Consider the following 72089-nt stretch of genomic DNA (forward strand, 5'->3'; position numbering starts at 1 on the left):
CAGGATTGGCTTAATAATTCTCTAACATCGGCTTCCCTAGCAAGTGGAATGTTAGGCGCCATCACGGTCCCGGCAGTGAAAATTCCCGGTCGTGACAAGTTGGTATCAGAGCACTAGGTTACCTAGGTGTCACAATTCACGAGCAGGCTTAGTAGAGTCTGGAGGATCGGTACGGAGACGTCTGTGCTTATCTTCTAGAGGCTATGAAGTTTAGGAATCATTTCACTTTTATTCTTCTCTGTCGTGCGATTTTATTTTATCATTGCTGATTGAACTCTTCTATTCTTGTCCTTCTGTGGATGGCGAGAACATGTACTATTTCTTCAGCTGATCAGCATCCAGAGCCTTCGGTAGCAGCTCCTACGAGGGGCAGAGGTCGAGGCCGAGGCCGTGCTAGAGGCCGAGGCAGGGGCAGGGCTCATCCCAGAGCCCGAGCAGCAGCCCCAATAGCGGAGCCTCAGGTAGAGTTTGACTAGGAGGTTCCATCCCAGACTGTTCCTGCCGGGCCAGCTCAGGTTCCAGAGGTGTTCATTGCCACCCAGTGCTTCAGGATGCTTTGGTCTGTTTAGTGGGCCTTATGGAGAGTGTGGCCCAGGCCGATACCTTTCATATGTCACCAGCCATCTCTCAGACTTGGCGAGGAGCACAGACTCCCGCTACTCACAATCCAGAGAAGATAGCTCCCCAGTATCAAACTCCAGTAGCCCCGCCAGTTGGGATAGTTCAGTCGGTTGTTGTGGCACAGGCCGGCGATGGGTCGGCTATATCTTCTGAGGCTTTGTGGAGATTGGATAGGTTTACCAAGCTCTTTACAGTTCACTTTAGTGGTGCTTCTTCAGAGGATCCCAGGAGTATCTTGACAGTTATCATGAGGTGCTACGGAACATGGGTATAGTGGAGACCAATGGGGTCGATTTTGCTGCATTTCAGATGTCAGGTTCTGCCAAGAAATGGTGGAGAGATTATTTGTTGACCAGACTAGCTGGATCGCCTATTCTTACTTAGGACCAGTTCTCTCAGCTCTTTCTAGAGAAGTTTCTCCCTATCACATTGAGAGAGGAGCACTATTGTCAGTTCGAGCGTCTCCAGCAGGGCAGTATGACTGTTACTCAGTATGGGACCCGTTTTGTAGATTTGGCTTGTCATGCTCTTCTTCTGCTTTCTACCGAGAGAGAGAGGGTGAGGAGGTTTATTGACGGACTTACTCAGCCTATCAGATTGCAGATGGCTAAGGAGACTCGGAGTGAGATTTCTTTTCAGGCGGCTGCCAATGTTGCCAGGAGAGTCGAGATGGTTCTCGCTCAGGGAGGTCAATGGTCTAACAAGAGACCATGTCATTCCGGGGGGTTCAGCGGTGCCTCATCTGGAGGCAGGGGTACTTTTGGTAGAGGCCATCCTCCCAGGCCGTTTCATTCAGCACTCCAGGCGTCCCACGGTGCCTCAGGTGGTTGTGGCCCTCATATGCCTTATTCTGACTAGCTAGCCTACAGTGCACCACCAGCTCCTATTAGTGCACCTCCGCTCCAGAGTTTTCAGGGTGGTTACTCAGGTCGACAGGGTCAGTTTCAGGGTCAGCAGTCATAGCAGCTGAGGTCCTATTATACTTATGGTGATCTGAGGCACATTGCTAGATTTTGCCCTCGGGCATCGGGCATCGGGCATCGGGCAGCTCACATCATCAAGGTTCTCGTGCCATAGTTCTGGCACCCGTTGCTGCACCGCCTGCTCAGCCAGCCAGAGGTAGGGGTCAGAAAGCCAGAGGTAGAGGCCAGACTGTTAGAGGTGGAGGTCAGGCCGCTAGAGGTGGAGGCCAACCAGCTAGGGCCCGTCCTAGAGATGTAGTTCAGAGTGGTGGGGCCCAGCCCCGATGTTATGCCTTTCCAGCCAGGCCTGAGGCTAAGTCATCTGACACTGTTATCACAGGTACTATTTCAGTTTGCAGTAGAGATCAGTTCTATTTGATCCGGGTTCTACTTATTCCTACTTGTCATCCTATTTTGCTTCATATTTGGTTGTGCCTCGTGATTCTTTGAGTGCTCCCGTGTATGTGTCCATACCTGTGGGAGATGCTATTATTGTAGATCGTGTTTATCATTCATGTTTGGTCACCATTGGGAGTCTTGAGACTAGTGTAGATCTTCTACTTCTCGATATGGTCGATTTTGATGTTATCTTGGGTATGGATTGGCTGTCACTTTATCACGCTATATTGGACTGTCACGCTAAGACGATGACCTTAGCCTTACCGGGGTTGCCTCGATTAGAGTGGAGGGGGACTCCTAGCCATTCTACCAGTAGGTTTATCTCTTATATGAAGGCTCGACGTATGATCGAGAAGGGGTATCTAGCTTATTTGGCTTTTGTTCGCGATTCTAGTGCAGAGGTTCCTTCCATGGATTCATTACTAGTTGTTCGTGAGTTTCTAGAGGTGTTTCTTGTAGACCTACCGGGGATGCCACCCGACAGGGATATTGATTTCTGTATTGATTTGGCTCCGGGCACTCAGCCCATCTCTATTCTGCCATACCGTATGGCCCCGCAAGAGTTGAATGAATTGAAGGAATAGTTGCTTGATAAGGGCTTCATTAGACCTAGTGTCTCGCCCTGAGGTGCACCTGTGTTGTTCGTGAAGAAGAAGGATGGATCGATGAGGATGTGCATAGATTATCGGCAGTTGAACAAAGTCACCATCAAGAACAAGTATCCATTGCCGAGGATTGATGACTTATTTGATCAGCTTCAGGGTGCCAAGGTGTTTTTGAATATTGATTTGAGATCTGGCTACCATCATTTGAGGATTAGGGCATCTGATGTCCCTAAGACAGCTTTACGGACTCGTTACGGGCATTATGAGTTTCTGGTGATGTACTTTGGGTTGACAAATGCCCCAGCAGCATTCATGGATTTGATGAACCGAGTGTTCAAGCCTTATTTGGACTCCTTTGTGATCGTGTTTATTGATGATATCTTGATCTACTCTCGCAGTCGAGAGGAGCATGAGCAGCATCTCAGGATTGTACTTCAGACTCTGAGAGCCAGCCAGTTATATGCTAAATTTTCAAAGTGCGAGTTTTGCTTCAATTTAGTCACTTTCTTGGGGCACGTTATATCAGCAGAGGGCATTCAGGTAGATCCTAAGAAGATTGATGCATTTCAGAACTGGCCTAGACCCACTTCAGCTACGGAGATCAGGAGTTTCTTGGGTTTGACGGGCTATTACCGTCGATTTGTGGAGGGGTTTTCATCTATAGCAGCCCCATTGACCAGGTTGACCCAGAAGGGTGCCCCGTTCAGATGGTCAGACGAGTGTGAGGCGAGCTTTCAGAAGCTCAAGACTGCTTTGACTACAGCGCCGGTGTTGGTGTTGCCCACAGGTTTAAGATCTTATACGGTATATTGTGATGCGTCCCGTGTTGGGCTCGGTGCGGTATTGATGCAGGAGGGCAGGGTGATTGCGTATGCATCATGGTAGTTGAAGGTTCACGTGAAGAATTACCATATCCATGACTTAGAGTTGGCAGCCATTGTTCATGCGCTGAAGAATTGGAGGCACTATCTTTACGGTGTGTCGTGTGAGGTTTTCACGGATCATCGGAACCTTCAATATTTGTTCAAGCAAAAGGATCTCAATTTGAGGCAGAGGAGGTGGTTGGAGCTATTAAAAGACTGTGATATCACTATTTTGTACCACTCCGGGAAGGCCAATATGGTGGCCGACGCATTAAGTAGAAAGGCAGTGAGTATGGGCAGCCTTGCGTTCATTTTAGTCTGTGAGAGGCCGCTTACATTAGATGTTCAGACTTTGGCCAACCAGTTTGTGAGGTTGGATATTTCAGAGCCCAATCGTGTTCTAGCTTGTACAGTCGCTCGATCTTCCTTGTTTGAGCGTATCAGAGATCGACAGTATGACGACCCTCATTTGTTAGTCTTTAGGGACACAGTCCAGCACGGTGGTGCCAAGCAGGTTTCTATTGGAGATGACGGAGTTTTGAGGATGCAGGGTCGTGTTTGTGTGCCTAATATGGATGGACTTCGTAAGTTGATTCTTGGGGAGGCTCACAGTTCCCGGTATTCTATTTATCCGGGCGCCGACAAGATGTATCAGGACTTGCAGCAGCATTATTAGTGGAGAAGGATGAAGAAAGATATAGTTGCTTATGTAGCTCGGTGTCTAAATTGTCAGCAAGTAAAGTATGAGCATCAGAGACCTGGTGGTTTGCTTCAGAAGATAGAGATTCCTGAGTAGAAGTAGGAGTGTATCACTATGGATTTCATTGTTGGACTCCCACGGACTCAGAGGAAGTTCGACGCAGTTTGGGTCATTGTGGACAGGCTGACTAAGTCAGTGCATTTCATTCTTGTGGCAGTTACCTATTCTTTGGAGCGGTTGGAAGAGATTTACATCCGCGAGATCGTCCGTCTTCACGATGTGCCCGTGTCTATCATTTCTGATCGAGGTATGCAGTTCACCTCGCACTTCTGGAGGGCACTACAGTATGAGTTGGGTATGCAGGTTGAGTTGAACACAGCGTTTCATCCTCAGACGAACGGACAGTCCGAGCGCACAATTCAGACCTTGGAGGATATGCTCCGCGCATGTGTTATGGACTTCGGAGGATCGTGGGATCAATTTTTGCCCCTTGCAGAGTTCGCCTACAACAAAAGCTACCAGTCAAGCATTCAGATGTCTCCCTATGAGGCATTATACGGCAGGCGGTGTCGGTCGCCAGTTGGGTGGTTTGAGCCACGGAAGGCTCGGTTGTTGGGTACAGATCTAATACAGTATGCCTTGGATAAGGTCAAGATTATTCAGGATTGACTTCGCACAGCTCAGTCCAAGCAGAAGAGTTATGTCGACCGTAGAGTTCATGACATTGCGTTCATGGTCGGAGAGAGAGTGTTGCTTCGGGTATCACCCATGAAGGGTGTAATGAGATTCGGAAACAAGGGCAAGTTGAACCCTAGGTATATCCGGCCCTTTGAGATTATGGAGAGTGTGGGTGAGGTGGCTTACAGGCTCGCATTGCCACCTAGTTTAGCAGTTGTTCATCTGGTATTTCATGTGTCCATGCTCCGGAAGTATCACGGTGATCCGTCCCATGTGTTAGATTTCAGCTCTGTCCAGTTGGACAAGGATTTGACTTACGATGAGGAGTCGGTGGCCATTCTAGCCCGGCAGGTTCGACAGCTGAGGTATAAGAGTTATCCTTCAGTTCAAGTGCAGTGGAGAGGTCAGCCCATTTAGGCAGCTACTTGGGAGTCCGAGTCAGATATGCGGAGTAGATATCCACATCTTTTCACCAGCACATGTACTATTCTATGTCCGTTCGAGGACGAATGGTTGTTTTAGAGGTGGAGAATGTGATGACCCGATAGGTCATCTTATGTTTTAAAATCTAATTCTGTGATCTGAAGCCTTAAAAATCTCATTTTTACCCTCCTCATGTTGTGTGCACAGTCCGGGCGTGTTTTCAGAAAGCTTTTATGTTAACAACTTTGAAAAATATGAAATATTTCTTTGAAAATGATTTCAGTTGACTTTGGTCAATATTTTTGGAGTAAACGGACCCGGATCTGTATTTTGACAGCCCGGTAGGTCCGTATCGTAATTTGGACCTGGGCGTATGCCCGAAATCGAATTCCGAGGTCCCTAGCTCGAGATATGGAATTTTGATGAAATATTAAAAGTTTGAAAGTTTAATGATTTTAAGAATTGACTAATGTTTTGTTTTTTTGATACCGGGTCCGTATTTTGGTTCCGGAGCCCGGTACAGGTCCACTATAATATTTATGACTTGTCTGTCGAATTTGGTGAGAAACAGAGTTGATTTGACATAATTCGATTGTTCAGTTGTGAAAATAGAAGTTTTAAAGTTTTCTTGAAAATTTCATTCGATTTGGTATCCGATTCGTAGTTCTAGGCATTATTTTGGTGTTTTGTTCGTGCGAGCGAGTTCGTGTGATGTTCTAGGACTTGTGTGCATGTTTGATTTGGAGACCCGAGGGCTCGGGTGAGTTTCGGATAGGCTACTATATGATTTGAACTTAGAAATTTTGGTTTTTCTGCAGTTTCAGGTGCCTTCTGGTTTCCTTCTTCGCATTCGCGAAGACACTCTCGTGAACGCGATGTGTGAACTGGGCTGGGTGGGTTTTTCTCCTACGCGAACGCGAGACTACTGTCGTGAACGCGGAGCATTGGGGGATTGATCTATGCGTACGCGAATAGTCACACGCGAACGCGTAGCAATAGGCAGGCTGGAAGGGAAACTGAGGTTACACTACACGAACGCGGGTCTTGTCCCGCGAACGTGAAGGTCAAGGGGGCTAAACCTTCACGAATGCGTGTAGCCTCTCGTGATCGCGTAAGCCATTAAGGCTCTGCTCTTCGCGAACGCGTCAGTGTTCACGCGAACGCGATGAACACTGACGCCCAGTGTTAAAACGGTCCCAATTACGGGATTTTGCAATTCTTTCAAAAATTTCAAAACTAGAAGACCTAGAGGCGATTTTCCTAAAAGATTTTCTACCCCAATTTGTTGAGTATTGATTTCGAAGTTGAGGCTGATATTGTGGAACCAAAAGTTGAAGTAAAGCTTCTACTTGTTATTTTATCTCCCTGTTGTTATTTGTTCATTGCATTATGGTAAGGGAGAGTGTTAATGCACGAAGGGTGATGTCGTGCCATATTATGAGTGTTAATGCACGAAGGGTAATGCCGTGCCATATTGTGAGTGTTAATGCACGAAGGGTGATGTCGTGCCATATTGTGAGTGTTAATGCACAAAGGGTGATGTCGTGCCATATTGTAAGTGTTAATACATGAAGGGTGATGTCGTGCTATGTTATGAGAGTTAATGCACGAAGGGTGATGCCGTGTCGTTTCTATTGATTTTATGGTGAGGTTGGGAGTAAAAGAACGAAGGGTGATGTTGTGCATTTTTCCTTTACTGTGTTTGATGGTTCTTATTGATTCATAGTACATTGACTGTTCAAGTTACCATTCTGCTGCAGTTCTCTATCTCGTATTTCCCTCAGCATGTTTCCCCTCCCAATAGTACATGTTTAGTTGTTATTGTTGTTTTCTTGTACATATATTGTTGTCTCCACAGGTTTATTATGTGAGTGTCTTATCATAGCCTCGTCACTACTTCGTCGAGGTTAGGCTCAGCATTTACGAGTACATGGGGTCGGTTGTACTGATACTGCACTCTGCACTTCTTGTGCAGATTTTGGTACCGGTCCCTAGCTGATCGTGAGGCTAAGCAGCTTGGATTTGCTGTCAGGAGACCCAAGGTAGATCTACAGGCATCCGCAGATCCTGGAGTCTCTTCCTAGTAACATTTACTGTTTCCTTACTTCAAAACAGTGTATTTTTCCTTTTCAGACTCTATTTGTAGTAAACCATAGTAGCTCGTGAGTTGTGACTCCAGATCCGGGTGGTAGTAATTAAGCTCATCCGAGCCCCTGAGGCTCAAATCCAAACATCCACACAAGTGTAATAACATCATACAAACTCGCTCGGAAGCTCAAATTATCAAAATAACATCTAAAGTCAAGAATCGATCATCAAAACTAAAGATTTTCAAAGTTCAAACTTAAATTTCCAACTTTCCTCATAAAGCACCAAAACGGACTCGGGTCACCCGGGACCCCAACCAAGCATGCGTACAAGTCCAAAATCATCATACGAATCTACCGAAATAGTCAAAATACCGATCTGAGGTCGTTACAAAAAATATTGTCTGTGGTCAACTCTAGCCATTTTCAAAGTCAAAAATTATATTTTCTTTAAAAATTCACTTTTAAAGTTTTCAAAAATCGACACGGACCATGCACGCAAGTCATCAATCATCAAATAGAGTTATGAAAAGTCTTGAACACAGAAAGGGAAGCTATTATTCAAAATAGTTGATCGGGTCATTACATTCTCCCCCACTTAAATATATATTCGTCCTCGAATGTGCCAAGAGTCGTTCCAAAGTTGTCAATTAGTTGAATAAACTCATCATAACCATACCCATGAGTGATCCCATACCACCTCGGTCCATATAAGTCCATGATCACGACCCCGACTGAAGATTCTTCCTTCGACCTTAGCCTACATGGCGTGGAACCAAATTCTAACATCCGAAATCCCCTATAATATTCAATCCATGAATATATACATTGTATCAATCTCAAAAATCGGCATCAAGCCATCGATACACTGGCAAGATCAAACCACATGATGTACCACATAACTCATGTACTCATAGCAATAACTTTCGACCACAATAGTTGCTCGTTACCAAACCTTAGTACCGGTAATATACCACATATCAAATAAAACCTCGTTTTGAACCTTTGCAACACCACTAATGATGAAAGAACCATGCAGAAACTCATAAATACCCATGAGATCAATAGGTCGTGGAGTTCTCTTGTTCGACAAGGACCATGCCAATTTTGAGCTGACTAGTGATATTCTTCTTCCAAACATACCTTATCCCAACCCGATTGCGCAATCTCCAGGTCCCATAAGCTCATCTCACGCAGTACAAGATGTTCAACTAGAAAATCTTATTAAGGGCCACATGGAACCTCACACAATGCAGTCCATACACCAAGCAAGCAATAACTCAGATATATCCAATAATGGAAAGAAAACAAGATTAGAGGACTATCCAACAAGTGAAACTGATATAACATCAAAACCATAATTCCATGCACTCATCCCACAAAGGGAAAACAAAACACATGAAATAAATACAAGGAAGGGTATCCCACGTAACTCCGTTGTGGCGCGTAACCTGATCCCAAACATATCAATCCACATAGGGATACTCATCGACTTATAATGCTCGGGCTTACTAAGCACATGTGCGTCAACATCAAGCACGTGGGAGATGAATAGGCATAATACAATACAGGAAAAAAGTCAAGCACTGCTAAGGTGCAATAAGCAAATCAATATCATAAGATCACAACATAATATAAGCACGTGGGAGATGAATAGGCATAATACAATACAGGAAAAAATTCAAGCACTGCTAAGGTGCAATAAGCAAATCAATATCATAAGATCACAACATGCGTGTGAATAATCAAGTAGCCTTACAATCCATCATAGCATAAGAGAGAAGCACATAACATAAACCAGGGCATAAATAACATCCATTCTGCCTGATGATATACCTACGGTAAAAGTTGCGTAAGAGTAAGCAAACCCGATCTGATATAAAATACACATTCTCATTGGGCCTAAAAATAGCCCCCAAACCAATTCCGATCATCCCCAAACAAGTAAATAACCTTCTAAAAGTCCATAGTAACCTATCCATAACACATACCATCAGCTGTTTAATTCTTAACATGTCTTTACAGTTCGCAACCAAGGAATAGTCTGCCTACGAGAACATCCAGTCTCTACACCTCAAGAATACCAGAATCTCCAAATCCGATCCCAACTCCACTACTCAAATGACTAACACATTACCCATACACAATCATCTTACGGAAAATACTCACATAAATTTCCTACACCATGTAGCAAAACCTAAACCTCAGCAACCAAAAATCATGCGATCACGATAATACTAGTCAAGCATCTGCAAGTCAAAACACAATGCTTCTCATAAAATGCACACCCTTCTCAGGTGATACCAAATAGTTCCAGCATTCTCTTAAACATCTTAATCGCCCATGCCTTCTAGAACTCATGACCTTCCCTTCAAAACTAAATTGCAACTTTGTACTTGCAACCATTAATTCCACACGGCGCACCGCAACTATCATGATAACTTGTGAAAATATAAAAATCTCATAATCAACTCTGAATCACTATTAGAATAAACACCTCATCAACCAAGAACCTCCCATTTAACTCAATCCAGGAGGACATCACCAGACAAAACAAACCTTCTATACCCTTAAAAACATCAACCTTAAGTCGTGGTCAAAACCGTCACGAACTCTTCGGAACCCATTTGCACATAATCAAATCATTACTCCCTCTAACTCAACCAAGTCATGCAAACTGCCAAACCCAAAGAGTAACTCAATCCAAAATGTCCCCTCTTAAGGGACCTTCTGCGAATCTGAAGTCGTTTCTTGCATCTCTCTAATGCTGCCATGTAGAGTCAATATTGATATAGAAGTACCGCAAGTCTAGACATCATCCACTACCGATATCAAGTCCTAGCCATACACAAATTCGAAAATCCTTAAATACCACATACGAATCTTGAATTTATCAGAACCTTCTCGATAGCCATCCACTCAGCTCCAATCTTTGATCATAGCCAATACGCACCAAACACCTTTTGCTCCACCAACGCATAAATATCCCAAAAGATTTCCTTGTGCACCACATCATCAACAAATATGAAACTTGAATCACTCCAAGATCTCCATATACCCATAAAGCATATTACATCATGTACCCAGCAGATCCCTTACTTGAAATCATCCTCGATGACATGTTTCTCAAATGACAGCTAATCTACAAGCATATCATAGTCCAGGAACTATGAAAACACAGGCCCATATGACTTAATCGTTTATGATAAACTCCCCCACTTAGCTAGAAGCTACAAAACACATCATCTGATAACCCACAATACCCTTCCTTCTTAATTTGCCCTAACCTTGTGCTTTTATCTAGTTGAATCTTCTCATAAGCTCACATACTACTACTCATAAACACTCCAATCATCTGCCAAGTGCGCACTCATCCTTATGACAGTCAAGCCAACTTCCTCAAGCACTCTAAAATGGTAGAATATGTATTCCGCTTAATAGAAGCCTTACGAATCATACAACTTCAAATCTTCTCGCAGGAGACAGCCCACATGCTTAGCCTCTAACCGGCATGTCTCTATGGCCCTACTACAGTCACAACTACTATGCAATCAATCCTTCTGAGTCTGTACTCGTCAACCAGATACAAAAATATGCTCCATCCCACAAATGAACAATTGAAAGATCTACCAACACACCTGCATCCAAGCATGGACAACACATTGAGACGATGATCAAGAATCCATAGCCTTCGTAGTCCATCCGCAGCATCACAAGTAGTCGGTGTATAGCTGATACCGAGTACCCAACATCACATAAGAGTGAATAGGAGAAATTGAGGATACAGGCTTCAAGATTAAATAAGGTCGCACGATAAGGAGAGAAAGAAGGGAAGTTTCCTAGATGCCATGTAGCCTCTCGAAGATAGGTATGGACGTTATCACACCCTACAAGACTCTACTAGACACTTGCTCATAACTCATAGAACCTACGAAGCTAGTGCTCTGATACCAACTTGTCACGATCCAAAATCCACCTAGTCGTGATGGCACTTAATCCCAGTGCTAGGTAAGCCAAACATAGAATAAGGTAACTCAAGTTAAAGATCATTACTAACAAGGAATAAAAATGACTAAATTATATACAACATTCCAAGGACTGGTAGTATAAGTCATGTGCCACTATGATTTAGATTTATAAAAATGATATGAAGAATAAATACAATATCTTTTTGAAGTTTACACAAACATAAATAAAGCCCTGAACTACCATGAACAAGAGGTAGCTTGAATCTGGACATTGGTACGTCTTCAATGCAAGGCTTCGTCTTCCACAGCTACTCAGCTCCAAGATATGCACGCACGGTGCAAAAGTGTAGTATAAGTACAATCGACCCTATGTACTCAGTAAGTATCTTGACTAGCCTCGGTGAAGTAGGGACGAGGTTTTAAGTTAAAAGATACTCACTTATTATTTTTACTTGTGCAGATGTGTGTGTGTGTGTGTGTGTGTGTGTGTGTGTGTGTGTGTGTGTGTGTGTGTGTGTGTGTGTGTGTGTGTGTGTGTGTGTGTGTGTGTGTGTGTGTGTGTGTGTGTGTGTGTGTGTGTGTGTGTGTGTGTGTGTGTGTGTGTGTGTGTGTGTGTGTGTGTGTGTGTGTGTGTGTGTGTGTGTGTGTGTGTGTGTGTGTGTGTGTGTGTGTGTGTGTGTGTGTGTGTGTGTGTGTGTGTGTGTGTGTGTGTGTGTGTGTGTGTGTGTGTGTGTGTGTGTGTGTGTGTGTGTGTGTGTGTGTGTGTGTGTGTGTGTGTGTGTGTGTGTGTGTGTGTGTGTGTGTGTGTGTGTGTGTGTGTGTGTGTGTGTGTGTGTGTGTGTGTGTGTGTGTGTGTGTGTGTGTGTGTGTGTGTGTGTGTGTGTGTGTGTGTGTCATATATAATAACAAGGATTCCACAAAGCATAAATACAATACAAATCTAAAAGTCGCCCGATCTGATTAAGCATAGAAGAGTAGGATATGATACAAGTAAAGGTGTATGGCAAGTAAGAACAGGTATCAAGTAAAGGCATTTAATAAGTAAAATCATGTAACAACTAAAGGCATGTAGCAAGTAAAGGCATATAGTAAGTAAAGCCATGTAACAGGTTGAGGCATTTATTAAGTAAATCACGTAACAAATAAGGGCATGTAACATGTAAAGGCATGAATTAGGTAAGCAAATGTAGCAATAGTAAATCAAGTAAGAGCGTAGATGTAACAGTAACAAACAAGGTAGGAATATAGTTATGATAGTAACAGACCAAATAGGAAACATAAAGGTAAGCTACATAAGGAACATAGGCGTGAAAGAAATATACTAAACATAAGATATAGATTGGAACCAAGGTAGAGTGCATGTATTTATCTAACAAACGAGTAATCGGAACAAAAATCCAACTCCCATTCTTTTCACATGGAAACAACCAATGGGCCAATCTTATTTCAAACCGCACGGAAATAATACTCACCGTGCCAACATCATATCAACCACACGGAAATACCCATCGTGACAAACATTGCTCTAAGGCCCCAATCATCATATCTTATTACAGATAAAGAAGCTCAAGTAACATGCAAATAACAGGTATAGATGTGTGCTCATAATGCTACGATCAAGTTAAGTATGTAAACAATATCAAATACAACGCATCAAATACCTTAAAATGCCATATGTTCTAACATGAGTTCTAACAAGGATAATTAAACTCATTAGTCATAGAATTAAAGGAAGCATAAGTCAAAGGATCACCAATTTCAACAAGTCACAAAGAAATATATAACCCCCTTCCCTTCCATCCCGTCCCTTCCCCTCCCATCCCCCTCCCCCTCCCCCGAGCATGGAAACCCTGGCACATGCATATATGCTTGTCACCTCGCATATGCATCACCCCTGCATGTAGTAAACAATATCTTTATTTGAAAAAATTTTATCAACAAAGCTAGGCAAGACACATACCTCATTCCGGAATAAATTCCACAATCCAATACCGTATTCCTTAGAAATATTCCTCGGAACTATCAAAATCTAGTCACATATCATCTAAGGAAGTCAAACAATTGCAAAAGAAACATCCCCAATCAATAAAGGTTCAATCTTAGTCAAAATTCATAAGTCAACAAAAAGTAAATCCGAGCCCACGTGATCGAAATTTGAAATTAAGATCAAATTTCGATTACCCATTCACCCCTGAGTCCAAATATATGTTTTGTTTCGAGATCCGACTTTAATTTTGGGTCTAAATCTCAATTTTATAAAATCTCTAATTTCTACCCGAAATTCCAATTTTTACTCTATGAAATTTTGGATTTGATAGTGAAAAGTTATGAAAAGGTAATGGAAATTGAATTAAAAGAAGTTAAAGTTACTAACTTATGAAGTTGTGAAGAAATTGCTCTCTAAAAATCGCTTCTATGGAGTCTAGGTCTCAAAAATGGTGTAAAATGAGCTACGTTCCGAAATCCCCATATTTTAACAGTTGCAGGTATCATGTTCGCAATTGCAATGTCCGCAAATACGAATCACTGATCGCAAATACGTTTACTACCTGAGCTCCTCTGATGTCGCAAATGCGACACAATGATCGCACATGCGAACAGGGGGACCATCGCAAATGGGGAATTGTCTTCGCAAAAGCGAAGCTATCCTCTATTCTCCAGAGTCGCAAATGCGACCAGCCCATCGTAATTACGAAGGCCACCCCTATCGCAAAAGCGGACATAGCTTCACAAATGCGAAGCTACCCATCCCCCTCCAGCATCGCAAAGGCAAGCATGATCGAGGCTCGCATTTGCGAGCAGTACCTCACAAATGCGAGATTTGTAGTTCAACAACACCAGCAATACAATAGTCATATCAAATCAGTCTGCAACCTATCTGAAACTCATCTGAGCCCCTCGAGCTCCAATCCAAGCATTCATACAAGTATAATAACATCATACAAACTCGCTCGCAAACTCAAATAATCAAAATAACATCTGAAATAAAGAATCGATCATCAAAACTCAAATTTCCAACTTTCTTCATAAAGCGCCGAAACGGCGTCGGGTCACCCAGGACCGCAACCAAATATGCGTACAAATCAATAATCATCATACGAACCTACCTGAATCGTCGTCAACTCTAGCCATTTTCAAAGTCAAATCACCTTTTCTTTAAAAATTCACATTAAAATTTTTCGAAAATCGACACGGACCACACATGCAAGCCATAAATCGTCAAATAGAGCTATGAAAGTCTCGAAACACAAAAAGGGAGCTAGTACTCAAAACGACCGGTCAAATCGTTACGATTTTGCATAAAATAATACATAAATTCTAGCATAATTTATGTGTATTAGTAATGCAGAAAAGAAAAACATGAACTACCCATTGAATTAACAATGCTATGTTTTCTATGGAAGAATAAAGGAGTAAGTATTGTATTAAGCAATGCTAGATTCTGTTGGGGATTATTTCTTCCTAGTTCGTAAGCGAACGATAGTAAACAGGAAAGAGGGGGAAGAAAATGAACCAAATAAATACCAATTGTGTCAATAAATTGGTAGGGAAACTGTTAATTCCAAATGAGCAATAATGTCATTCTTTAATCCACCAGATTAATATCAGAATACAATAAACAGAAAAATACAAATATCTTTCTCCAATGATGCCACGGAAACCACTTTTCTTGGGTGGACATCAAGAAGACTTTCTTAAATAAGAGAAGGTTCAATGCCTTCCTCAGGTATTCAGCCCCGTTGTTTTGCAAATGGGGCATATATTCTTGTGTTTGAGCCATTGTTTAATGCAGTCTCTATGAAAATCATGGCCACACTCCAGTGTACCAAGATCCTCTCCATCATTATATTCTTCCTGCAAATTATAGGAAATCCATAAGAACACCTTAATAAGAAAACTCCAAGAATGTGTATGAACCATATTTTATTAGATCTGTGGCATGTCGCAATTGTAGAATATTTCAAATTAAGTACCTGACATATACAGCATGGCTCTGCATCGATGGGTTCTTCTGATTTAACACAAATATAGCTGCGTTGCTTCAAATGGCTCAAAATAGCTTCTTCGCCCAGTCCAGTGCACACATTCCCAATGCGCTCTTCAAGTGCCAGTAACTCCTGCAAACACAGCACCTGGAGAAGTTAGCATAACGTTTGCATAGAGTATAATGCAATTCTATTTAGCCCACTAACCTCATATGACATGTTATCAACATCAACCCGCATATCCCTATGGCGATCATGAATATCCGCCATCCCAAAGAAGACTGACTGATCAAGGATCATAACATCCTGGAATACAAGGATATTAAATTCCAGATGTGATTTTTTTGATAAGCTAATCTATCATCTGCACATATAGGACTGAGAAGAAAGCTCCTTCACTCTCTTCATCAATGAAAATGACTCTAATTTCATTACAAATGAAATGGAAAATAAGTTAACGAGCAAAATGATGCCCTGACTGTGATCTTTATCTCCAGGGTGAATAATAGGGATCCGAAGAATGAATTTTGATCTAAACAAAAAAAAGTAATAGTTTTACTTATTTCCTCTCCTGAGCAAAACTTGATGATATATTGCTGTTTGCTCCCTTCACAGTAACACAGCACTTGTTTATGCAGGCTCTAGGCATGTAAGTAAAGAGCATAGCATAATACAGGTTGGTAGTTCTGCACGTGCTTTCTAGTTTACAAAATAGTATTTATATATCTGACTTTCAAAAACACATTTTGAAACGTAGAAATAGAAGTTTGAAGTAAATGACTGTTAGCAACAAATCCTTCAAATTAGCCTGTCTTACACATCATGTTGGTTCATTATTACTTCATATTCCTCCAGACAAGGAAAAACAAACCGCGTAAGACTCAGCTGAAAAAGAATAAAGATGGAAAAAAAATATAAAGTCAAAAACATCAGAGGAAGCCTTAGCTTTTCAGCACAAAGTACAGTCTAGCCATGGCAACCAAAACCAAGGTTCTTGGCTTTGTAGCAACATCTGTTGTGCCTCCGACCATGTAGGTGATAGAGAAGCTTGTAATCCAATAGAACAGAAAATCTGTAACCTTATAAAGCCATCATCCTACTCAAGAATCTAACCTCAAGTTGTAAGCCTTCTCCCCTGCGCATAAGATCCAATACATTGCGAATCTGTTCAACAAAAGTGATTAATGGCAAGTAATTGATAATAAATGGACGGTTTACAATGCAAACTACATACATAAAAAAGAATTAAAGCTTTCTCATTCTAGTCTTTTACAAAAACCTCCAATTAAGCTGGAAACTAGGTGAGGCTAACACTATTAACTATAAGCTAAATGCACCATTGCTCCTTGTAACAATAATTGCATGAGAGAAAGATAATCTACGAAACAAACCCCAAACCAAAAGAGCAGACCTTTTCCACATCAAAGCTTGGAAACTGCATCCAAGAATAAAAAAGTAAAATGGACTCCTAACTCCTTAGTAAGATAATGCACTTGTGAGAGGTTGTACATTACACTAACACTAAGAGCCCACTAAATTACATCTAGCGTAGACACTAGCAAAAGCACTTCAGAAATTTTATCATCAAAGAGGTTTAACCGGTTTGTGGTGACGAAACGTCAAGAGGAACACAGTTGGATATTTCAGGATATAACTATAGAATACATTTGCATCCACAACTACAAGAGTAACATACCTTATCCGTGCAAAACCTGAGAGGGACATAAGTAAGAAAGCTCAATCTGCTATATTTGGGGTCACAAATTTAGGTTCATTGAGATGTTATTGTAGTGACCCTTGGATTTGATTGCGATGCATGCCCTACGATTCCTATTGGTCAGCAAATTATTGATTGATACGTAAATAAGGTCTATTATAAGCAGATTAGGGTCTAAGTTCACTTTGACTTCATATAACAAATGTGAAAGAATATTTGACCACATAAGCTGGAGAACATACCTCAGAGACTAGCCTGCTTCTTCCTTCACTGGCAGCAGCCAAAGTCCTCCAAGAATGAGAAACTCCTATACCACCATCAAGATGTCTCTCCGACAATGCTGTGGACCTTGACCTTGATTGACGATGTCCATGATTGCCAGAAAGCTCCAACACCCGAGAGGCAGCACTCAGACATAGCGAAGGACTATTACCACTACGACCTCCAGGTTCAGCATCTGCTGAAGACAACAAAGACCTTCGGACATATTCAGACAGTCTCCGGGAATATTGTGGAGGATTTCTGTGTTGAACCCGAGAAGGAGAAGACAAGTGGGAGCGTGAACTCGAGCTACTTCGAGATGTGGATGCAACATTTCCAACAATGGAAATATTCCCACCACCAGCTAAACTCCAGTTGGCAGGATTTTGGTTCAGATTTCTTGCATCAGTAACAGGTATAAACATTGGATGATGTGAAATGTTCCTTGACAAACTTCTTGAGTGGGGTTCTTGATATGGTGCAGAGTCTCTCTCTCCAGATGCATAAAAGCTTGATGAACTGCTAGTTCTTGAGTTAGGTGCTAAATCCCACCTAGCCTGTGAACTTCGATGCAGAGAAGGAACATGGACCACCGAGGCCTGGCTTTGAGGATTTACATTATCAGCTGCAGACATCGACATCAAGTTCAAAGAATTATTATGGAAGACCCTCGATGAGTGCCAGTCAGATGACACATTAACATTTCCAGCATCACCCACAGCAGGAAACAGGTTACTAGGAATGGTATCTTGTTGATGTGAGCTATTAACCCTCAGCCTGAAAGTATTACGGGAACTTTCGGCAATTCCAGAAGCAGGTAAACGAAGTGGACTTTCTGAAATGGTTCCTCCCATTGAAAGCCCAAGTCTTGGGTTAAGCTGCTCTGACAAATTAATGCTTCCGCTCCCTTCTGTTGGAGCACAGATACTTGCACCTGTGCCCATACTATGTGGAGAAGGTAGAGAATGCCATAAGCTGTTTTCGGCATGTGGAATATAATTTCTACTTCCACTTGCTGAAGATTGGCCCAGATGTCCTTCAAGTGCTTTTCTCTTGCAAGATAAGCGACGACCATCCAACGAAGAGCCTGGCCTGCCATCATTTTCATCTATCAAGAATCCATTAGTACCAAAAGGCCCAGCAAAAGTATGACATGTAGTAGCAGATGACATCCACTCTTTTCCTGGTAAATCAGACTTGTATGCTGGAGTACATTCCATTATTTGACAGTCATCTTCACTGTCATCATTACCATGGTGCCCCTCAAACCCTGAATTTGTGTTCATATCATGAGGAAGGGTAGTTGGACTAGAACCTTGAGAGAATATACTGCTGTTAGCCATCTGAACACTGTTCAAATTTACTTCTACATTACTCAATGAAAGAATGTTGGGCGACCCATATTGATGTTCGTCAGAGAAGTGAGAAGGTTCAGGACATGCATTCATTGTAGATGACCAACCATGATCTGTTTTTCGTTCACTCTGACCAGCATGATTTGTGGAGCTCGGTTCTCCGAAACCCCACCCCATTATGTTCTGTCTCTCATGGCTCACAGGATTAAGAAAAGAAATATTATTCTGATTAGGTGATACCACATAATCTGGTACACGACTATTCCAACACATCTGCTGATCTATACCATCACCCGATGTTGAAGTAGAACCAAAATCTAAAGTTTCTGAAAATGAACCGATGGAACTTCGTTTCCCTTGCATTAGGGCTATGTTATACTCTATTCACAATCCACAAGTGAGTCTAAGAAGGAACTGCAGAGTGCAGAGACTCGCACCTAGTCCTTCAGTAACCTGGAAAGTAGAAAACTAAACCTTGTAAAAAGTCAATGTTATATTGCCTTGAAAGCAACTGATTGAGTGCAACTCATGAAAATTTGCACTACAATGAGTGAAATGGTTTCTGTTAGATTAAAGCAGTAGGAAAACTTTAAGCAACAACAACTATGTAAAAGTATTCTCATACCACAACTACATTGCATACCAAAGAACCAGATAAAACCTATCAAACACCCTAGTCTTCAAATAGAAGTAAAGGTAAATTGGAGCACAGCAAACCAGAAAACAACATCCCACTAGAAATATAGAAACCCCATCCCCTAAAACAACCCCAGGAGAAATAAACAAGAGAAGATATCAAAGAACAAAACATCCGGGCCAAGCCGAATATAAACATTGACAAGAAAAGAAGCAAGATTTACTTGAAACTACAAAAAAAAGGCATACATCTGCAATCTGATTACATGTATGTAGACATCAAGAACCAAAGAATGAAGATAAAAATTTCTTAATTTCCAAATATCCCATATAATTGGTCAAATAAAAATCAATGTCTTTCCAACCATCTAAACATAAGAGCTAAAAAGAGTTGCTTTTTCTTCAAAAAGACAAGCTTTTAACTCATTCCATCTCTAAAACAGCTCTATAAAGAACCATCAAAGAACGAAAAGATACTTAATTTCGAAAAAGAGAAGATGGGTGGAAGCAGGTATGCACCAAGTCAAAAATCAGCCCAAAAAAAGGAGCTTTTTAACACAGAAAAAGTGAAAATTCTAAAAAAAAAAAAAACTTTGAAAAAGGGGAGAAAAAAGTAACAGAGAAATAAATTTATAAATTTACCTTTGAAAGAGAAACAAGTGAAGCAACAGATCTACAGTGACACCGCCTACAAAATGGGCAAAAAAGCATTAGATATGATTTTCCAAATATGAGCAAAATGATTTCACCTCTCTGTTTCTATATATGACCAAGATTGCTTCTTTCCCTCTAATACAAAAGAACCAAAGATACATACAAGAGTCACCGAGTTTAACAGAAGACCGCGAAAGGGAGGGCGTGTGGGTGGATGGGGAGTTGAAGGATGAGATGACAATGAAATGGTGGGTGGAAACAAAAAAGCAAAAAATACATACTACTACAGAGAATATGAGGGAAGAGGTGGTGGCCTATTATACAGAAAGAAAATAACCCCACAATGCAACAAAAAGGTGATTTATGACTAAATAACTACACATATACCAAAAATACAAATACATTAAATAGGATATCCTATATCAGAGCAGTTTCCAAAGATAGATGTGGAAAGGAATTATTAGTAAATGTTAGGAAAGTGAGGAAAAGGAAAAGAAATCAATTTAACTCGCTTATGTTGTCCTATATCAGAGCAGTTTCCAAAGATAGATGTGGAAAGGAATTACTAGTAAATGCTAGGAAAGTGAAGAAAAGGAAAAGAAATCAATTTAACTCGCTTATGTTGTCTTTATGTAAAGTAAGTATGGTGGATTCCCAAGTACTGCTATGAATAACGGAAAAAGAATTATTATAATTATAATGGATTCTTTGAATGTGATTTGAGATAAATTAGGCCTAAATAAAACGAACATTTAGAATTAACTTGAGATTAAGGCATTATTAATTGAAAGAACAAATATAGGAAATATAATGAATAAAGTGTAATAAAAGAGAGGTTGATTTATAGCCAGTTTGGCCAAGTTTTTTTCTTGACCGAAAGCGTTTTTTTTTTTTTGTCAAATATGCTTTTTTTCAAAGTTAAGGTGTTTGGTCAAGTTTTTTGAAGAAAAAAAAGTACGTTTGAGTAGAAGCAGAAAAATGTAGCTTCACCCCAGAAGCACTTTTTAAAAGTTTGGCTAAATACTAATTTTTACTCAAAAGTATTTTTCAAATTAATTAGTCAGACACAAACTGATTTTTACCAAAAATACTTTTTTAAAAGCACTTTTAAAAAAAGCACTTCTTAAAATAAGCAGATTTTAGAAGCTTGGTCAAACAGGCTATTAGCCGATAAGATGTACTCCCTCCGTTGTAACTTATATAACCTTTTTTTTTAGTCCGTTTCGAAAAGAATGATCACTACAAACAATTTACCTTTATGCAATGATATATGGTCACACAAAATATATATGCCTCATTTTACACCACAAGATCAACAATATTCTCGTTTTTCTTTAACCACGTGTCAAATCAAATAGGTTCATATAAAATTGAAACGGATAGAGTAGTATCTATTAATTAGGAGTCTAAGTGGAGTTAAATAATAAAAAGAGTTTAAATTTTGTAAAATTATTTATGCAATTAAATTACTTATAAGATAATTATATGTAAATTTCAATGATAGCACTAATTGTTAACTTGAAAAAATGATAATTTACTATCACATGTTTAACTACACTAAGAGCATCAAAATATAATTATATTGTCAATATATATAACTTAAATTTAAATTTGTTTTACTATCACGTTAAATTCACTTTATATGGTAATCTTTATGGCAAATCAGATATGATCATCTGAAAAATAGAATAGTAACATGTTATAATTGATTGAATTGAATTAATAGCATAAAATCCCTTATATATACAATGAATATGATTTAAATCCATCAAAGCGCTATTGATAACCTAAGGAGGACGGGGGGAAATTGAATAGAGAAAGATATGCATGCTTTCTCTGCTGCCTCTATTGCCTGCCAGCTATGCTGCTTAACAAATGGCTTCTTATCTTTGTCTTTTGGTTAGCTTTCTCCCTCTTATAATCACTTTGTTTGATGAGATGTTACTTGGCGCACATAAGAAGAAGAAATAGCAGTACTTTTTCTTTTTTTTCTTTTGAGAAAATACATTTACTTTTGGTAAAATACCTTAAAAACTCCTGAACTTGGCACATATTATTGATTACATCCTTAAATTATCAGTGATCTTAATTACCTTCTTATACTTAGTTATTCGATTGTTGTTACCCCCTTGGACGATCTCATCCTAAGAAAGTGGCATGCACTCGCCTGCCACGTGGATTTTTCTGTCCATGTGGTATTTTCTGAAAAATAAAATATATTTTATATCTTTTTAAGTGTGTTACTTTTTTAGATAATCTTTTTCTAATAATATTTATAATAAAACTTGGTTAGAACTACATTATTTAGGCTAATATTTTTTTATTTGGCTAAAAATAATAAAGTTTTAGTTATTGTTTTTGAATTTGACCTAAAAATAAAGATTTATACAGTTGAATTAAATAGTCAAGTCATCTAAAAATATATAAAAATACATAGTTTGATTTTTATTATTTTGACTATAATTTTTTATATAGCTCTAAATTATGGAGCTCTAAAAATATTTATTTTTTTTACATATATAACCGAAAAAAGAAAAAATACACGGTTGAAATAAATAGTCATTGCATCAAAAGAAGAAATAAAAAGAGTATATAATTGCAAGTTCATTATTTTGGCTATACCTTTTTATTTGGTAAACAATAATGGAGTTGTAGCCATTTTTTCTTACTGATTTGACTCGAAAATAAAAATACACAATTAAAATAAATAGATATTATATCTAAAGAAAATAAATAACAGAAAATACACAATCAGCACTCCATTATTTTTGCTAAAAAAATTTTATTTGGCTAAAATGATGTCCAACCAAACTTTTACAAATTTGGCCCCAAAAAAAATATTCAGTTGGAACAAATAGACATTATATCTATAGAAGAAATTAAAAAGAATAACAGTTAGAGTAAAGTCCACATTACATGTCAAGATGAAGCAAGAAGAAATATATAGTTGTAACAAATAAATCATTATATATGACTACATGCAATTAAAAGTTAAAAACTAACCTACTTGTAAGCTGATTTTTAAATATTTTTTCACTCTCACGCGCTTAAAAGAGAGTGCACCCACACTTTTTGCCACATCAGCATCTAGGGAGGTAATGGCTCTCAAAATGCCAAGTCCAGGGAGGTAATTAAGACCACGAATAATTTAAGGGTGTAACTAACAATCCGTGTCAAGTTTAGAAAAGTTTTTAGATATTCCACCTTTACTTTTTTTATGTTATCATGAGAAGTTTTATGGTGTGCCTCACTTAACTGACATTAGTTGTGTGAGGTCTCTTTTTATCTCACAAATTTATAAGGAATTTTTTTGTTCCTATACAGTATTTGAAACCTTATTACCAAAAATATCCCAGTTTTGGTATTTACCCGACATAAACACGATTTAGCTACAAAAATAATACTATACATTTGTTTAAACTAGACTCCTTTCTGCGGTAAACTTCCTTATTTAGATGCAGGATTTTGGGATAGCTTATATTTCAGTTAGAGATTTTACTGAAGCAATCATCGCACCATAATCAACGCAACATATCTGTAGAATCCTTCTATTACGCAGATTTTCTCTGGTTATCATCGCACCATAATCAAGGCAGCATATCTGTATAATCCTTCTATTATGCATATGTCCTCTGGTTTTCCATAAACAAGTCAACAAACTCAAAAAAAGCTTCTGAAGAAAATAATTGCAAATAATTAGCTACAATTGAATTAAATTTCGCGACATAATGTCAAAATTGGCGATTATGCTTCAGCTCAATGGTCGGTGGGATAGCGTTGGGAGATACAAAGATTTTGATGTTGGCGGAATTATAGTCAATAAAGATTCAAATTATAGTCAATTGAATTCCGCAATTGCAGAGCATCTAATGATCGATACCTCCACAAAAATCATCGAAATCAAATACACTGTCAACGAACGTTGTCCTCCAATGAAAATTCGGAACGATATGGGAGTTCGAGTATATATTGAGATGAAAAAGGAAAATAAAAATTTAGGAATGTATCCGTTGTGTATAACAATATGTGATTTCGATTTGGAATGTAGTATGTCGAATGCGAGCATAATTGCAGGTTTGCTCTATTTTTTCAGTGCTGATGTTTTTTAATTTCAAGTGTTCTATAATTTTACTACAAATTATCTACAACCATACTACATAACAAATGTAGTTCAACTGTTATGTCTCTAAATACAATTGAAGTGTACCTGTTACACAGTACTTAAGATTTGAAAAAATAAAAATGTGATCACAGAACAAAGTATCTACAAGTATTCTATCAAATAGTAAACACCTGAATATACAGAGGCCTGAATTACTATACTTTTTTGAGTGTAGGTACTTTTGATTATCGTAATACTAACGTGGTACAATTGTCAAGTAATTGTAACACAATTGGATAAGTATCAGGAACATTGAAGTTGATTAATATGCCAACATCTCCGATAATTGTGAAATATAAAAGTATCATCATAACAGAACATACGCCAAATATAATTGAAGTAGGCCAAGTTTACCAAGACAAGCAAACAACTATCAGTGCAATGAAGCACCATTCTGTCATGAATAAGTTTCAATTTAGGGTGAAAAGGTCTAGTGCAAGAAGGTAGGGACATTTTATTTGTCAAATTCATATTGTGTATAAGTTGTAGTTTTTATATATATAAATTATATATAAATTATTTAAAATAATTTGTTGTGCATAAACAGACTCGTATTCTATAGCTACAATTTGCATAACATTTTTTGAATTATCTTTATTCTGTAGCTATTGCCTCGTATGTGTTGGGGACAATTGTACGCGGCACTTCAAGTCCACCAGCATAAATGAATCAGCATTGTTCAAGGTTCAAAAATTCAACAGCTTGTACACATGCTCTTTGATGGACAACATATATATACAACGCAAAGCTACTGCCATGGTAGTTAGCAGCATGGTAATGCCAAAATATGTGGATCCTAAGACAATATACACACCAAAAGACATACAAACTGATATGTTGTTGGAACATGGTGTGAACTTAACATACATGCAAGCTTGGAGAGCAAGGAAAAAGACTTTGGAATTTTTGAGAGGTCATCCTGCTGATTCCTATAGTCGCTTACCGAGTTATTTGTATATTCTGGAGAAGACTTATCCGGGGTCGGTAGTGAAATTGCAGAAGACTGAAGATGACTGTTTCTTGTATGCATTTGTTGCACTTAGTACGTCAATCAAAGGTTAGGAGCATTGTAGGCCAGTTGTAGTAGTCGATAGTACCTTCTTGAAGTCGACATATAGGGTAATCATCCTAATAGCTAGCACAATGGATGCATTAATGTAGATTAATTGTAAAAATATTGTTATAAAGTTATTTCTGAAACTGTATTTTTTATATTTTCAAATTTTATTACTGTAATTGAATTTCTTTTTGCTACCTATGTGATGGGTAGCATATTACCACTAGCATACGTCATTGTTGATTCAGAAAATGACGCATCATGGAGGTGGTTGTTTGAGCAATTCAAACATGCATATGGCGAAAAACCAAATATGTGTGTTGTTTCAGACCGGAATGAGAGTATATTGAAGGCAACATCTACTCTTTATACCGCCATGCCACATTATGCTTGCATGTGGCATATTTAGACAAATGTAAGGTCAAAGTTCAAGAAAGGCCATCTAAAGTTAAGTGAATTGTACTTTGACACGGCACGATCATACACACTTGATGAATTTAATGAAAGAATATCATAGATTGAAGAGATCGACATACGTGTTAAAGCATACCTATACGATATTGGCTATCACATATTGTCTCGGGTATATGCTACGGTGAACAGAACATGAACGATGACATCAAACATTGCAGAGTCCTTGAATGCGGTAACCAAATATGCGAGAAAGCTGCCCGTAGTTGAACTATTAGAGTACATGAGGACTCTTCTTGAACGTTGGATTAATGAAAAGTTATTGAATACAAAGGGTACGTTCACATACCTTGGGGGGAAATACAACAAAGAGTTGGAGGATAACTGGACATTATCGCAGAAGATGAGAGTAAGTTATGGACAATAACATCAGATCATTGATTTAATCAAACTAAATATATACTGATAATTGTAGATATGTTGTTGTATAATTGTATTTATTTTGTCTTGTATCTGTTGTTGACAACTTGTTATGTGTTTGTAATGAAATTGTAGGTGAGGGCTTCAACAGATTACATCCATACTGTGATAGATGGTGTGAAGCGCTTCATTGTTTGCCTTCAAAACAAGAGATGTAGTTGTAGACAATTCCAGCTTGATGAACTTTCTTGTTCACATGCTTTGGCAGCTTTGAGGCACAGGAACGAGTCTTATGAAAACTATTGTTCTCTTTATTACACGAGGGAGAGCCTTCTGCAGACTTATGAAATACCAGTAGACCTGCTACATGATGAAAGCAAATGGAATGTGCCACAACATATAGCTGAAGAAGTTGTAATGCCACCTACTGGGAAATGGCAGTCAGGGAGACCTCAAAAATAAAGATACAAATCATATGATGAAGTAAATGCAAAGAAATACAAGGGTTCATGTGGTAACTGCGGACAAGAAGGGCATAACAAAAGATCTTGTAGGAATGCTCCCAAAAAAAAAAAAAATTGATATAGTATTAAAAAAAAAATTATTGAGTACTGTTGATGATAATCTGTCCTTTAAGATATATTGAGTTATATTTGTTATATTCTGGAGAATTATAGTTGTGGTGTAATTATGTTGCTAATTTGAATAAAAATTGTCTCATATGATGAATGTTTGGTAAACAGATTTCAATTCTTAATGCAATTGGTTTGTAGTTGTTTTGTTCAAAAACTGGGTTTATTTATTACTTTTAAGCTTTTCCTAACAACACTGCTAAAATTGAATAGATTCTATATTTTTGTATAGTAGTTGTAGACATAATTATAGTTATGCTGTAAAGAAATTATATAGTACCAATATCGAGATCAAGTACTAACAACTTTTAACCAAAACAAATGCCACAGATATTTTCTATTGTAAGTAGTAGAATTTTGGACAAAATAACAAAAAACAAAAAGTAAAACAATTGTAGCACAAATCTTCTATAAATTAATTCTAGATGACTTGTTCTTAATAAATAATTTTCTTACAACTTTAATACAATCCAGCTACAACTAAACACTTTAACTATAATTTTTCTACAGAAAAGGGTAACTAATTCTTTTTGTTCTAGACTCGTGTTCTCTCCCTCACAGCTGGTGCACCTTTTCTTCGTGCTAATTTGTCAGTCACCTCACTTTCACTAATTGCACCAAGCTCTTACTTTTTTCTAGCATAATCCCAAATGAGCGCTCCATGGCGTCTATGGTGTTGATCAATATCATAAAGGTCTTCCTTTGAAATTGATAGCTCTCCAATGCTGACATATTCTGCAAATACTGCCATGTATACACCACAGTCACTGCAAAAAATAATAGGAAAAAAGATTTAGCATTCAATGTAAAATACAATTGGTTAAATTGAAGGAAAAACAGTATATACAGTGATCCTTCTTTTTGATGGGGTATCTCACCGACCAACCACTAAATGTTAAGAGGGTCAGTAAAACCTTTTTCAATATATGCCTTTGTGTCTTGTAGTTGATGTCTGGATGCTTGCCATAGAAGCCGGTGCATGACAAGTAGAGGGGGATCATAATAGCAAACTTGTCGACAATAGATTCAACAAGTTTGTGATTTCGTGAATAGACCATAGAATCATAAACATATAGAACCCTATCGGTAATGTCAAACACAACCAACAACTAATGAAATTTCTCCACAATGTTTATGGGCATAATCATAAAATCAAAATTTTCCCATGCAATATTTGCAAGTAATCGGTACCCCAATATGTATTCAGATACGACGTCATGGGGTTTGACAACAGCAAGCTTCCTATCGGCAGGAGCATTAATGTACCTCTCATAAATTTGTTCAATTCTAGTCTTGAAGATACAGTGAGTGGTTGTAAACCGTATTTTATTTTCAGGACTATACTTTCCTCTTTTCCTCAAATAGAATAAAATAACATCAATGTGCTGTGAAAAACAGATTTCATTATTTCTCAATACTGAATATAATTTAACTACAATTTTTAAATAAAAAATCTACAGATATCTAAAATAACAAAATACTACAGCTAATCATTAAATTCTGCCAAGGTATGAGTGTACCGTGTTGTTGAGGATTTGCCCGGGATGTGCCAAAGTATAAAACTAGTCCTTTTTATCAACTTTCTCCACTCCAAGATCAAACCACGGGTTGAGCTTGTTATCTTTTAAAGTATAAAGCGCATTATTCCTATTTAAAGATATAGCAAGTACAATTAATATGTAGTTTCAATTGAAAATCTATAAATTGTATGCACTCGATAATATAAAAAAAGTGTATAATCTAACCTCTTTGAAACTGTGCGGTACCTAAATATAACCACTTATTAAACTCTTTCAACAAGTCAGGATCAACATCGTCACCAATAACCTAGTAAATGGATGCTTGATATTGAAAATTGGAGGAGGTCCAACATAAATGCTTTCCCCAAAACTGAAATAAGGGAGAAAGAGGAATCTGGCATGCTTTCCATGAACCCTTGTTCTTCCTTGATGCACAGGGGTTGTTTTATCTTCATTAACCTCGCCGAACTTAACAAACTGTGAGAAGTTCTCTAGCAGCTCAAAATCATTAAGTGTTACTGCCCTTTTTCCAGACCTGGAGTCATTGTCCGAATCACCTATATTGATGAAGTCGACTGGCTCACCTACAAAATCAAAAACAAAAGAACAACATTGTATGTTGGTTGCATCTGAAATTTTGAAAAAACTGAAACTTATATGAAAGCTGTTGTTTTATTCCTACAATTATATTGTAATATATAATACTACTCAAATTTTCATTGCAATCGTCTCCTTGTTGTATAATATTTGCTTCTTGAATTGGAGATTGCAAATGCATAGTTTCTTTCTCCTCATTTAAATGCTCTCCTTGTATGCCAACTTTTGCATCATGTTTTGGAGAATGCACATGCATAGTTTCCTTCTCTGCGACAACAAATGTGTACAACTTAATAAAATTGTAGATCATTTGTAGTAAACAGAAATAACGCTGTAAATAAATTGTAGTTAATTTATTAAAATATTTTTCTGTAGCTGAGATGTAATATGTATTGTAAAATATGGATATAAAATGTACTAAATGCCTCTTGAAATGGGAAAGATAAGTCAACACCTACCGGGCATGATATAGGAATATTCTCCTCTTTTTGAATGTCAGACATGTGTCATGTATCTAAGACAATAATTAAAAATATAATGTAGATTATTTATTGATAATTTAGGCTATATGTAGATATAATGTAGACTATTTGTCATCATATTGTGTTAAAATTATTAAAATACATGTTTTACTGCTGCTGCCAAATACTGGTTTAGCACTACTGCCATGATTCTGTTGTTTGTTCTTTTCTTTGTAATGCTCATCATTTTTCGTAGAACTGCCAGTAAACTACAAGCAGAATTTGTTTGGCTATATACTTTATGAATGCTAATATAAACATAAACATGGTAAAAATTATTGTCCAAAATGAATATATTTCGAATGAAACCTTAGCATCAATTGCCTGTAACACAGACTTGATGGAATCATTGAGTAGCAATCGAATGCTACCTAGTTCTTCAAAAGCCTAACGAACGAACGAACCAGTGTTCTGACTAAAAAATGGAGATTTTACTACTACTACATTCCCCAGTTAGTATTTGATGACCACTTTAGCGATGAAGAAGAGAAGAAGGGATCTTTTTATTTCTAAGCCCATTACGTACTACTCTGTATTTGATGAAATTATCACCAAATCTCTTAAGCTTCATCCTGATCCTAGTGGATTAGAGAGTTTTGAATTATGCATCCCTTTTAAATATGCTTCAACAGCGATTCCTGATGTGAACAAATGGATACTCTATTTATCATCTTGGAGGAACAATATCAAGAAATTAACCTTAATCTACAATGAGGTATGGACCAGGGATGTTATGGATCGTCATAAGTTACCCACCTATTTCTTCTCTTTGCTAAATTTGACATCCTTGAAGCTCCAGAATGTTGTTCTTTCGCCACCGCCAGATTTTAAAGGCTTCCTTAATCTCGACGAATTTATACTTATTGGGGTTGGCTTTGCAGACAACTGTTTTGAAAGTTTTCTTTCCAGCTGCCTCCTTCTTACAAGGCTAGTGCTACATGGCTGCTCTGGCATTCATCATTTTAATATAAGTGGTTCTAATCTCAAGAGTTTGTCCGTTGAGGCGGACGATGATGAGTTCAAATCAATCTCCTTAGAGAAGGCTCCCAACTTGTCTTAAAGTTTCTGTTTCTCTAGATCATCAAACGGTTGCTATAACCAGTCCTCCTGATCTCATCATGTTTGTGCCCGGTAGCTCGCCTCAAGTCAAAATACTTCGTCTTGATGGAATGTTTCTGCACTACTTACCAGTTGATCCGGGTATGCTATCTTTAGAGATTCTTCAACTCAAAGGTGTAAACTTTATGGACTTCAATCAAACATCTGCTCTCCTCTGCTTGCTTGCAAGTGCTCTGAATTTGCAACAACTTCATATCGAGGCAGCTTCTACAAACAATCCAAACCAGGAACTACAAGTCTCTAGTTTTCTAAAACATCAGTTGGACTACAAAAGTTTTCCCCTTAGCAAACTTCACTTTGGCCAAATTAACCAAAATCTCGAGTTTTATTCCTGAGGATGAGTTTATCCGGTTCCTTCTCATTAGCTTGCCATCACTTGTGACAATGAGCATCGTGGTGCACCCACAAGTTCAAGCAAAAAAGGCATTGGATATGGCTACAAAGCTGCTCCAGTTTAGGCCACCATCAGCAGTGTCTATAGGATTGTCAATGGAACGGTGAACAGGATATCAAGAAAAAGGGTTGTAATATGTCATTTTTGTATTAATCCGGATGGAATCTGAAATTAATTGCTGAATATTACTGTATACGGTCGAAATAGATTTCGGCCTTCCTACGTTCGATCGAGTTCGAGTGTTAAGAAGTCGGAATGAGATTTTGGGAGTGAGCTCTGAGGTCGGTACTAATGAACCTCGAGCCCGAAGGTCGCTCGAGGAGGCGGCTCGATAATCCTATCGAGCCCGTGACCGAATCAATCCGCAAGGCCGCAAGGCACTGCTTCGAGGTCGGAAATGCGCGACGCCCATCTCGAAGGTCGAACTCGATCCAAGACCGAAGGGCCCGACCCAATAACGAGTTCGAGCTAGTATCGAGTTCACAAACAAGAGCCGTTGCAACCACACCAAGAGAGAGAATCTTGACGGGAATCAAGGAAGAGACAAGTCATCATAGGCCTTCCACTACATGTTTTATTTTATTGTATTTTGGTAATGACCCTCTTCTATAAAAGGGGAATCCTTGTAAGCTAGAGCAAGAAAAGAAAGGGAGAAGAAGATCACTTCTTATATTGATAGTTATCCCCTTGTGCTTGTTTTACTTATTCATTCTTTTCGCTTATTATTTTCATCCTCACAGTCAATGATACACATTCTTCCATTTTTCTATGCGATTTATATCGAATTGTATCACATATCCTTAGAACCATACACAAATCTAACGTTATCCGATTTTTTCGGTAAACAATTACTCCCTCTGTTTCAAAAAGATTATCATGTTTTGAATCGGTATGTAATTTAATAAAGAAATGTTGACTTTTAAGATTTGTAGTCTAAAATAAACCATATATATTTGTGTGCTTGTAAATCATTTTATTAAGGGTATAGTAGTAATTTTATAGTCAAATTGTTACCAAATATAGAAAGATGATATTATTTTTGGCACGAACTAAAAAGAAAAACCTGACAATCTTTTTTAAACGGAGGGAGTATATGTTAATCGTTAGTATTCAGAAAGAAATAGGGGACAACTGCAATGGTCTTTATACTTTCTTAATTTTCTTTCTAAATTTTCTGCATATTTTTGTACTTCCGTAATAGCTTCTGTTGCTAAGTGAAATAGTTCGAAATCAAGATACGCAAGTAACGCAACATATGAACAATACCAATATGCTATGAATTTCTCGACGCCCTAATATGCTCTGCCATTTAACCAGTACATTCCTTTTTTTTTTTTTTTTTTAAAGTTTTGTTGATTTGTTGGTTGTAGGTTAAGTTGAATCAGTCGCTTGTGGATGCTTGGCTGTGCCTAGGTAACTGAATTTAGACGAAAATAAAGGAGCTTTAAATGGTGAGTAAACTTATCCGTAATTCCTTATCCATCGAACAGCCCCTAAGTAGAGCTGTCAAAATGGGCCGGTCCAGTCCAGCCCAACACAAGCCTCTTGGGCTTTTAAATTTGGTGGGCTAGGCCGGCACGGTCCGCCATATGAATGGACCTTAAAATGGCCAGTCCAACCCAGCCCTAAGAGGGTCGCGGGCTAGGGCGGGCTGACCCTTCATTTTTAAAAAAAATGAATTTCTTTAAATCCTTAAATATTTTTTCGTGACATAATCGATTAATCATGTAAACAACTTCTGTTTGCGTACAAAAAGCTTGATATTTGACGAGGAATCTCGTAATTGAAATGCAAATTCTCTATATCTCTAGCTAAGGGTGGCATGTGGGCCGGTTAGGACCGGGACCGGTACAGAACCGCAAGCCCACATGGGCGGTGGGCCTAAACGGTCCTAACCGGATAGGACCGGGACCGTGGGATGGTGGACCGGGTAGTGGGCCGGTCTCATAGGCGAGGCCCGCTAGACCGGGACCGTTTGGGACCGGGACCGACTGAGAAGTGGGCCGGTTCAAGCGGTCCTAAACGGGCCCAACGGATAATTTTTTTATAAAAAAAAATTTGACCGTTTGGCCATTTAAAAACTAGCCGTTTGGTCTGCCAAAATAACCGTTGGCTATTTGCAAAATAGCCATTTAACCCCCCAAATTTTGTTTTAACCCCAAACTTTTTATAATTACACTTTTTCCCTATTTTCAACTATAAATACCCCCTCATTCTTTCATTTTTCTCACAAAATCATCAATCTCTCTCTAATATTCTTCTATAATTGCTTACTTAATTGTTACAATTTGTGCAAAATTGTGAAGTTGGTGAATTGAAGTCTTCAAGTCTTCAACGATAATTATTTTTCAACAAGTTGTTCGTCAATTCGGTAAACTCGTTCCAACTCTTAAGTTTTAATATTATAGTTTTGTTTGTTTTATTTACTTTGCTTGATTAATTAAGATGGCTTATTCCTTAAAAATAATGTTTAATAAAAATAAGGAAAAATCCAAGAGTGGTGAATCTAGTGGTCAATCTGTTCTTCCTCCACTTTTCCCGGCTCCCCGGCCCAAACATGTTACCCGTCCTACACCTCCTATTCTTGATAGCGATAATAGTTTATTATAATTTACCGAGAGTCAATTTTGCCATAATATTGCACCCGGTGAACAATTAAACCATGAATATATGAATACTCTTTATGGTAATCCAACTATTGATGAAAATGATAATGAAGAAATAGATTTTGATGAAACACAATCGGATGACGATACACCCACTAGTCCTGCTCCTGAAGTTAACCCAATTAATAATAATCCAAATGATCTCCCGTCTGACCCTCCTGTTACTACCCCTACTTTTTCTAGACAACCTTCTAAACGGGCAGAAACATATCTTGTTTGGCCATTTTTTACTCAACTAAGAGAAAAAAATAGGGCTAAATATAAAACTTGTGGCAAAGAGTTAGTTTTTAAATATGTTGGAAGTTCGGGAGGGGAGGGAGAGGGGGGGAGGGGGGAAGTTTGACTAGACACATATTGCTACACCCTCAAGATAAAGCTAGATATTTTCGTATGAAAGCTTTGGCCGAGGGGACAAGTGCACCTAGTCAGGCTGACCTTAATACCGGGTCAAATCAATTTCAACCGGGAATTAATACTATTACCGGTGGTATTTTATATTATGATCCAAAAAAAAATCGGGAAGAATTGGCAAAAATGGTTACTGTTATGTGCTTACCCTATAGTTTTCCTTCTAACCCTCACTTTGTGCATTATATTAGAAAAGTTTATAATCCTACTTATAAAGGTTTTCCTCGCACAACCGTAAAGAGTGATATTTATAAATATAAACATGAATATGAACAATATTTGCGCTATTTATTTACTCATATAAATTATCGTGTTGCTATTACAACTGATATTGGTAGAAGTGGTAATGACTGTGATTACCTTACTGTTACCAGTCATTGGATTGATGAGGATTGGATAATGCAAAAGCGCATTATTGCTTATAGAATAATTAATTCACGTCACACATGGGCAGTTTATTTCTAGCACGATTACAGATATTTGTAGATATTTTTGCATTAGTGATAAAATAATGTCAGTTTCAATGGATAATACTACTAGTAACACAAATGTTGTAGCCTTGCTTACCACTACACTAAGTCCTGCATTTAGTAACATTTTTCATGTTAGATGTATTTGTCATATTTACTATTTAATCGTGGGTGATGGTATGCGAATTTTAAATGTTGAAATTGAAAAGGTTAAAATGGCTCTTAATTGGCTTTTTTTATTCAAACCGTAGAAGTAGACTTAGAGAATATTTTAAAAGATGCGATGAATTTGGCCTAAGAGAAAGAAAGGTTCCTAAACCTTGTCCAACTAGATGGAATTACATATATGAAAGTTTAGTTATTGCATATGAATATAGAAACCCCATAAACTCAACGTTTAATACTCATGTAAGTGATGATGATGAGCACCTTACAAATGCGGATTGGGCTAATGTTAAAATACTTGTAGATTTTTTAGAAAAATTTTATATTACTACAAATAAATTTTCTGGGCAATATTATCTTACTATTTCTAACTGTTTAGTTTATATTGCAGAACTTGCAAATTTGTTTGATCATTTTTCAGAGGGTGGGAAAATTTATCAACTTGCTATTGATTCCATGAGAAAAAAATTTAAAAAATATTTTTTCCTATTCCCCCTATTTATGGTGTTGTTGCATTGTTAAATCCTACTATGAAATTAGGAGGTCCTCAATTTTGGTATGAAACTGTTTATAATGGTTTAGAACTTGAAGATGAGGAGTTGTCTAAACTTGCGGATGCAATAGCCTCAATTAAAATAAATGTTCAAATTATTTATAATGCTTATCAAGTTGCATTAGATCATGCTAGACCAAATGTTCCAACTCCTTCTTCTTCTAGTTCTCAATCATCTAAAAGAACTGCGTGAGTAAGAGCACTTAGTGCTTGGGCACGGTTCAGGGGTTCTCAAGGTTCAAGTACTAGTGATTTTTCACAACTAAATGAGCTTGAAGTTTATTTGTCACAGGGAATTGAGGAAGTGAATCCCGACGGCTCCTTTAATATTTTGGAATGGTGGAAGGACAAAGAAAAACACTTTCCGATTCTTTCAAGGATGGCTCGAGACATTTTAACTATTCAAGTTTCAACATTGGCATCAGAGAGCACTTTCAGTCAAGCAAGACTTCAACTCGGTGATTATAGAGCGTCTATGAGGGAGAGCTTGGAAAAAATCAGTACTTTTCAGAGATTGGATCCGTTCGGAAAGAAGAAATTTTGGACTTGCTAAATCACAACCAGAGGTAGACGAAGCTTATGAAGAAATACTAGCTGAACTTGCAGAGGATGATGCTTCGCCTGGAAGCGGTGATGGCCAAGCTTCATTTCCGCCACCACCAACGAAAATTCCTCCGGACCTTGAAAGATTTATGAAATTTATAAGAGATACCATGTAAATTAATATGTAACTTGTATTTTGGCACATCTTGATTAGTTTTTCTTTCTTCTCAATGGTGGTATTAGCACCTTGTTGTGCTCATTCCATAGGGGGGAGGAAGACTAAGAGGATATTGCCATAATTTTTTTAATGCTATAATAAAAATATAACGCATTGCTTTGAATATCTCTTTACAATATTTTTATCTTTTTATATATCTTAAGCTATACATACATATATATATATATATATATATATATATATATATATATATATATATATATATATATATATATATTATAACGCATTGCTTTGAATATCTCTTTACAATATTTTTGTCTTTAAATTTGAATTAAAAAATTTAGGTGACAATTCTATAATATAATTTACTAGGAATTGCCTTATATATTTTTATTACCATTTTTTTTCTCTAACTTGTATAAAAATAATTTAAAAAATAGAAAGTATCCGTTGGGCCCACTTGGGCCCGCTTAGGCCCGGGACCGGCCCACTTAACACGGGACCGTTAGTTCGTGGTCCCGGTCCCGGACCGGTTCCAACAAGAAGCCCGCGAAGCCCCGGACGGCTTAGGACCGGACCGCCTAGGACCGGCCCACTTAGGATCGGGCCCGCGAAGCCACTTAGGACCGGGCTCGGCCCACATGCCACCCATATCTCTAGCTCTTCTTTTTTAAAGTTACATGAATATTTTCTTAATACTTTTCTTTCATTTTTCTCAGATTCAGGGATTGCTTCAATAAGTTTATATGCTGAGGTTTTTTAATTTAGGATTAACATCATTTGCTGATTTCATCATTATAGTCCATAAAATTTTTAAAATTTCTGAAATTTATTAGCGGTCTATTTTTTTTTTTTTATGTATTTAAATTGATCTTTTTCTATACTGATGAGTAGTTTAAATATTAATAATATATTAAAGTAATCCAAACTTATCATTGGCCACATAAAGTAATATTTTCTTTTGAAAAAAGATTATTATTGGCCACCTAAAATTTTTCGAGTTCGTTATTAATTAAGCAAAAGAAAAACTAATTTTGTCATATTGCAATCATGTCAAAAATCTAAATTCTAGTTGATATGGAATGGTAAATGAGCAATCTAGGGTTGGGGAATGAGGATTATAGTTAATAATTTTTTTTAGTTTTTACTTTTTTAAATATTAAATATTTAATAGTTAATTAATTTAAATTTAATTAATTTTTGGTCCATGGGCCGGACCAGGCCCATCCTCGATCAAGCCTCAAGGGCCAGCGGGCTGACTTGGGCCAGACTTATAAGCCTCAGTTTTAAATGGGTTCAAAAAATCCTGACCCAAGTCTACTAAGTAGCGGGCTGAATTGAGCTGTGAGGCCAAATCCATTTTGACGGAGTGATTTTTTCTAAACTAAAGGTGGATTAAGTGCAAAAATGAGTTTATCTCGAGCAATCTCAACTTATTTACGTAAATCAGGCCACCAAAAAAGAGTTTATCTCTGTAAGATGTCCAATAACTTTTAACTTGTTACGTAAATCAGGCCAGCCAGTCCCTATGGCTTTTAATTAATCCTCACTTCTGATTTATCCTATCATATAATAACCTAGTATTAGATTCTTTGACAACATTATATCACAATATTACTAATAGAAGGAACTGCATTATACACAAGAACCATTCCTACGCTGAAGCAACCAACAAGTGTATATGGATAGTCAAAGGAAGCCGCACCGGAGGCTCAAATATCACTGATAAAGATCTTTTGGGCAGATGTTTGAAGGGCACAATTCAACGCTCATGGTCAAACTAGCTCATAATTTTTTTTTGGCTTATTTATGTGTTTCGTAAAATTTAAAATGTTTATAAGCTAAGTGCTTATAAGTCAAAATAAGTCATAAGCTATATGTTGGTCACCCTTATCAAATTTCAGCTTATAAGCACTTTAATGTTATATGTTACTATTCTATCCCTAATATTATATCATAAGTTCTGAAATATACTTTATAAAATAATATTAATTCCGACCTTCTTCTTATCGTCATTCTTTCACCTTTTTCATGTCTTTTCTCCAAATTCAGTAACTATTCAAGTTTTGAAGCTTTTCTATGTCAAAAGCAAGTGAGAAAGCTGCTCGTTTATAAATCATTCTTCTTTCATCTTCTTTAACTTAAAGAAATTGTTTGCATTGTTTATTACATACCAAACTTTTGATTGCAACTCGTGATTATATTGCTGCGAATATTTATGATATTTGGATGTTTTAATTTAATTAACAGAAACAAGCTTTCATTAATTGCATATTTGTTATATACAAATATTTTATGTACTTTTTAAGTATGTTTTACTCACAAACTTTACTCAAAATATTAATTATTATATTAAAGATTATGATTGTTGTTTAACTTATCATAAAATAATTTATATTTATAAAAATCAATTTTGTGTTAAAAGTATAATGAGACATAAATTATTTTATTTGAATCAACTTTTAATTTAAAATCTTGTAAAAATTACGTTCTAGTAAATAACTTTAAGGGTGTTTAAGTTATTTCAACAGAAAAAAATACTTATCATTATTTTTTCCCAAACATTTATGCTGCTTATTATTAGTTTCATCACTTTTATCCAAACACATAACTACTTATTCATTAAATCAATTTCAGCACTTAAAAATACTTTTAAGCCATTAATACTTATCAACTACTTTTGATCAGCTAAGCCAAACGGACTCCTATGTCTTTTCTCGGAAGTTCATGTTTTAAAAAAAACAGTGGTGATGAAGTGAAAAGAAAAGGTAAAACCTTATCTGCACCAGGTATTTACACCCAATCAATTAAAAACTGAAGCATGTTACTTTATTGCCCCTGTGATTTGCGAAAGTGAACAAAAATGCCCTCCGTTTAAAATTAAGGCTACTAATGCCCTTACCGTTAGTAATTTGGGCCATCAATGCCCTTTTCACTAACGGATCCTATTTTCTATTTGTTTTTTATTTTTCTATATATTAGAAGAGCTCAGGTTTCGACCTGTCAGTTTCATGTCTTTTTTGTAAAGCTCGAGGGTAATGTAGTCATTTTGTATCATTTCCTATCAATGTTATACGCGTGGCTTGATATGTCAAAAAAAATTACGTGTAATTTATATGTGACTCCAGCTGTATTTTAAAAATTAACATATTAGATTTTCCATTACTGCATCTGAATACACGGCTTCTCCCTGTTTGTCTTCTCGCTCTCAAGTCTAGCTGCAGGTACTTTTTCTTTTCTCCTTTTTTCTTGGTTCTTCCTTCCCTTTGGGTCATTATTGTTAGCTTTGAAGTTTAATGGTTCCTGATATCTTCTCTCTCATTTTGTCATATTCTGAAGTTTAGTGGCTCTTGCAGGTTCTCTTCATCTGTTTCTTCTCTGATTTTTCCCAAATCCCTTTCCCTTCTCTTTTTTTATTTTGGGTTCTTTTCATGATTTTTAATTTTGCAATTGAATCGGGTGGAAAAACTTTATTTTTAAGCTCTAACCTTGCTGAGTTTTGAAATTCCGTGCTTTCCTGGGTGCTTCACGTACTTGTTAATTTTGCAATTTCAGGGCTGTTATATGTTGCGATACTTAATAACTGTTCATTTTATCACCCAGATAGTATAAATTTTATCACCCAGATAGTAAGGTATTTATATCATGCTACTCTTGATCTTCTTTTGTCTTTGTTTTATTCATCTAACTCTCATTGCCGCTTTGTAACTCTTTTTATTTTTTAGATGGTGTGTAGCTCTTTTTTCATAAAGTTCAATCTTTTATGGACTCTCTCGAATATGGGTCTGCAGATAAGTTAAACTGGAGAAGGAGCGCTAACAGACATAGAGGCGAAGAGGAACAGAGAAGGAGAAACATCACGAATACACATCCGTAATCTATATATGTAGTCCAGCAGAATCCACCTTTCCAGAAAGTTTTCACAAATTGAAGGTAATCAGGTTTAGAATTTGGGTTTGAGAATTGCCCTATGCTATGTTTATGCTTTGTGAATGATATCTTCTGCTAATTATAGTAGAGCTTAATTACCCCAATTTTTGCCACAAACAACAACAACAACCCAGTATAATCCACTAGTGGGGTCTGGGGAGGGTAGTGTTTATGCAGACCTTACCCCTACCATGAGGTAGAGAGGCTGTTTCCAATAGACCCTCGGCATACTTCCCTCCAAGAACTCCCCACCTTGCTCTTGGGGTGACTCGAACTTACAACCTTTTGATTAGAAGTGAAAGTTGCTTACCATCATAGCAACAACCCCTCTGATATTTGAATAATAGAAGTTTTGCAATAACGATACTTCCAATGCTTCATAAATTACTATGTTATTTCTTTCTGTAGAACATGGATTTGAGTTGATTTTCTTTCATTCAAAAGTAGAATTGGTTAGCGTAAAATTTGTGGTATCTGTGTAAGACAAACATAATACTTTGTGATGATTGTTAATTATTTTTTTTCCTTTGCGGGTAAACTGTCAAGTTTTAGACCATCCACTAAGGGAACTTTTGTTGGCCGACTCTATTATTTGAGTACTTATATCTAAGATGGAAATAGTTTTCCCTTCATGTAGGCAGCCGCAGGTCAACACTTGACTTGATACTGGAAAGAAAATTTTCACACGCAATGACTCTTTGTGGGTTTTTCCTAATGTGTGCTTAAAGCAATAGTGAAGATAAAGAAATTATTGCAAATATTTTGCTTATAGCTTTATCTTTAGAGCAATGTATTCCAAGTCTTTGGCCAATTTTATGACTCTATTTAGTATATTGAATCAAGAATCAGGTTTTTTTTATACGTTCTAACAATAATTTCGGTTAACTTTGTCTTACTTTTGCAGGTGGTATTTCCTATGATGACGTCCACACTCTAGAGGAGATATATTGTCTGTGTGAAAGTTAAACAAATGCAATTCAATACTTAGTCAACTAGAATATAATCTTAGGAATTCCTGTTGTTAAGAAAACTAATTAGATACTCTTCATTTTTCTGCAAAGGCTGCCTTGATTGACATTTCCATTCTATGGGAAAAACTTATGCCGGGCAATTAGGTATGATGTTTCTACAGAAAAGAACTTTATTAGTGTTGACTATGCTTAAGATAAGTTCACACATGAAATCTAAGTTCTGCTTTCATATTGTAGACTTGGAGCAGAAATTTAATCATCAAATATACAAAATTTAATCAAAAAGGACCATACAATTCTCAAATTTTTGGCATTTGCCCTAATGATTGAGGAGATTGGTGCTTTTAATTGGTTGTTCTCCAAGTGCCTTTTCCATGGCAGGAGAAGATCGATATAGTTAGAGTTTCAGTTTAAAAAAATAATATTATAAGATTGGTAGGGAGAATAAAGACAAATGGGAACTTACAGCTTTTGTAGGTTCTTGAATGGGGTCAAAATAATATTTTACCTGTACGTTGGTTTCTCCCCAACCACCTTTAAATTGAGTAATTTTGAATTAGTATAATATTCCATTGACAGAGAATATTAATCTTGGAATTAAATTAGAAGATTACCATCTCATTTGTGGTGTAGACTAACCCCCACATATTAAGGTTAGAAGTGATGTATTTCTTTATGCATAGAATATACAAAGCAGATAATACTGTTACGTCTTTTGAGTTTAATATGCTATAGAATCTTTTTAGATTGTCTATAGATGAGGTAGGTGGTTATGCAAGGTGATTAAATGGCTAGCAGCGAATGATATATAGAACACAAAAGGATTTTAAATGTGAACTGATTTGGTCTTTTAGACATATTGCCCGACAAAATAGAAAAATTAATATGAATGCACCGATAAGAATTTAGAAGCTCATATTAATCAGAATGAACATAGGAGCTCAGAAAACATTAGCACAAAAGGTAAAGGGAGTGTTCTGCAAATCTCCCTCAAATACATATTGTAACGATCTAAATATGTCCCCCAGTAGCATGTTTGTGGTTCTTCATTACTTCACACTGTTGGTTTGTTTTTGGAAAGAAACAGAAAATGCTTTCAAAGGAGTAGAACATCATTTCGACCTTTTCTTGATTTTTTCCCGTACTTTAGTGCAAAATAAATAGTATGAATCAAATGCTAGATTCTATTGGCGATGCCACAATTGAGGGAACCGCTTTCTTTTATCAATAGCTATAACCACAGTGTGCTTTTGCTTATTTACACCACACTGATGATTTGATTGGAGGATGGCATTGAATTCTACTGGTCTATGTCGGAATGGGGGATAGAACTTATAACACATTCTATGATGATGCGCTTCATATCATAATGAATAGTTATGAGATAACGGAAGTAAGAACTAATAGTTTGTTATATAACGGTGTAGCTCATGTGATAGAATATACAAAGCAGATAAAACTACCGAAAAATCAGATAACGTTAAATTTATGTATGGTTTTAAGGATACGTGATACCTTTTGATACAAAGATAGCAATACGAGTATTCTTGACTATGAGAATGAGAATAACGAACAGAAAGAATGAGTAAGATGAAATAAAACAAGCACAAGGAGATATCTTTGTATAAGAGAAAAGATCTTTTGTTCCACTCTATTTAATATCTCCATAGCTTACAAGGATCCCCCGTTTTATAATAGAGGGTCATTACTTTATTTAAAATAAAAAATAATAAAATAAAGCATATAGTGGATGACACATGATGATTTGTCTTTTCCTCGATTCCCGCCAAAATTCTCTCTTGGTGCGGTTGTAACGGCTCTTGTCTGTGAGCTCGATACTGGCTCGAACTCGTTACTGGGTCGAGCCCTTCGGTCTTGGCTTGAGTTCGACCTTCGGGATGGGCGTGGCGCATTTCCAACCTCGAAGCAATGCCTTGCAGATCGATTTGGTCACGGGCTCGATAAGATTATCGAGCCGACTCCTCGAGCAGCCTTCAGACTCGAGGCTCGTTTGTACTGTCTTCGGAGCTCACTCCCAAAATCTCACTCCAATTTCTTGCCACTTGAACTCGATCGAACGTAGGAAGGCCGAAATCTATTTCGACCGTATACAGATAGTCCCCTCGTTTCTCATGAGGGATGCGGTGGGAATCGATATGATTTTTGATGGTTCGATCGGGTTATAAGATGACGTTTTAACAGGGATCGATTATGACGTATGTGATAGCTGTCCCATCGATTTAGTCTTTCAAGGTATTTAATGCTTGTTAGATGGCGGTCGACCACCTCTGATATTGAACTGTCATAATGTGAGCCTATAAATAACCCTTCCATCTAACATTTACCACTTTTATGCCTTCACTCTTCTAATTTTTCTTATCTTTTCTCTCTATTTCGTCACTTGCAGAGCCATCTACACCAGAGTTTTGGTGTCATCAATTTTTCACTTTCCTTTTCCTTTCTTCCTCTCATATCAATGGCCAAAACTTCGAAAACTGTACCTCAGAAGGAGAAAGCTTCTTCTTCACGGCCGTCCGGCGACAAGGCGCCGGTGGAACCGTCCACCTATGACTATGTTCCCGGCCCGTGTACTATGAAGATCGATTTTAAGGTTGAGAATCCTTCATCTGTTCCGGGTCGATGCGAGCACGTGCCGATGTACATGTGCTCTATAACGGAGGGTCATCTCGAGGCCGTTAGGAAAGACTGCAACTGGGGTTCCGAGGTTGTGTTGCAAATTTCATCCCCCGAAGAGAGCGTCATCACCCATGTGGAGGGGTTTTTAAGTGTTTACACTTATCCCTTCACGTTGGGTCCCGTCGAACCGGTGATCATTGATTTTTGAAAAAGATATCAGGTCACCCTCGGTCAAATTCATCCCTCTTTATGGCGTATGGTAATCCTACTTCGCTTTTTCTCCATCAAAGCCGGGGGGCTGGATTTTTCCTTGAATCACTTCATACGATTGTATCGGCCTCAAATCTTTCGAGGACTAATCAGACTTCATCGTCGGGCATCGAAGGCTTTGATGTCGAGCATCGACGAAGACAAGGATCGGGGTTGGATAGGCCGTTATATTCGGGTGAGGATTCGTGACCTTATTCCGGAAGAGAAGATGCCATTCCCCGAGGAATGGAATTTCAACCGTAAGTGGTTCTCATAAGACGTTGCTTTTCGTATTTTTTTTCGATTTTTTCTGATGTCTTTCTCCGATATACAGCTGCCCCTTGGATGCCACAAGCGGTACCCAACCTCGAGGATTGGGTTCGGAAGTTAGCCTCGACTTTCTCTTATGCCGAACGCGCTTGGTGTGATTTGGCAAAAGGTAGATGGGAGGCCAAGAATCATGGTAAGGTTTTACTTCTCGTTTACTTCGAAGTGTTCTTTGTGCTCCATTCGTTACCGATTTCCTTTCATGCAGGTATAACCAATAATGCCGCTTTGAGGCCTTCGAGCGGTGAAGAAGGAACCAAGTCCCCGGTACCGAAACCGGGGTAAGATAAGAAGCGAAAAGCTGCCTCTCGATCAGAGGACCTCAAGCCCAAAACTCAAAGGGTGAGGAGGAAGGCAATTGCTCTTCCGATTGACTCGGTCCAACGACTGAGAGAAGAATAAGAAGAAGAAGAAGAAGAAGAAGAAGAAGAAGAAGAAGAAGAAGAAGAAGAAGATGCCTCGGCTTTGGTGATCTGATCTGCGAAAGCTATCGAGGTCACCAGAGCTCCTGAGCCAATGGCGGCTGTACCGGTCGGGGTCGGTCTTGGAATCACGAGTCTTGATCGAAGCGCCCTGAGGGATTCTCTTGGGGCTATGACAGTGGGTCATTCGCCTTCCCTTCCAACCTTTTCTGAGGAGGCGTTAAAGGAAGCTCGAGAATTGAAGACCCCCGATATGGGCGGAGGCTCTAGTGTAGGGGACCCTTTTCGGGATTGCTTTACTGGAGTCGATGATGCTTCCGATATTGGTGACGCTTATCTTCTACTAGAAGAGGCCCAACGTTTCATTACTCGGGTAATAATTTTACTATACTTGGTTTCTTTGTTCTTTTCCAAACTTGACTTGTGTTCTTTCCCTACTGTGCAGGCCATTAATAGGTTTCGAGTCGACCTTAGCAGTGTGAGGTCGAGCTTCAGAAGGTCTCGGGGGAGAGAGATGCCCTGCGGCTTCTTTGCAGCCAAAAGGACGAGGCTATAAAGGACCTCCAAGCGGATTTGGCTAAGGTTCGTGAAGAAGAGGCTGAACTCAATAAGCAGGTGAGCCTCGTTCTGTTAAAGTATGGGCTTGACTCAACTGTGGAAGTTAACCCTTCGTTGTCTGAGCTGCAGCAAAAGGTTGGAAAGATCGAGTTACTTCGGGAAGAAGTTGATCAAATCAAAGCTAAATGTAATCGGTGGAAGGAGACTATAGACCGCCTGGCTGCGGAAAAAGAAACCATTTTGACCAAATTATTATCGGCCGATGTTCAACTTCGAAGCGTCAAGCAAAAGGGTTTGGCTCAAGCTAAGAGGATCGAGGAGCTTGAAGCACGACTTGCTGAGGCCAGGGCAGAGGTTGAGTCATCAAAAGTTATGGCGGATAAGTCCATTGCCGTGTATCAGGCTGATGCCGAGGCTGCTTAGATAGAGGCACGAGAGGCGGCGGATACTGCCGACACTCGAGCGCATTCGGTTGCCGAACTTGCTAAATGTAGGTCTCGGAGGGAGACCCTCGAGGAGATACACGCTCGAGGTTTCGACCTTACTGAAGAGATAAAAAAAGGCTAAAGAGCTCGAAGCTGAAGCTGAAGTCTTGGCTTCTGATGGAGATGATGATCATGATGACGGTAGCAAGAGCGGATCCGAGGACGGGGAAGAGCCTGACAGAGAAGCAAACGCCCCTGAGGATGACCAGGAAGCTTAGTTCTTAATTTTTTACGTTTGTAATCAATCATGTAGACAATTTTGTATATAGACAATTTGGCTGACTTGCTTCTGTTTCGTGAAGACTTTATACGTGCCTTACAAATGTTTTCACAAGGATTTTAACAATTTAATCAAATTTGGACTTCGTAGTCTCTATGATTGATTGTTTTTTCAGACTCGAAGTGACGTAGCCCTTAGGCTTACTAGTTGATTCAATGATTCGAACTCGAAGAAATATAGCCCGTAGGCATAATGGTCGAGCGAGTGCTTGCTCGAACTCGTAATAAAAGTAACCCATAGGATTAGTCGTCGAGTGAATAATTCGAACTTGAAATGAAGGTAGCCCGTAGTCTTAGTTGTCGAGTGATTGATTCGAACTTGAAGTAATGTAGCTCGTAGGCGTAATGGTCGAGTGAGTGCTCGCTCGAACTCGAAATGCAAGTAGCCTGTAGGCTTATTAGTCGTTGAGTGAATGATTCGAACTCGAAGTAAAGTAGCCCGTAGGCGTAATGGTCGAGCGAGTGCTTGCTCGAACTCGTAATAAAAGTAGCCCATAGGCTTAATCGTCGAGTGAATGATTCGAACTTGAAATGAAGGTAGCCCGTAGGCTTAGTTGTCGAGTGATTGATTCGAACTCGAAGTAATGTAGCCCGTAGGCGTAATGGTCGAGTGAGTGCTTGCTCAAACTCAAAATGCAAGTAGCCTGTAGGCTTATTAGTCACTGAGTTAATGATTCGAACTCGAAGTAAAGTAGCCCGTAGGCGTAATGGTCGAGTGAGTGCTTGCTCGAACTCGAAATAAAAGTAGCCCATAGGCTTAGTCGCCGAGTGAATAATTCGAACTCGAAGTAATGTAGACCGTATGCGTAATGGTCGAGTGAGTGCTCGCTCGAACTCAAAATGCAAGTAGCCTGTAGGCTTATTAGTCATTGAGTGATTGATTCGAACTCGAAGTAATATAGCCCGTAGGCGTAATGGTCCAGTGAGTGCTTGCTCGAACTTGAAATAAAAGTAGTCCGCAGGCTCAGTCGTCGAGTGAATGATTCGAACTCGAAGTAATGTAGCCCGTAGGCGTAATGGTCGAGTGAGTGCCTGCTCGAACTCGAAATGAAGGTAGCCCGTAGGCTTAGTTGTCGAGTGATTGATTCAAACTCGAAGTAATGTAGCCCGTAGGCGTAATGGTCGAGTGAGTGCTTGCTCGAACTCGTAATAATAGTAGCCCATAGACTTAGTCGTCGAGTGAATGATTCGAACTCGAAGAAATATAGCCCCTAGGCGTAATGGACGAGTGCTTGCTTGCTTGAACTCGTAATAAAAGTAGCCCATAGGCTTAGTCGTCGAGTTTATCTTAATTCTGATTGCATAATAAATCTCCAAATAGAGGAATTTTTCTTGGATATAAGATATCGGTAAAGAGGAGGACTTTCTTTGCAAGTCATTATACATGTGTTCATGTTTTACGTCTGGGTTCGGGCCAACTACATGAGCATGGTTCGTTTTGACCATTTTGGCTGTTACAACTTTTCCTACTGGAACCCCGTTGTAGCGAATTAACTTTCTTGCATCAGAACTTGATATATTTGAGGGCTAATGCCCCCCAGTATTCGAGTTTGATTGTACAAAGGCCTCGGATACTGTTGTAAGTGCAGCATGATCATTGGTTGCCTCATTAAAAACCTTGCCGAAAAAATCATTTGGGATAAAACCGGTCTAAGGAAAAAAGAGTGCAACGCGTGCTTTCAAGCGAAGGATCCATCTTAGCTCTTGTTCGGACTTCGGCAGGGGTCAGTTTTGAAATGTAAATGAATATGGAAGGGTTGTACCTTAGCAGTAGTATCATTTTAGATGTGACACATTCCAACTGCTTGATAGTTGTTTGCCGTTTATAATGCAGAGCCTGTACGATCCCTTTCCGACGTTCTCGAGAACCTGATATAGTCCTTCCCAATTTGGTCCTAGTTTTCCTTCGTTCGGATTTTGGGTATTGATGGTGACTTTTCTTAACACTAAGTCCCCGAGATTGAAATGGCGGAGCTTGGTTCTTCGATTATAATATCTTTCGATTCGTTGCTTTTGGGTGGCCAATTGGACGAGAGCAGCTTCTTGTCTTTCATCCAATAATTCGAGGCTGGTATTCATAGCCTCGTTATTTGATTCTTCCACCGTGAATCAAAATCTGGTACTGGGTTCACTGATTTCGACTGGTATCAATGTTTCAGACCCATATACTAAGGAGACTGGGGTCGCCCCCGTACTGGATTTTGACGTTGTCCGATATGCCCAAAGGACTTCAGGTAGGATTTCTCTCCATTTTCCTTTAGCGTCGTTCAACCTCTTCTTTAGGTTTTGAATGATAGTTTTGTTCATTGATTCAGCCTGTCCGTTCCTATTGGGGTGGTATGGTGTTGATAGTATCCTTTTTATTTTGTGATCTTTAAAGAATTTTGTTATTTTGCTGCCAATAAATTATTTCCCATTGTCACATACTATTTCGGTGGGTATCCCGAATCGGCATACGATATGATCCCAAATAAAGTCTATAACTTCTTTCTCTCTTATTTTCTCGAATGCCTGCACTTCAAACCATTTTAAAAAATAGTCAGTCATAAATAAAATAAATTTGGCTTTACCTGGGGTCGATGGCAGAGGGCCGACGATATCCATTCCCCATTTCATGAATGACCATGGGGATAGGACTGAGTGAAGTTGCTCTCCGGGTTGATGGATCATTGGCGCAAATCTTTGACATTTGTCACATTTACGAACAAATTCCTTCGCATCTTTGCCCATATCGATCCAATAATACCCTGCTCTGATTATTTTTTGAACTAATGTATCGGCACCGGAGTGATTCCCACAAGTGCCCTCGTGCACTTCCCGTAGGATGTAATCGGTACCTCCCGGACCCAACCATACTGCCAATGGTCCATCGAATGTCCTTCGATATAGCGTTCCATCCGACGCCAACGTGAATCGATCAGCTTTAGTCCGTATGGCCCTAGAATCTTTAGGTTCCGATGGGAGCTTTCCGCTCTTTAAGTATTCAATATACTTATTTCTCCAATACCAGGTTAAGCTTGTAGAATTTATCTCGATGTGACCTTCTTCGATTACCAATCTCAAAAGTTGAACGACAGTCCCCGAGCTCAATTCATCTTCCTCGACTGACGATCCCAAATTCGCAAGTGCATCAGCCTCATTGTTTTGTTCTCGTGGAACATGCTGTAAAGTCCATTGTTTGAAATGGTGCAAAGTGACAAGCAGTTTGTCTAAATACCTTTGCATTCTACCTTCTCGAACTTCGAAGGTTTTGTTTACTTGACTCACCACCAGCAAAGAGTCACATTTGGCTTCAATGACTTCTACTCCCAAGTTTTTAGCTAGCTCGAGACCTGCAATCATGGCTTCATACTCGGCCTCGTTGTTAGTCAACCTGGTAGTTTTAATAGATTGCCTAATAGTGTTACCCGTGGGTGATTTCAAAACTATGCCTAGCCCGGACCCGTTCACGTTCGAAGCCCTATCCGTAAAAAGGATCCATACCCCCGATGATGTACCCGATTTCAACAGGAGTTCTTTTTCGACTTCGGGTAGGCGTGAAATGGGCCACGAATTCTACTAAAATTTAAGACTTGATGGCCGTACGGGGTTGATATTCGATATCGTACCCACTGAGGCCGACGGTCCATTTGGCCAATCGGCCTGATAGTTCGGGCTTGTGTAAAATATTACGAAGCGGGTAAGTGGTTAATATGCATATGGGGTGACATTGAAAGTACGGTCTTAACTTTCTAGAGGAGTTTATCATTGCAAGTGCCAATTTTTCTAGGTGCGGATATCTAGTTTCCGCTTCTCCTAAGGTCCGACTTATATAATAAATGGGGAATTGCGTACCTTGCTCTTCTCGAACTAGGACACCGCTTACGGCGATTTCCGATACTGCCAAGTACAAGCAAAGTTTTTCGTCTGTTTTTGGAGTGTGAAGTAGTGGTGGGCTCGATAGATATCATTTTAGTTCCTCTAATGCTTGTTGGCATTCCGGAGTCCAAGTGAAATCGTTCTTCATTTTGAGTAGAGAGAAAAATTTGTGACTTCGATCTGATGATCTCGAAATGAATCGGCCTATGGCTGCAATCCGTCTCGTTAGTCTTTCTACGGCTTTCACGCTGTCCACGATGGTGATGTCTTCGATGGCCTTGATTTTATTAGGGTTAATCTCGATTCCCCGATTTGACACCATGAAGCCGAGGAACTTGCCCGAACCGATCACGAAAGCACATTTTTCGGGGTTGAGCTTCATGTTGTATTTTCTCAAAATCTCGAACGTTTCCTGCACATGGGTCAAATGGTCCTCTACGCGCAGGGACTTAACTAGCATGTCATCTATATAAACTTTCATTGATTTACCTATTTGTTCTTCGAATATTTTATTTACTAGGCGTTGGTAAGTAGCCCCCACATTTTTTAGCCCGAAGGGCATCACATTATAACAATATGTTCCATATTTGGTGACAAATGGGACCAGGCAAAACAATCAATGTTATCGATAAGAAATTGAACAAGTTTCTTCCTAAGTTCGGGGCTCAACCCCGTTCCCAAGTATACCTTTCGCTCGGGCCAGTGCTCGATTAGTGTGACTTGCTCTAGTTCCTCAATTGTTGATTTGGTGGCGTCGGAGTCATCGAGAATCATGAAAGATTGAGGGACCCTTTGATCATCATCTTCTTCGATCTTCTGGTTATCTAGCTGGGTCGAAGCCGACATCTGTGATTGCTATTTGGTGTCTCGTTCTCCTTCTGAGCCCGATCCCTTTATCGGCGAAGGCGAGGATATTGATTTTGCTTCCTCGACGGTGAACATTTCTTTTGCGGCCAGTTGTTCTCCGTACACTGTTTTGACACCTCTCGATGTTGGGAATTTGAGGACCTGGTGTAGGGTCGAAGGTACATCTCTCATGTTGTGGATCCATGGCCTTCCGAAAAGGGCGTTGTATCTCATATCGCCTTCTATCACGTGAAACTTTATTTCCTGGATGGTTCCGGCCACGTTTATTGGTAGGATTATCTCGCTTTTGGTAGTTTCACATGCCATATTGAATCCGTTTAGAACTAGAGTTGCGGGTACGATCTGGTCCTGCAGGTCGAGCTGTTCTACGACCTTCAATCTGATGATATTGGCCGAGCTACCTAGATCGATTAACACACGCTTAATTTTAGTTTTATTCATGAGTACGGATATTACCAGTGCATCATTATGAGGTTGGGTGACTCCTTCTGCATCTTCCTTATCGAAGGACAAAGTCCCTATGGGTGCGTAATCTTGAGTCCGAGATTGCTTTTCCCTCACAATCGATGTTTTAGTGCGTTTAAGCACTGGTCCCTGAGGGGTATCGGCGCCGCCGATGATCATGTGAATGACGTGCTGCGGTTCTTCTAGCTCGTTTTTCTTGCCGAAATCCCTATTTTTAAAATGGTTCTTCGCCCTATCTCTCAGAAATTCCCGAAGGTGCCCTTTGTTAAATAAGCGGGCTACTTCCTCTCTTAGTTGCCTGCAATCTTCTGTTCTGTGGCCATAGGTTCCATGATATTTGCACATTTGATTGGGATTCCTTTGGGCAGGATCGGTCTGCATGGGTCGAGGCCATTTAGTGTCTTTGATGCATCCGATAGCCGACACGATGGAGGATGCACCAACGCTGAAGTTATACTCTGATAACTGAGGTGCTTCTATAGGATCGACATATTAATCAAAGCCGCTCTTGCTCATAAGTTCCCGAGAATTTTGCCCTCGATCAATCCTTCGATTGTTCCGAACTGTATTGCATGTTGAACTATTGTTCATCCGATTCGCGACATACGGTTGATATCGGTCTCTGTTCGACCTTTGTTCTCTGTCGATCTCCCTTTGGTTTTTAGTAGCTGTCTTGTTCTGATGCACGGGTCCATACGGAGCTCCCAACTGGTCATCTTCGACCCTAATTTTCAATTGATATCGGTTGTGTATATCTGCCCAAGTTATTGCTAGATACTCGATCAAATTTTGTTTCAGCCGATGTGATGCTGTCGAACTTAGCTCGTTCAACCCTTGGGTGAAAGCTTGTACGGCCCAATCATCTGTGACCGGTGGCAATTCCATGCGTTCCATTTGAAATCGTGATACGAATTCCCTCAGCATTTCATTACCCCTTTGCTTTACTTTGAAGAGGTCTGATTTCCTTGTTGCAACCTTTATGGCACCAGCATGTGCCTTTACGAACGAATCTGCTAACATGGCAAACGAATCGATGGAATTTGGCGGTATATTGTGATACCGGATCATTGCTCCCTTCAAGAGGGTCTCCCCGAACTTTTTCAACAACACAGATTCGATCTCATCATCCTTCAAATCGTTACCTTTGATGGCACATGTGTAAGAGGTGACGTGTTAGTTAGGATCGGTCATACCGTTATATTTGGAAATTTCGGGCATACAGAATTTTTTGGGGATTGGTTTTGGGGCCGCACTCGAGGGAAAAGGCTTTTGTATGAATTTTTTCGAATCAAGCCCTTTTATCATTGGTGGAGCCCCCGGGATTTGATCGACCCTGGCATTGTATGTTTCCACTCTCTTGTCATTGGCTTCGACTCATTTTGTGAGTTCCTCGAGTAATTTAGTAATTTCGGGAGTGGTCCCCGATTCTAGCTCGTTTGATTTCACTATGGCGGGTTCCGTTCTGGGGGGTGATTTCTCGAAGTGGATTGGGATCCAGCCTGCTTTGTATATGAGTTTGGCTCTGTAACTGGGCTATCGCTATTTGTTGGGCTTGTTGCATCTCGAAGATCATACGTAAGCTGGCTCCGATTTCCCCCGCATTATGGGTGTCTCGGACTACGGATCGAGTACCGCCCTGAATGCTTTTTTCCGGTTCGGAACGCTGAGTCGCCTCCAGAGCTATTTGTGAATTAACATCCAATGGTACTTTGGCTCGAATTTCGGGTACTTCGATTCGAGCCTCAGTGCCATCGTCAAGTGGCCTTCCATCCCCGGGTGCCAAGTTGTTGGTTTCATCTTGAAGGCCGACTTCGTGGTCGATAGGTAAAGCCATTGCTGATTTGAAATTGTAAACTGGTGTGTATTGTAGTTTTATATCAAACAATCACTATTATCCTTAGCCCCATGGTGGGCACCAAACTGTTTACCCGAAAAATCAGATAACGTTAAATTTATGTATGGTTCTAAGGATATGTGATACCATTTGATACAAAGATAGAAATATGAGTATTCTTGACTATGAGAATGGGAATAATGAACAGAAAGAATGAGTAAGATGAAGTAAAACAAGCACAAGGAGATATCTTTGTTTATGAGAAAAGATCTTTTGTTCTAGTCTATTTAGTATCTCCATAGCTTACAAGGATCCCCTGTTTTATAATAGAGGGTCATTACTTTATTTAAAATAAAAAATAATAAAATAAAGCATATAGTGGAGGACCCATGATGATTTGTCTCTTCCTTGATTCCCGCCAAGATTCTCTCTCTTGGTGCGGTTGTAACGGCTCTTGTGTGCGAGCTCGATATTGGCTCGAACTCGTTACTGGGTCGAGCCCTTCGGTCTTGGCTTGAGTTCGACCATCGGGATGGGCGTGGTGCATTTCCGACCTCGAAGCAATGCCTTGCAGATCGATTTGGTCACGGGCTCGATAAGATTATCGAGCCGACTCCTCGAGCAGCCTTCGGACTAGAGGCTCGTTTGTACTGTCTTCGGAGCTCACTCCTAAAATCCCACTCCGGTTTTCTGACACTCGAACTCGATCAAACGTAACAAGGCCGAAATCTATTTCGACCATATACAAATTTACTGTTGGATAGGTTTCTTTAACTTGGTACCACAAATTAAATTCTCTATATACATAAATCTAGAAAGGATAGAATGAGCTGGCTGGACCCTTTATGCTTTTTTCTGCATGAGAATATATCTGCAATTGACACATGAAGCTATTTGACTAATGAGGAAGATTTGTAACAAAGTGATCAAGCTTCTTAGCCACCGGGAACTGGCCTCGTGAACGTATTCGCTAAAGGCACTACTGGTCGGCTTTCTCAATCTTCAATCTAACTTCAGAAATTGAATAAGCCCACTTGACGAGATTAGATCTAATTCTCTTTCTAACATTTTTGGATTGACAAAAAGCTTTCTTGCTATGTGATTCTGCCCCCACTCTGCCTGCAGCTATGGCTGTCCAACGGGACGGGACGAGATAAAATTAACGGGACGGGACGGGACGATATTTAGCCGGGACGGTGACGGGACGGGACGAAACGGGATGGGACAAACAGGACGAAACGGTAGGCCTATCCCGTCCCGCTAACAAACGGGATGGGACGGGACGGGACGGTCGGTAGGCCCATCCCGTCCCGCTAACAAACGGGATGGGACGGGACGAGACGGGATGGGACGGGTTCGCGGGCCTTAAGTGCCGTTTTTAAAAAAAATTATTTAAGCATTGAGTTTGGCAACGGATATTCTTTTGACAATGACTAAGTTTTTAAAATTTGTAACATCTAGGTTTTTGACTTATTTAATAAATTTAAAAATTAAACGAAAATTAGGAAACTAAGTAAAGAATTATAAAATATTAAAACAAAAGACTTATAATAAAATATTCTAGCAATTATAAATATATAATAGAGTTATAATTTATTTAATATAATTTTAATCCATTAAGTAACTAAGTAAGAGTGTAAGACAATTCATAAAATAAATTCAACGCTTAGAGCCTTTTATTTTATTAATAGAACTTTCAAATCTCACATACAAATATAATTCTTTTGAAGAGCACCTAATCTACGCAGCCACCTTCTAGAAAGGGTTCTGTTTGAACTAGGCCTCTTAGTAGCCAATAACAAATTATCATACTAATATTTGTAAGCTCCTATATAACTTCGTTATAACTTATCTATAATTTCTCTCGGACATTGTTCTGGAATTGGCAATGTTGATTGATGTTTCATGAGTTCCATGCCGTCATCGCTCCCAGTGCTAAGTATCTCTTTGTATTCTTCTTCTTCCCTAGTGGTTAATTTTTCAAAACCAAGATTTCTTCTTTCTGAATTAATCTAATCTCTGAATAATACGGAAATCTCTAGGCTTAATATTTGTGTAATAGTAGGATAATATATACCAGAAAATTATTTTGTAGCATAATAAAATTTTTCTAAAAATTTAGTAAGCTCTTTGATCTGATCCCAATCAGAATTAACAATTTGATCAGCGGAGATACCATTATGCATATTAAATACCTTTTGTATAGGCACCCGATAATCATAAGCAACTTTAAGCATTTCATAAGTAGAATTCCACCTAGTACAAACATCTTTTGGAACTTTTCTATATGGAAGGTTAGCACTAGCACATTGTTGAGCAAATTCACGAATTCTACTCGCTTTATTAGCCCGAAAAATATAGCCGCAAGCATGTTGTACTTTACTACAAGCATCAAAAAATAAATTAATACCATCTTTTACAACCAAGTTAAAAATATGGCATGCACATCTAACATAAAAAATTACCGGATTAATTGGACACAGTCTAGTTCTTAAGCTAGCTGCTGCAGTTGTGTTAGCAGAAGCATTATCTAAGGTGATAGTTAAAACTTTATCAATGAGTCCATAAAAATCAAGTATTTGTAGAATAGTAGTTGCAATATATGCTCCAGTATGTTTTGAATCAACAATTTTATAACTAATAATACGTTTTTGCATGTTCAAGTGATGATCAACCCAATGACTTGTAACAGTTAAAAAATCACAACTATTAGGACTACGACCTATATTCATAAAGCTTTGTGGTCCCTACCTAAGTGCCTAGATAAACCCCCCGTCCCATCACTTTTGGTGTACGCAAATCGCTGCTTACATATTTCACATGTAGCACGTTGATTGACTTTATCATGTTTAAAAAATTTCCATACAAGTGATGTTTTGGGACGTTCACCCCTAGGCTTACCCCTTACAGGAGGTACTGGGGGTAAAGCTCTGGACCGAGATTGACTCTGAGTTGGAGCTTGTGTTGCGGGATTAGTGGGTGTTTCATCTAATTCTTCATCCTCATTTTCTTCGTCCTCAACAAAAATATCATTGCCAAATTGTCTTTGTAAAGTTTCATGATCTAGTTGTTCTCCAAAATTAATATTATAACATGCGGGGAGTTGGAAAAATAAAGTTTTATCAACATGAGTCATTTCATCTATATGTTTTCTAATTATAGGAGAAGGGCTAGGATTAGGACTATGATTAGGATTACTACTACTTTCACCTTTACTATTTTTTTACTAGTTTTTTTAAATACGCCAAACACATTTTTAGGTGCCATAATTTAAATACGAAATTAAATTTAAAAAGTTAACACAAAAATTAAAAACACAAATGAAATACGAAAATAGAACACGTAAAGTAAACACAAAAATTAAGCACTAAAATAATGCGCAAAAAATATATATTAAAATTAGGAGATGGAACGAGTGCACCGTGATTAAATATTGAAACTTGAAGAAATTGCCCAAAATATTGCTCCAAATACTTGAAGAATTAATTTGAAGCTTGAAAGTTGCTCCAAAAATTTGTTTAAATACTTGAAACTTATCACTTGATTGTGAGAAAATTGAGAGAATAATATAGATAGAATGTAAGAGATTTGAGAGAGAATGATTTATTTTTGTGGGAAGAAATGAAGAAGGATTGGGGTATTTATAGTAGAAAATAGGGCCAAAGTATAATTTAATAAACTTAGGGATTATATTAAAAGTTTGGGGGTAGGGGGTGTTTTGGTGGGAGTGGGGGCCAAATATGGCCGTTTTTGGCCGTTGGGAATGGCTATTTTTGCAATTATAGCCGTTGCCCAACGACTATAATTCAAAAAAAAGGGAAGCGGGACCGGACGGGACGGGCGGGACGGGCGGGACGGGACGGGATGGGACAAAACGGGACGAAATGGGACGGGATAAACGGGACGAAATGGCCATCCCGTCCCATCTTGTGTCCCGTTTAACATGGCCCCATCCCGTTTAAAATTAAGTGGGACGGGACGGGACGGGACGTCCCGTCCCGTTGGACAGTATTACTAGCAGCCTATGTGCCGATCTATACTCAGTTGATCTACCGTTATTTTACTTTGCACGTTCTGGATAGGCGCGCATCCTCATAGAGCGAGGGGTAGAAAAGATCAATGAAAGACTAGAGAGCTGATCTACCGACAAGTCCTTGGTTTCTTATCCTATTAGTCAGTGGCGGAGCTACAGTGTACCAAAGGTGGTCATGCGAATACCCTTCGCCGGAAAATTATACAGTATATGTAGGTAAAATACTGCTCTATATGGAGATATAATATGTTTTGAATACCCTTCACCCAACTAGTTGACTTAGTCCAACGGTTAAAGGGTGTGCCTGAAGTTTCATATAGTGTTAGTTGGGCGCTGGTTCTATTCTCAGTAGCGTTTTATTTGGTGGGTGTTTTTAGATTCTCAGTAGCTCTTCATTTGTAGGGTGTTTTTAGTATTTTTAGGTTCGATTCTCAGTAGCTTTATTTTGGCTAAAGGGGCCTATTCTTTAATTTTGAAAGAACTACACTAATACACTAACCCAATTGGATTTGCAACCGGTGTGTCCTTGACTTTCCCTTCTTTCTTCTATTTTTTTTAAAAATAAATAAATCTTAAAATAAATTATTTTAATTAAAAGCTACTGACTTAGTAAGAAAAATTCCTTTTTGGTGCAAATAATGGTTTTTTAGTGCTGTATATTGAGTGGTTTGATTTTAAATTTTTGATGCATTATTTATAAAATAAATTTATCTATTCAAAGTTTGAACATCCTTTGTGAAATTTCTGACTATGCCACTGCTATTAGTACATAAAGAAGGAAAAAATAAAATGGCATTTGTGCAATATTAGACAGGCCGTGAACTGGGTAAATCGTACTATTAAAACTGGGACAAATTCACATATAGTATATTTTTGTGGCTTGTTTTTGTTATTCACTTCATGACTGCATTATACATAGTTTTGCCTAGATATTCTCTGTATTGTAGCAAGCCATAAAATTAATTGTTGTCTGCTTACCAAAACATATTTTTTGCATTAGCATGTGTGATCTTTCTGTATCCTATATCCCTTGATTGTGTTGTAGATCATGTAAACTCTTATGCTTTATTCTATCACAAAATGTACCCTTTTTATTCTTTCGAGGAAGTCTTACTTGACAACTTATCTACATACTTCTTCCAGATACAGGTATACCTTTAGCTATTGATATTCTCTTGTTGCTTGTAGGATGCTCCTGTACCGACGCCCATCTCACAGTTAGAAGGTTGCGTTGTGCACGTGGCAATAGAAGCCGAGGACCGTGACCGTCAGCAATTACAAAGTATATAATCTTTCAACAGTTTGGGAAGTTTGCCTCTCATTTGCTTTAATCCCTTTAGAGTTTCATGAGTGAATATTTTATTCCAAAATGTATGTAAATAGTATCCAGTAGTTAGTTGTGATGTTTATATCTGATTTGACAATAATTTACATGCGTCAACTTTTATTATACGCAATCTCATATATAAATAAAGTTTATATAATAATAGTTTCAATTTTTATAATATTGGGCACGTGCCAGCATTGCCTAGTGATAAAAGAAGAAAATCCACACGAAGGGCTTTTTTGTTCTATACCCAATGCACAAGGGCAATTTTAAACTTTTGTTTTTCAAATTTTTATACTTTTTAAATATTTTAATTATTAATTATTAAATCTTATAGAGTAGTAATTTTTGTTTAGTTTCCACACCAATTATCACCGTTCACTTCTTTTTTTTCCTCTCCTCAAAGCTTTATATCCTAAAATATTAACACACACCCATTATTTTCTTGTATATGTACAAATATTTATAACAACACACTTTATAATTGTAAAGAGCTATTATTCTGCAAGCTCTATTAGTTGTCTAGCTCGGTTCCAAAGTTTTGGCTTTTAGGGTAATTATATATGGGGAAGATTTATGATAAGGTGCATGGATTGAAGCCTGTGGTAATGATGGTATTTATACAAATAGCATATGGAGGAATGAGTTTGTATATATTGGCTTCAAATAATGGAATGAGTTTGAGGGTTTTGGTTTCTTATCGCTTCCTCTTTGCTTTTGCTACTGTTATCCCTTGGTCCTTTACAAGGGATAACATTAGCAAAAGCTTACGAGAATTCCTTTTATGTTTTTGTTGAAATCTTCAAGAATTTTAAATTATCTTTTGATTTAAAATGGAGAAAAAAAGTTGATTTGGAAAGGAGAAAAAAGGGAAGCATAACTCAAGAAGCAGCAAAAGATTCTAAGGGTTTGTTTGGAAAGCCACCAGGTAATTGAAATTGGTATAATTATTAGGGTATTAATTACACAATCTAGTAATTAACGGTATGGTAATTACGATAACTTGTTTGTTTGTCATAGTATAATTACAGTATAATTATAAATTTACTGTTTGGTTGCACAAATGTAATTACATAGTTAGATTAAATTTTAAATGAAGTAATTATCAAAACTTAAAAGTTAATATAATAAATATATGCTTATAAATAATTTTTTATAAGTATAAATGATATTAGATTTGGTATTTAAGATGCATATTTTTTTGTGAATATACATTAATTAGTAATAATATATTTATAACTAATATTATAAAAATAATTTATATATACTTTTCAAATTAATGATATTTAGTTTAATTTATATATAGTTTATGTGGAGGTCGACACGATAAAGGCGGAGTCCTTGGGATGGAAAGAAGGTATGGACCATCTTGCTGCTGAGAAAGAGACTGTTCGAGCTCAATTATCATCGGTCGAAAGTCAACTTCAAGGCATGAAGGAGAAGAGCTCGGCTCAAGCAAGAAAAATAGAGGAGCTCGAAGCTCGGTTGGCTTCCGAATTTGCTAAGGCCGAGAAAGCAAAGGCCGATGCGGATGCAATCGTGGCCGTCTATCGGGCCGATGCTGAAGCTGCTCAAGTACAAGCGAGAGAGGCAGCCGAGACCGCTCAAACTCGAGCACATTGGGTTGCTGAACTCGCCAAATGCCAATCTCGGAGGGAAACCCTCGAGGAGATCCATGCTCGAGGTTTCGACCTTATCGAAGAGATACTAAAGGCTAAAGAACTTGAAGCCGATGCTGGAGCCTCGGCTTCCGATGACGATGATGATGACAGCGAGAGTGGGTCTGAGAGCAGGGAGGAGCCTGATGGAGAGTGACTGCCCCCGGGGATAATTAGGAAACTTAGGGTTTTTTCCATTTTGATCTTTTTGTGTAGGGTCCTGATCGGATCTTGTAAATACTCATATATATATAAAGATCTTTTCCTTTCCCGACTTGTCTTTGTTTAATTCTCTCCCTTGTGAAGATTTTGTTTCATTCATGCCTTATGAAAGTTTTCATAAGTTCGAGGCTTTAGGCAATTTGATTGAAATCGGACCTTGTAGTCTTTATAACCGAGTGAGTGTTTGCTCGAGCTCGAAGTGAGAGTAGCCCTTAGGCTTAATAGTCGAGTGAGTATTTGCTCGAACTCGAAGTAAGAGTGGCCCTTAGGTTTTATGGTCGAGTGAGTGATTACTCGAACTCGAAGTAAGAGTAGTCCTTAGGCTTAGTAGTCGAGTGAGTGTTAGCTCGAACTCGAAGTAAGAGTAGCCCTTAGGCTTATTAGTCGAGTGAGTGACTACTCGAACTCGAAATAAGAGTTGCCCTTAGGCTTAATAGTCGAGTGAGTGATTGATCGAACTCGAAGTAAGAGTGGCTTTTAGGATTTTCGGTCGAGTGAGTGTTTGCTCGAACTCGAAGTTAGAGTAGCCCTTAAGCTTAGTAGTCGAGTAAGTGTTTGCTCGAACTCGAAGTAAGAGTATCCCTTAGGCTTAGTAGTCGAGTGAGTGTTAGCTTGAACTCGAAGTAAGTGTAGCCCTTAGGCATAATAGTCGAGTGAGTGATTGCTCGAACTCAAAGTAAAAGTGGCCCTTAGGCTTTTCAGTCGAGTGAGTGTTTGCTCGAACTCGAGGTAAGAGTGGACCTTATAATAGTCGAGTGAGTAATTGCTCGAACTCGAAGTAAGAGTGGCCCTTAGGCTTTTCGGTCGAGTGAGTGTTTGCTCGAACTCGAGGTAAGAGTGGCCCTTAGGCTTAATAGTCGAGTGAGTGTTTTGCCCGAACTCGAATTAATGTAGCCCGTAGGCGCTATGGTCTAGTGAGTGTTTGCTCGAACTCGAAGTAAGGTAGCCCTTGAGCTTTGTAGTCGAGTGAGAATAATTTCTCGATCTCGAAATAAGATAGCCCTTGGGCTTTTTAGTCGAGTGAGAATGATTTCTCGATCTCGAAATAAGATAGCCCTTAGGCTTTTCAGTCGAGTCAGAATGATTTCTCGAACTCGAATTAATGGTATCCCTTGGGCTCGATAGATAGTCCCCGAGTAAGAATGGTTGCTCGAACTCGAGTTAGAGTAGCCTTTAGGATTTATAGGTTGAGTGAGTGTTTGCTCGATCTCGAAATAATGTAGCCCGTAGGCTTTATGTCGAGTGAGTGTTTGCTCGAACTCGGAGTAGTATAGCCCGTAGGCTTTGTGGTCGAGTGAGTGTTTGCTCGAACTCGAAGTAAGAGTAACCCTTAGGCTTTTTGATCGAGTGAGTGCTTACTCGAACTCAAAGTAATATAGCTCGTAGGCTTAGTAGTCGAGTGACTGATCACTTGAACTCGAAGTAAGAGTAGCCCGTAGGCTTAAATGGTCGAGTGAGTATTTGCTCGAACTCGAAGTAAGAGTAGCCCTTAGGCTTTTTGGTCGAGTGAGTGCTTGCTCGAACTCAAAGTAATGTAGCCGTAGGCTTAGTGGTGCTTGACCTCTGGTCATAGTCGACCCTTAAGCCTATTTGAACATGAAGTAGAAAGAACTTTCTGAGATATGAGACTAAGGTAAAAAAGAAGTTTATCTTTATAAGTCATTATATACGTGTTCATGTTTTGCGCTAGGGCTCGAGCAAACTATACGAGCATGGTTCATTTTGACCATTTGGCCCTTGCAATTTTTCCTATCGAAACCCTGTTGTCTGGAAGTAACTTTCTTGCATCAAACTTGATATATTCGAGGGTAATACCCCTCAGTATTCGAGGTTGATTGTAAAGAGGCCTCGGATACTGTTGAATTATTCTAAGTTAGCACGATCAATGGTTGCCTCATTAAAACCCTTGCCGAAAACCTCATTTGGGACAAAATCGGTCTAAGGGAAAAAGAGTGCAACACGTGTTTTCAGGCCTAAAGGCTTCGAGTTGAATAATCCATCCCTGTTTCTGGTCGAACACCTGCAAGGGTTAATTTCGAAATATAAATGAACATAGGAGGGTCGTACCTTAACAGTAGTATCATTTTAGGTGTGACACATTCCAATTGCTTGGTAGTTGTTTGCCATTTATTACACCGAGCTCGTAGGATCCTTTTCCGACAATTTTGAGAACCTGATACGGTCCTTCCCAGTTTGGACCCAGTTTTCCTTCATTTGAATTTCGGGTGTTGAGGGTGACTTTCCTTAACACTAAGTCCCCGATTTTAAAATATCGAAGATTGGTTCTTCGATTATAATACCTTTCGATCCGTTGTTTTTGGGCGGCCAATCGGACGAGAGCGGCTTCTTGTCTTTCGTCCAACAATTCTAGGCTTGTATTCATGGTCTTGTTATTCGACTCATTTGTTACATATCAAAAACTGATACTAGGTTCTCCGACCTCAACTGGGATCAGAGCTTCAGCGCTATAAACCAACGAGAATGGCGTTGCTCCGGTACTGGATTTCGATGTTGTGCGATATGCCCATAGGACTTCGGGTAGTATTTCTCTCCATTTTACTTTGGTATCGGTCAATCTTTTCTTAAGATTTTGGATGGTGGTTTTGTTGGTCGATTCGGCTTGTCCGTTCCCGCTGGGATGATACGGTATTGATAGGATCCTTTTGATTTTGTGGTCTTCGAGAAATTTAGTTACTTTGCTTCCGATGAATTCCTTTCCATTATCACATACAATCTCGGATGGAATACCGAACCGACATATAATATGGTCCCAAATGAAGTCTATCACTTCCTTTTCTCTGAATTTCTTGAAAGCCTGTGATTCAACCCATTTAGAGAAATAATCAGTCATAAACAAAATAAACTGAGCCTTACTTGGGGCCGATGGGAGGGGGCCAACGATGTCCATTCCCCATTTCATGAAAGGCCATGGAGATAGGATCGAGTGGAGTAGCTCCCCGGGTTGATGAATCATAGGAGCATGCCTTTGGCATTTGTCACATTTTCGAACGAACTCCCTTGTATCCTTGCCCATATTGGTCCAATAATACCCTGCTCTGATTATTTTGTGGACCAATGAATCGGCACCGGAATGATTTCCGCAAGTGCCCTCGTGAATCTCACGTAGGATGTAGTCGGTATCTCCCGGTCCTAAATATATTGCCGGTGGACCATCGAACGTCCTTCTAAATAGCGTTCCATAATTAGATAAGGCGAACCGTGCAACTTTTGTGCGTAGGGCTCTCGATTCCTTTGGATCCGATGGAAGTTTCCCATTCTTGAAGTACTCTATATATTTGTTTCTCCAATCCCAGGTTAGACTTATGGTGTTTATCTTGGCATGACCTTCTTCGATTACTGACTTCATGAGTTGTACGACAGTCCTCGAGTTGAGTTCGTCATCCTCGACCGATGAACCTAAGTTTGCAAGAGCGTCGGCCTCACTGTTCTGTTCTCGAAGTACATGTTGCAAAGTCCATTCCTTAAATCGATGTAGAGTCACTTGTAATTTATCCAAGTACCTCTGCATTCGATCTTCTAGGACTTCAAAAGTCCCATTGACTTGATTTACCACGAGGAGGGAATCACATTTAGCCTCCAGGACCTCGACTCCCAAGCTTCTAGCTAGTTCGAGACCTGCAATCACGGCCTCATACTCGGCCTCATTGTTAGTCAATTTTGTAGTTTTAATAGACTGTCTAACTATATTACCTGTGGGTGATTTTAGTACGATGCCAAGTCCGGACCCCTTTGCGTTCGAGGCACCGTCCGTAAAGAGGGTCCAGACTCCCGAAGAGGTACCGGATTTTATTAGTAATTCTTTTTCAATCTCGGGTATGAAGGCCGGTGTAAAGTCAGCCACGAAGTCCGCTAAGATTTGAGATTTGATAGCGGTTCGAGGTCGATACTCGATGTCGTACCCGCCGATCGCTATGGCCTATTTGGCCAACCGACCTGAAAGCTCAGGTTTGTGTAAAATATTTCGGAGATGATAAGTTGTTACAACATGTATCAGAATGAACTGGAAATATGGTTTTAGTTTCCTAGAGGCACTTATTAAAGCAAGCGCTAATTTTTCTAAGTGTGGATATCTAGTTTCGGCCTTATCTAAAGTTTGACTGACATAATAAATAGGAAATTGCGTACCTTGTTCTTCTCGAATAAGGACTCCACTTACCGCTATCTCCGAGACAACTAGATATAGATAAAGATGTTCGTCTGCCTTCGGGGTATGAAGCAACAGAGGGCTCGATAAAGACCGTTTTAGCTCTTCCAAAGCCTGCTGACATTCCGGAGTCCATGCAAAATTACTTTTCAGTTTAAGTAGAGAGAAAAATTGGTGGCTCCTATCCGAGGATCTCGAAATGAATCGTCCCAGGGAGGCTATCCGTCCTGTTAGTCTTTGTACGACCTTTACATTATCTACCACTGTGATATCCTCGATTGCTTTGATTTTATCAGGGTTAATCTCGATTCCTCGCTTGGACACCATGAAACCGAGAAACTTGCCCGAGCCAACCCCGAAAGCACAATTTTCGGGATTGAGCTTCATATTGTACTTCCTTAGCATGTCAAAAGTTTCTTGCAAATGCTTTAAATGGTCTTTTGCTTGCAAGGATTTAACTAACATGTCATCAATATAAACCTCCATTAATTTTTCTATTTGCTTTTCGAACATTCTGTTTACCAGGCGTTGATAAGTTGCGTCAGCATTTTTTAGTCAGAATGGCATTACATTATAACAGTAAGTCCCGTACTTAGTGATAAACAAGGTCTTTTCCTGATCCTCCGGGTTTATCTGTATTTGGTTGTACCCGGAATAGGCATCAAGAAAACTGAGAGTCTCGTTGGCGGCCGTGGCATCGATCATACAATCGTTATTAGGCAAAAAAAAAAAGAATCCTTAGGGCATGCTTTATTCAGGTCTTTATAATCTATACACATTCTAAGTTTGTTCCCCTTTTTAGGGACTACCACCACGTTTGCTAGCCATTCGGGATATCTTACTTCCCGAATGGACCCTATTTTAAGAAGTTTGGTTACCTCGTCTTTGATGAAGGCATGTGTGACCTCGGATTGGGGCCTTCTTTTTTGTTTTACCGAGTGGAACTTTGGGTCCAAGCTTAGCTTATGAGTGGTGATTCCCGGTGGGATCCTTGCCATGTCAAGATGGGACCAAGCGAAATAGTTTATGTTAGCTATAAGAAATTGAATAAGCTTTCTCCTGAGCTCGGGATCTAACCCCGTGCCCATGTATACCTTTCGTTTGGACAGATATTCGATTAGTATGACTTGCTCCAGTTCTTCGACCGTTGATTGGGTAGCGTCAGAATCACCGGGAACTACGAAGGATCGAGAGACCCCATGTTCATCATCTTTGTCAGTCTTCTGATTCTCTAATTGAGTCGAAGCTGACGCTTGTGATTGCTATTTGGTATTCTGTTCCTCCTTCGAATCTGATCCTTTTGGTGATGATAATGATGATATCGAAATCACTTCATTAATGACAAACATTTCTTTTGCCACCGATTGCTCCACGTAAACCGTTTTTATTCCCTCCGATGTTGGGAACTTCAAAACCTGGTGGAGGGTTGAGGGTACAACCCTCATATTGTGGATCCATGGTCTTCCGAATAGGGCGTTGTATCTCATATCGCCTTCGATCACGTGGAACTTCATTTCTTGGATGGTCCCGGCCACGTTAACTGGTAGGATTATTTCGCCCTTAGTAGTTTCACATGTTATATTGAATCCGTTTAGTACCAAGGTTGCGGCACAACCTAGTCCTGTAGACCGAGTTGCTTTACGACCCTCGATCGAATGATGTTGGCCGAACTACCTGGATTAATTAACACACGTTTAACTTGAGTTTTATTCATAAGTACAGATATTACCAGTGCATCGTTATGTGGTTGCATGATTCCTTTCACGTCTTCGTTATTAAAGGATAAGGTTCCTTCAAGGGAGTAATCCTGAGTCCAGGATCACTTTTCTCTTACAATCGACATCTTAGTACGTTTAAGAACTGGCCCCTGGGGGGGGGTATCAATCCCGCCAATGATCATGTGGATGATGTGTTGTGGCTCTTTTTGTTCATTTTGTCTACTGAAATTCCTGTTTCTAAAATGGTTTTTGGCCCTGTCACTTAAACATTCTTGAAGGTGCCCTTTATTGAATAACCGGGCTACCTCATCTCTTAGTTTCCTGCAATCTTCCATTCTGTGGCCATGAGTGCCATGATATTCGCACATTTGATTATTCCTCTAGGTAGGATCAGTCTGCAGAGGTCGAGGCCATTTAGTATCTTTGATGCGTCTGATAGCCGACACAATGGCGGATGCATCGATGCTGAAGTTATATTCTGATAACCGTGGTGCTTCCTTAGGTCCGGTATGCCTGTCAAACCCATTCTTGTTCATCAGCCCCCGAGACCCTTGGCCTCGATCACTTCTCCTTTTGCCTTGTATGGGGTTGCGTGAAGGTTTGCTACCCCTACGATCTCCGTTATATGGCCAATATCGATCCTTGTTTGACCTTGGTTCTCGGTCGATGTCCCTTTTAATAATGGACCTAGACCCCAAATGGTTGTCTTTAACTCTGATCTTCGATTGATATCAATTGTGTACATCGGCCCAAGTAATAGCCGGGTACTCGATCAAATTCTGCTTCAATTATCGTAAAGCCATCGAGCTCTGCTCGTTCAGTCCTTGAGTGAAAGCTTGTACAACCCAATCGTCATTGACCGGTGGTAGATCCATTCGTTCCGTTTGGAAACGAGATACGAATTCTCTCAGCATCTCGTTGTCCTTATGTCTTACCTTGAAAAGGTCCGACTTCCTTGTCTCTACCTTTATGGCTCCGACGTCTGCTTTTACGAAAGAATCTACAAGCATAGAAAAAGAATCGATAGAGTTAGACGGCAAATTATGATACCATATCATTGCTCCCTTTGACAGGGTTTTATCGAATATTTTTAATAATACAGATTCGATCTCATCGTCCTCTAGATCGTTCCCTTTAATGGCACATGTGTAAGAGGTGACATATTCGTTAGGGTCGGTCATTCCATTATACTTAGGAATTTCGGGCATGTGAAACTTCTTTGGGATTGGTTTAGGAGCCGCGCTCGGGGGGAAAGGCTTTTGTACAAATATTTTTAAATTTAAGCCCTTCAATATCGGAGGTTCCCCCGGGATCTGATCAATCCTGAAGTTATATGTTTGCACTTTTTTGTCATTTGCTTCGATCCTCCTTTCTCCCGACTCTATTCGTTTTGTCAGTTCTTTGAACATCTTAACGATTTCAGGATTAGTCCCCGATTCTTGCTCATTTGACCTTACTATGGCTGGCCCCATTTTGTGGGTGACTTCTTGGGGTGGACTGGGCTCGAATCTGGTCGGTGCCTGGGTTTGGCTCTGTAATTGGGCTATTCCTACTTGTTGAGCTTGCAACATTTTGAAAATCATACGCAAGCTAATTCCGTTCTCCTCAAATTGGGTATTTCGAGCTGCAGACCGAGTTCCACCATGAATGTTATTTTCAGGGTTAGAACGTTGGTTCGCCTCGATGTCCACATGTGAATTAACATCTATTGGCTCTTCGACCCGATCTCCAATGGGATCGACGAGTGGCCTTCCACCCCCGGGGGTTAAGTTGTTGTTCTCATCTTGAAGGCCAGCTTCATTGTCGATAGGTAGGGCCATTAATTGAGAGATCGTTGTTTCTAACCTGAAAATCAAAGACACTTCCGAGAGAAAGCGTAAAATGGTGTGTTTTGTAGAGATTCGTATCAAACAACCACAGTTATCCTTAGCCCCACGGTGGGCACCAAACTGTTTACCCGAAAAACGGATAGAGTTGAATTTATACGTAGTTCTAAGGGTACGTAGTATAACTTGGCACAAATCAGAAAAGTAAGTAGAAATATATCGAATATTGACTGTAAAGAATGAAATACGAACCAATATTGAATAGAAAGCGATTTTATAAAAAAGCAAGATGAATCAATGTATAAAGCTCACAAGAGGATAATCACTACTATATTTCTCTATGAATAATAATATCTGAATATGAGAGTGTATGGATGCCTTAAATGTTGGATCCCCTTATAGAAATAATAGCCATCCCTCTTATAGTGGAGGGATATTACTTTGGATATAATTAAAAATACATAGTGGGGAGCCCATGATAGATTAGCTTTTCCCTAATTCCCGCCGAGATTCTCTCCCTTAGTGCAGCCGTAACGGCTCTTGTCTCTTGGCTCGATCTTGATCGGATTTGGTATTGATCGATTTCCATATTTAGAGCTCGATATTAACTCGAGGCTTGGTATCAACATTGGTCGGTCTCTGTCTCTTTAGCTCGATGACACCGCTTCACACCATAGTTCAATTTGGACTCGAGCTCGATATTCGATCGGTCCCAGAAATTTGAGCTCAGTACTGTCGCTTAGATCTTATCTCGATATTATGAAGATAACCTTCGGTCCATTATGTTCCAATCTTGACTAATCATACGAAGGTCGAAATCGATTTTGACCTTATACACATATGGAGGAATGAGTTTGTATATATTGGCTTCAAATAATGGAATGAGTTTGAGGGTTTTGGTTTCTTATAACTTCCTCTTTGCTTTTGCTCTTGTTATCCCTTGGTACTTTACAAGGGATAACAGTAGCAAAAGCTTACGAGAATTCCTCTTATGTTTTTGTTGAAATCTTCAAGAATTTTAAATTATCTTTTAAATAACCGGGCACATATCCGCCCTGGGTCGGTTCATTTCAAGGTCTTCTGATAGGATCCATCGATTCTTCTTGTTATTGAAGAAGAAAAATAACTTCTCATGGATCCCGGAGTGCCAGCAAGCTTTGGAAGAGCTGAAACGGTACCTTTCGAGTCTACTTTTGCTTCATACGCCAAAGACAAACGAGCAGTTGTACCTGTACTTGGCAGTATCTGAGATAGTGGTAAGTGGAGTCTTGGTCCGGGAAGAAGAAGGTACACAATTTCCTATATATTATGTTAGCAGGACTCTAGGCGAGGCCGAAACAAGGTATCCACACCTAGAAAAATTGGTGCTCTCTTTGCTAAGCGCCTCTAGAAAGTTAAGGCCATATTTTCAGTGCCATCCCATATGTGTCATGACTACTTACCCATTGAGGACTATAATGCACAAACCCGAGCTCTCGGGATAATTGTCCAAATAGGCCGTGAAAATTAGCGGGTACGATATTGAATATTGACCCCGAACCACCATCAAGTCTCAAATATTGGCAGACTTCGTGGCCAACTTCACTCCGGCCTTAATACCAGAGGTCAAAAAAGAATTGTTGTTAACCTCGAGGACCTCCTAGGGGATCTAGACCCTATTTACGGATGGTGCATCGAACGCCAAGGGGTCCGGACTCTGCATCGTGTTGAAGCCTCTATCGGTTAACGTCGTTAGGAAATTTATTAGAACTGTGAAATTGACTAACAATGAGGCCGAATATGAGGCCAGGATTGCAGGTTTTGAATTGGCTAAAAGCCTAGGGGCCGAAGTGATCGAAGCTAAATGTGATTCCCTCCTTGGGGTGAATCAAGTCAATGGGACATTCGAAGTAAAGGAGGAATGAATGCGAAGATACTTGGATAAACTACAAGTAACACTGCATCGATTCAAGGAATGGACCCTACAACATATGCCCCGGGATTAAAATAGCGAAGCCGATGCTCTAGCTAACTTGGGGTCATCGGTTGATGACAACGAATTCAGCTCGGGGACGGTCGTACAACTCATGAAATCGGTAGTGGAATAAGGACACACCGAAATAAACTCGACAAGCTTAACCTGCGACTGGAGAAACAAATATATAGATTACCTGAAGACCGGGAAGCTACCCTCGAATCCTAAAGAGTTGAGAACTCTGCGCACAAAAGCGGCAAGGTTTAGCATGTCAGAAGATTATACCTTATTCAGAAGAATGTTTGATGGCCCACTCGCAATATATCTGGAACCAGGCATCACCGAATATGTTTTGAGGGAGGTCCACAAAGGCACCTGCGTGAACCATTCGAGGGTAGAATCGTTGGTTCGCAAGATAATCAGGGTCGGCTATTACTGGATCGACATGGAGAAAGATGCAAAGGAGTACGTGCAAAAATGTGACAGCTGTCAAAGACATGCGCCAATGATCCATCATCCTGGGGAGTTACTACATTCATTCTTGTTACCTTAGCCTTTCATGAAATGGGGAATGGACATCGTTGGTCCCCTTCCATGGGCACCCGGTAAGGCTCAATTTATACTATTTATGATTGACTATTTTTTAAATGGGTTGAAGCTTAGGCATTCGAAAAGTTCAGGGAAAAAGAAGTTATTGATTTTATTTGGGACCACATAATATGTCTGTTCGAAATGCCGACCGATATCGTATGTGACAACGGGAAGCAGTTCATTGGCAGCAAGGTATGCAAAGTTTTTGAAGACCATAAGATCAAAAGGATCTTATCACCACCCTATTCCCCTAGTGGGAATGGGCAAGAGGAGTCTACAAACAAAACCGTACTCTAAAACCTTAAGAAAAGGTTGACCAATGCCAAAGAAAAATGGAAGGAAATCTTGCCCGAAGTCCTATGGGCATACCGTACGCCCTCAAAATCTAGTACCGGGGCCACCCCGTTTTTATCACTAATACCGGTCGAGGTGGGAGAATCGCATTTCAGGTTCCGATATGTGACCGAAAAGTCAAACGGTGAGGCCATGAGCACGAGCCTGGAACTATTGGATGAAAGGCGGGAGGTCATCCTTGTACGGTTGGCCATCCAGAAGCAACGGATCGAAAGGTATTATAACCGGAGAGCCAACTTCTGACACTTCAATGTCGGGGACTTGGTGTTAAGAAATGTGACACTGAACACCCGGAACCCGAAGGAAGGGAAGCTGGGACTGAATTGGGAAGGTCCAGATTGAATTATCGAGATTACCGGCAAAGGTTCATACAAACTCAAAGCAGGAAACGGTGAACGGATACCCAACAACTGGAACATGACCCACTTAAAATGATACTACTGCTAAGGTATGACCCCGTTTATTATATTTATATATATATATTGCGAATTGGACTAACACTTGCAGGCAATAACCAGAGGACAATGTAGTTGGGGGCCATCACCCTTGGATGATGATTTTTAGCATGGAAGGAAACTTTATGCTTGAACAGCCTAGGCTCGGTGGATAGGATTTACTGTAAGGGCCAAACGGTCAAATGAACTGTGCCAGCATAGACCACCTAGGCCATAACATGAAGCTTGTACACACTTATAATATTGTATATTACGAACATAAATGAAAGAAAGTTTCTACCTTGCAGATACATATTTTGTCTCTTAAGACTATTACATTTTGTTCCTTAAAGATATCGAGCCCAAGGGCCTCCCCTATACGAATATAATAGATCACCCCTACTCGAGGACTATCGTCCGAAACAAACTCAGACGGCTCGGGATGTCAAAACCCGAAGGCACAAAGCCTATTAGGCAGTGCCTAAACTTAAAAGGCTACGGCCACCCCCACTCGGGGACTATCGTCCGAGACAAACTCGAACGGCTTGGGTTATTGAAGCCTGGAGGTACAAAGCCTATTAGGTAGTACCTGAAATTAAAAGGCTATGGCCACCCTAGTAACGGCTTAGAGACATCCGAAGCCCGTAATCAAAACATAAGGCCTTCAAATTTTCAAACCGGTTCAAAGGTTACCCTTGGCAAAATTATAATATGAAAACATCTAAAAAAGCACTCCGGGGAAAGCTTCCGGTCATACCAAGCCCCCACAAGTTTCAAACAAAATTGACATCAATAACAAGTCTTGTTCGAACCTCCAATCAACAACTTATTACTACATTTTATTCCGTGCTAAGGCATTTGAAATCTTTGCAATTGTAAAGGGGATGCTAAAGGTGATAGACTTGAAAATTGCCAAAAAGGGAAAAACCTTATGTATACATTCCAAAATATCTTTACAAAGGCCAATGAAAATGGCCTCAACAAAATAAGTGTACAAAACGCAAAAACAAAGAAAAATGTTCCTAAGGCACCTACGCATGATCTTCACCAGAACCCGCCTCATCACCGGAGCCATCAGCGCCTTCTCCATCTTCGGGTTCGTCGGAGCCCTAAGTTTTCTTCACCCTCTGGTTCGACCAAATTCTTAGCCTCGACTTCGAGCCTTTTTGCCTCTTCAATCTCGACCAACAGGTT

General features: G+C 39.3%; 3 protein-coding genes and 1 long non-coding RNA gene across 7 annotated transcripts; 3 read left to right on the forward strand and 1 right to left on the reverse strand.

Moving 5' to 3' along the window:
• Positions 1–14815: 14815 nt before the first annotated feature.
• Positions 14816–20302, reverse strand: LOC107797011 (putative E3 ubiquitin-protein ligase RHG1A). 4 transcript variants are annotated; one of them, XM_016619844.2, is made up of 7 exons: positions 20079–20265; positions 19904–19949; positions 17252–19078; positions 16406–16456; positions 15500–15598; positions 15281–15424; positions 14816–15161 (listed from the first exon to the last, which is right to left on the reverse strand). In XM_016619844.2, the coding sequence occupies exons 3-7, from the start codon at positions 18986–18988 to the stop codon at positions 15030–15032; spliced, it is 2163 nt and encodes a 720-aa protein (XP_016475330.2). In that variant the 5' UTR covers positions 18989–19078; positions 19904–19949; positions 20079–20265; the 3' UTR covers positions 14816–15029. The 4 variants fall into 4 exon arrangements, 3 of the variants coding, with proteins under 3 accessions (XP_016475330.2, XP_075077790.1, XP_075077791.1); XR_012694869.1 differs by lacking the exon at positions 14816–15161 and having other exon boundaries at positions 15384–15424; positions 16406–16427; positions 20079–20257; XM_075221689.1 differs by lacking the exons at positions 14816–15161; positions 15281–15424; positions 15500–15598 and having other exon boundaries at positions 16262–16427; positions 19904–20302.
• Positions 20303–25747: 5445 nt separating this feature from the next.
• LOC107796995 (uncharacterized) lies at positions 25748–26427 on the forward strand. The gene is made up of 2 exons (XM_016619830.1): positions 25748–25954; positions 26101–26427. Exons 1-2 carry the CDS (start codon positions 25748–25750, stop codon positions 26425–26427), a joined length of 534 nt encoding a protein of 177 aa, XP_016475316.1.
• Positions 26428–29713: 3286 nt separating this feature from the next.
• On the forward strand, positions 29714–32169 carry LOC107797002 (uncharacterized). The gene is made up of 4 exons (XM_016619838.2): positions 29714–30224; positions 30313–30590; positions 30720–30806; positions 32119–32169. Exons 1-4 carry the CDS (start codon positions 29714–29716, stop codon positions 32167–32169), a joined length of 927 nt encoding a protein of 308 aa, XP_016475324.2.
• Positions 32170–38961: 6792 nt separating this feature from the next.
• Positions 38962–40868, forward strand: LOC107802898 (uncharacterized). The gene is made up of 2 exons (XR_001651913.1): positions 38962–39664; positions 40566–40868. It is a non-coding gene; the product is annotated as an uncharacterized LOC107802898 (long non-coding RNA).
• Positions 40869–72089: the final 31221 nt, after the last annotated feature.

The sequence above is a fragment of the Nicotiana tabacum genome, chromosome 9 (assembly GCF_000715075.1).
Source record: "Nicotiana tabacum cultivar K326 chromosome 9, ASM71507v2, whole genome shotgun sequence".
NCBI classification, from domain to species: domain Eukaryota; kingdom Viridiplantae; phylum Streptophyta; class Magnoliopsida; order Solanales; family Solanaceae; genus Nicotiana; species Nicotiana tabacum.

Coding starts and splice junctions, on each gene's coding strand:
- LOC107797002 (XM_016619838.2), top strand. CDS start 29,714: ATGAAGAAGAGAAGAAGGGATCTTTTTATTTCTAAGCCCATTACGTAC. Junction 30,225..30,312: donor AAGTGGTTCTAATCTCAAGA/GTTTGTCCGTTG, acceptor CTGTTTCTCTAG/ATCATCAAACGGTTGCTATA. Junction 30,591..30,719: donor ATCCAAACCAGGAACTACAA/GTCTCTAGTTTT, acceptor CCTTCTCATTAG/CTTGCCATCACTTGTGACAA.
- LOC107797011 (XM_016619844.2), bottom strand. CDS start 18,988: ATGCAAGGGAAACGAAGTTCCATCGGTTCATTTTCAGAAACTTTAGAT. Junction 15,599..16,405: donor GAGAAGGCTTACAACTTGAG/GTTAGATTCTTG, acceptor CTTGTATTCCAG/GATGTTATGATCCTTGATCA. Junction 15,425..15,499: donor TTGATAACATGTCATATGAG/GTTAGTGGGCTA, acceptor CTGTGTTTGCAG/GAGTTACTGGCACTTGAAGA.
- LOC107796995 (XM_016619830.1), top strand. CDS start 25,748: ATGACATCAAACATTGCAGAGTCCTTGAATGCGGTAACCAAATATGCG. Junction 25,955..26,100: donor CATTATCGCAGAAGATGAGA/GTAAGTTATGGA, acceptor ATGAAATTGTAG/GTGAGGGCTTCAACAGATTA.